The sequence below is a fragment of the Sphaeramia orbicularis genome, chromosome 1 (assembly GCF_902148855.1).
Source record: "Sphaeramia orbicularis chromosome 1, fSphaOr1.1, whole genome shotgun sequence".
Taxonomy (NCBI): Eukaryota; Metazoa; Chordata; class Actinopteri; order Kurtiformes; family Apogonidae; genus Sphaeramia; species Sphaeramia orbicularis.
Genome location: NC_043957.1, coordinates 18,112,475 through 18,173,422, shown reverse-complemented (window position 1 = coordinate 18,173,422; position 60,948 = coordinate 18,112,475). Strand labels below are relative to the sequence as shown.

The following is a 60,948-nucleotide window of genomic DNA, read 5'->3' as shown; positions in this document are numbered from 1 at the left end:
AGATTCTGATGAACAGAGAAACACAACCCTGGTGCTCTTTACATGAATCCATTCAGTTCATTAACAAAACCGTTAGACACAACACAACAGCACACGTAAAACAGCAGCACAGAGAACAAGTTACTGTCAGAAATTGAACACAAAAAGTAGGAATTTGAAGTAAAATATTACAGTTTAAAAAGTCATCATATTCACACCGTCATGCTTTCAGTGTTATGAATGTGCGGTCTTGATCTGTGTCACCGAGACACAAGCAACACAGATACACTGAAAAGAAAGTACAGGTGGTTATCATGGATTTGATAATAAAGACAGTTATTAGTTTAGAAATGAAGCTTGCCAACATCAACATACTATAAGACCATATAAAAGTGTTGCATAAACAAGCATATTGGGAGGAAGATCATAACTCGTGAACACTTGATCTGTGACATTTAACGTTTTTACACAAACACACAAGCCTTTGACCTACAGAGATTCAAGATTTTCAGTTTTTAGTTACAGATTCATAACACTGAAAGAACTAAAATACTAAGGAAGTTGTTACATGTCAAATATGATCTTCACTATGTTAGAGATTTTCTTGTGATCAGACAAGTAGAATTGAGGAAAGGTTTTTTGTTTTTTTTTACCTGCTAACTGTTTCGGCTATAGCTTCAGCCTTCATCAGAACTGTCAAATGCTTCCTTGTTTGACATGTCTAAAACAGCTGATCGGGAAATTTTATCTTGAAAAGTTTCTCGGTCCGATCCTCTGTTTTTAGACACGTCACATCAGGAAGCGTTTAACAGCTCTGATGAAGGCTGAAGCTATAGCCGAAACCCTCAGCAGCTAAAAAAAAACCCAAACAAAAAAAACACCTTTCCTCAATTCTACTTGTCTGGTCACAAGAAAATCTCTAACATTTGGAATGGAAGACATGACGAACATAATTAATCTATGATCTTCACTCATTTCCCAGTAGCAATAGGTTCAATAAGCTTATGTACTCATGTAAATTTGTTTTTTGTAAAGTAACCAGATGTTTGTGGACGTCAGCGAACTTCATTTCTAAGTTTCCGACATCCATGTTAACAGCCTGAAAACTGATTTATACACAGAGAAAAATCAATGCGCGTCAACAGCTTCAACATTGAGCCTGTTTACATGACCGTAAAAATCTGATATCTGTTAGTCATCAGATAACTGTAATAATCAGAGCCAAGGTATTAACAACCACTTGCATAAACACAATAACAGAAAATACCCTGGTTTGAGGTTTCAGTCCATTATCAGATTTCTATCGGAGTACGTATGTTGTGATGGTAGAATCAAACTTTCTCTTTTCCTCTGCTCACATTTGACTACGTTACTTCCATTTTCTACAATTGAATTATATTTAGAGATGTGCAGATGTAAAAAGAACAAAATAAATCAGATTAACAGATATAAATGCATGAAAATATTGGAGTATTGGAGCGAAATCCAGGGGTGTTAATCCGATTTCTCATAATCAGAATAATGCCATTATGATGACGTTTACCTGAATATTTAAGTAATCTGAAAACTCCAGAAATGTAATGATTGGAGTTCGAATGTGCATGTAAACAGGCTCAGTGTAGCTATCGTGGAGCGTGGATGTAAATTAACAATAAACAAGAAAAGCACTCGGAGAGCGCAGACCTCCGCCAAGACAGATCTGCCCCCCCCCCCCGATCACCACCAAAATGTAATAATTTCTTCCTTGTGCCAGTATCAACATTTCCCAAAAAATTTCATGAAAATCAATCCATAACTTTTTGAGTTATCTTGCTAACAAACAAACAAACAAACATGCACGCACACATGCACGCAAACACACAAAGCAAAGTGATCACAATACCTCCTGGTGGAGGTAAAAATGACGTTATAAGTGTCCAGATGACTCCAATTTAACTCAGAATATCTCATGTGATGACCAATTTACTCCTTAAGGGTCCAATATGTAAGATTTGTATGTACTTGGTCAGAAGTTTTTCATTTGTTGATGTTAGCTAACTCCATTTTTAAGCTAACAGTAGCTAATGCTAAAACTGTAGAGAAGCAAAAAAAAAGGGAAAAAAAAGAATGCAGGTATAATCATCAGGATTTTTACTGATACTCTGACTCAGCTTTCTGTGTAGAAATGAGTGCACAGATTGTTATGATAGAACAGTTAATCATTAGCTTATAACAACCACATGCCACACACAAAAAAAAAAAAAAATCAAACTTAACGCAAGTACACAAACACACTGACTTTTTTATACTAGTGATTTGATGATTATATTTCATGAACTCCTTTACTTAATGATCTGAGTACTATTATCATATTCACACAGTCATGCTTTCAGTGTTACAAATCTGTTGTATTCATGACATTTACCACCATCTTTATTAAGTTTTTTTTACAGATTGATAACACTGGAAACACTATAAAAGCCAATAAATTCTGTCTGTTTTAAAAGACTGCATTTTTATAAATCATCTCCAACCTTTTAAAAGCCTACTCTGAATGTGGTTTTCTGAGAACCCCCGTGTTCTTCATTGTCCTTTTTCTGTCAAACGAACCCTGGAAACTTGTGGCATCCTGCGGTTCTGTACATTGTTTAAAATATATCTGTCAGGGCTGATTTCATGTAGAGCTTGAGAGGTTTAACACAGTGCGTACTTGGGTCGGTGCTCTGGTATGTGACCATGTCTTCCACCACCGCTGCACATGTTCCAGTCGCTCATGGGATGTTAGCGGTGCCTCTCGTACCTCCATCGTTTTGATCAGTGATGTCCAAACAGGAAATGAACCCATTATTTTAAGGCTTGCATCCTCATGCCTCTTGAAAACTGATGACTAAAAGCACTTCCTTTTCTTTAAATAAGTCCCATTCAACTCTTTAAGTCTCCTCTGGTCAAAATAGAACTTGCATCGTTCTCGCTGCAAGGCGTGTTCTGCAAACATGTGATGTATCTGAATGACATCGTTAACAGATACAAACACTTTTGTCCGTTAACAGAATAGATAAAACCTTTTCTCCCCCAAACAGACCTTGTAATATCAACAGTTTCCTGGCTGAGAAAAAACAGGTCTTAGGGCATGTTTGGTTGTGCAGACACACACATAAGTAGATTTCAGGGTCAAGTGTGTGTGTATACCGTGACTGTGACTGTTCAGAGTTTATAGAAGAGTTAATTCCAGCTTTCTGAGGAGACTGGGGGGTCTTTAGAGCTCCCAGAGATGAGAGGTGTCCCGTTGCTCCCTTCAATGGGCTCGGCAGTACGAGATTTAGACTTCTATGGATAGCAGAGGTAGAGAAACAGAAAGGACCATGAGCCAAAGAGAAGAAGACGAAAGAAAAAAGGATAGGAGAAGGGATTAGATATAGCCAGAAGGAGGTGAAAAAGAAAAAGGGGAAAAAAAAGGTTAGTCATGTCTGAACTAGTATAAAGAGCAAAACAAGCAGAGATTAAAGACATGCAAAAATATCTATATCCCAGAGACAGTATTTCAACACCAAGTCCAAACGACAAACATCTACATGGTAACACTTTAAATTAAGGTATATTTATAAACCTTTAACTCATGAGTGTCAAACTGGCCCAATAAAGGGTCCAATCCATCCTGCGGGATGAATTTCCAAAGTGCAAAAATTACACTGAAGATATTAACAATGAAAGGGTGTCATTTTAGCTCTGGTGTGCCATACAGATCAATTCAAGCTCAAGAAAAATAATAGCGTAATAACATATTAATAATGGCAAATCCAACATTTTCTTTTGTTTTAGTGTGAAAAAAGTACAATTACATGATAAAAATGTTTACATTTACTATTATTTCACAATAAAATGACAATAATCTAAACAACCCAACCATGAACAACGTGAAATTCATTGTTTTCATAGGTGGAATTTCAATAATATTACATCTGTTACTAAACGTTTTGTGCATTTGTAGATCCTCTGTTATCTGTAAGTTATAATGAACATGTGTAAATGAGGAGCTGAGGCATAATATTCTTAAAATTGCACTTTTTAAATTTTTTTGCTCTAAAACATTAAGAATAGTTTGGAATTGACATCATTTATAAATTATTATGCTATTATTTTACTGGTCCAAGCTGTTTGACGTCATATCGGGCTGAATATGGCCCCTGAACTGAAAGGAGTTAGACACCCATGTTTTTAACCAGTTTCTTTTAAACTTTCATATCTGGAACATATTCTGTGAATATTAGGCCAATCTCCTGATTACTGCTTATTGATACTAAGAAAGGAAGCTGTAGTTCATGCATTAACAGGTCCCTTGAACAGTTATAGTTTTGTTATTAGCCTACACAATATCTAAGCTAACACCTCAATTTTCCCTCAATATTGTCCTACATTTTATTTAATGAAGTTGTTTTACTCTTGGTTTATAATATTCTGTAAATTCAGTTTAGGTTCAAAATGCATACTCACTCGTGAAATTTGTTTTTTGTGTTGCAGTTGGCCGTTTCTTGACGTTAGCTAATGTTATTTCTATCCTGACGACGCTTTATTTTCCTATATCAAAGCTACCGTTAGCTTACAAATGGACTTTCGGGAATTTTTACATAAAAATGCAAAGCTACTTATGTCCAAATAACTCTAAATGAAGTCTCTGAGACTCCACATATATAAAGTGTTGACTAATTTACTTATTAATTATCTAATTTATAAAATTTGTATGTGTTTGATCAGAAATTGGTTATTTGATGAGGTTAGCAGGTGTCATTCTTAAGCTAACAGTAGCTAATGCTAACACTGCTGCCACTGTAGAGGAGCAGAAAAAAGGCAAGAAAGAACCCAAGAATAATCATCAAGGTATATATGGAAATGCCGACGCAGTTTTCTACATAGACATGTCATCAGATTGTAGTAAATAGAGAAAGTAATTAGCTTAGAAATCCAGTTCGTCAGTGTCATCAAATGAACGGCTGTGACACAAAAAAGCAAAATGAATTTAATTTGTGAGGATCATAACTCATGAACAACTTCCTCACTTAATGTCAGTAAGTCGTAATTAGGAAGTTATTGAGGGAAAATTTCTCATTGTTGACATGCAGAAAGTATTTTACTATAACAAACACAGATATGCCAATATTTAATTAGGTTAATCATTAACCTTTATTGAGATGATTGAGGCTTGCAATGATATGAGTGATGGTCAGTGTGTACTTGAATATAAAGTGTTGCTGTAAAATATAAACTACTGTCATAGAAAGTAAACACACTGCAAAGCAGACAAATCACAAATGTAAATCAGAATTTTGCATTTATTCATTTTAGTTGTGACGTTTGTACAAAAATAAACCCAAAATTATGTTTCCGAACTACTAGAGCAATATACATTATACCTAGAATAATGAAATGAGAATTAACACACTGATTTATATGAAAGTTCAGAACAAATATATAGTTTTAATTAAGTGTAAGCGACATCCCTTAATGGTTTGCTGTAACTGCATTGTCTTTAAGAGTACTTAGAGTTAATGATTTGCATAAGTGTCTCATTTCCTTTTAATTGTGCAAGTTGTGGTGTTTTTCACCTCCACAACACTAGAAAAATGGAAATTTGTTCTCGTCATTCCACTCTCTGCCCTACAATCAATGAATATGTAAAACGTGTTTTGTGAATCAGTGTACACCGACAGCTGCACACTCATGTCTGCACTTCCTGTTCGCTGCAATAACAGAGTTACAAGGCAGTCTGTGTGTGTGCGTGTGTGTGTGTGTGCGTGTGTGTGTGTGTGTGAGCTGAAAAAATGACAAGCAAATGTCTCCAACGCACAAACATGCCAGAGTAAAGAGTCAGAGGAAATATGGCAAGAAGCATGACCCACTGTAACCACCAGCACACATCTGGACCGGTTTATGACTGTACAGCACAAGAACACAATCCAACACACACACCAGCAACAGCACAAAGAACACAGGAACACTGCACTTGGTATAAAAGTAAGTATTGCATAAGTGAACAGGACCATTCCAGGAATCTGGGTAATTCCAAAACAGAAACATGTTTTATGTTGCAGGCTGTGACTGTGAGCTCTGAGATCCCGGAGGTTTGATCGAGGTCAACGCTTGATGTCGCACTAATGGAATGTCCATATACAGATCAAAGACAAAACATTTCAGTCGACCACACAAGGAAACACTGCGAGGCGTAAGCATGACTGTAACTAAAGTGTGTGTGTGCGGGGTATTAAAGAGTGTGTACACCAGTTAAACCAAAATCCACTGAGTTCGGACCAGTTCAAATATCAACACCCACACACACTCCAATCCCATGTAACAAAAGCCGCAGAGTTAGGTTTAGGAACGTGGTCTTTATCGAGTCGAGTTCTTCAAGGTCTCAGAATCAACTGTTATTACTTTGCCTCGGGCTCTGACAAAGAAGACTCTGGGTTTTATTTCAACACTGGGTGGGGCAACAACTGATAGACAGTTATCTTTCATAGTCATTTTATCCCTTTCACTATTGCATCTCTAATGCAGCTCGGAGGAGGCTGAATGCTAATGTTACCTGTTGACTGAATGCAGTTAATGGGTTAAATGTGCCATTTTACTAGGAAATATGACCTGATGTTTCTCCAGATTCCATTGTCTTTCAGTTGCTGGTGGTTGGGAAGTAATGAAAGAACTCCTCAAAACTAAACCTCATATCTAAAATATGCACTTTGTTGATAAAAGGTTAAAAAAAAAACACAAGTTGTTTTCTTGCAGAATGATATTTGGTAACAAAACCCAATAAACAATACACTGTTTATGGACCATCTTACTTTTTACAAATAGCTTTCTCCAAGATATTTTGCATTTTCTCAAAAAAGTGCATATCTCACATAGGAGGTTTTGTTCTTCGGCCATCGATATCCAACTTAGAACTCTGGAGTGCAGCAGTTCATTATCTGACAACAGCGTTTGTATTTTCATCCTGAATATAACATTAAAGCTGCTTGAATACAGTCCGTACTTTAAAGTCAGTGCAGCAACATTCAGGTTCATTTAGGAGCAGACTCATTCTTGCTAAATAAACACACACTGAAAACGTGTAAGCTGCTATCTCCCAACGACGACACATATTCTTCACTGTCAGCCTGAGATTAATTAATTGGATTGGAATGATGTTAAAAAACAGAAAAAAAACACAGAAAGACACATACGACTCATGTCAGACTCATTCATTGTACAGATTCTCTTAACACTACCTCTTGCACTGACTCATTGTGGAATTTAAAGTATTTTTTACTACTGTGTTTTTACTACTGTTGTTTTTAAGTTTGTGATACTGCTGGAACCTGTAAATTTCCCTATGGGATGAATAAAGCATCTATCTATCTATCTATCTATCTATCTATCTATCTATCTATCTATCTATCTATCTATCTATCTATCTATCTATCTATCTATCTATCTATCTACAATGCATTTGAGAGAAGCAACAGTCAACATGATCTGTTGTCAATGTAGCTTCACACTAACTGCTTTTACCGTCCAGAACACTGAGACAATGTATCTAACATCAGTTTAACACAAAGAACTGATTAATAACATCCGGTACCTCTATTAGAGTCCTGCATGTGCTTTCATACAATGCATAGAAAGGAAAACTGTGTGTCACGAGTGGCAGCCAACAGTGTGAGTGAACATTCACCTTCAGGCTGATTCACTCTTAGAGTTACAGAGTATTTGAAGTCACAGTGAAACTGACGGTTCATGCTGGGACTAGTTAGAGGTTTACACTTAAAGGTGCGAGACTTTCGTGACCAATTTTTCAGTAAATCTATAAAACCTCAGTCATAGCCTAAGTATCACGAATCTGTAAGTCTATCTGTAATTACTCACCTGAATCTCTTGCATTATGGTGACCAATTTCTTAGTGCCATCCACCATAAACAAACCATGTGTTTACAAACAGAGCTGGGAGATAACTCGGGCATCTTCAGAATTTTGTCACGACGTGCATTGTGGGAAAGGGAGGTCCACACAGCCACCTGACAGTGGCAGCGCAACCATATGATATTATATGGATGAAACAAACACGACGCGGAAACAGCTGAAATGCGGAAACGGCTGGAGGAATATGCATAGAAGGAAGGGAGCTCCTGCCATTTCCGTGTCGTGTCTGTAGCTGCTGCTCCTGTCAGGTGGCTGCGCGAGTCTCCGTTTCCCACAATGCACATCGCGACAAAATTCCGAAGATGTCCGAGTTACCTCCCAGCTCTGTTTGTAAACACATGGTTTGTTTATGGTGGATGGCACTAAGAAATTGTTCACCGTAATGCAAGAGATTCAGGTGAGTAATCACAGAAAGACTTACATATTCATGATACTTAGGCTATGACTGAGGTTTTACAGATCTGATTGAAAATTGGTCACGAAAGCCTCCCGCACCTTTAAATTTAGTGTCTAAAAATATGCAGTGATGTTAAAAAAAAGAAGGCTATGTGGTCAAAGTAGAGAATGGAAGGATTAACTGCGCAGTGTCACTTAAAAAAAAAAAACATCTGTTAGTTTTATAGTGTTAATGACCCTGCAACCTTTTCTAGAAGTCTCATTTTGGTTGTTGATGGATTTAATAAAAGATAAATAGTTCTGACCAGGATGGTTATAGTAACCTAAAATTAAGCATTTAACTAAAGTTAGCAATGAAAAAATGATTTTGCTCACTGGAATGAACAATGAACATGGACCAAAAGAAAGAATTACAGGGAAGATCAGTTTAATGTTAATTTTCCTCAGGTAGTTATGGAAATCACTTGAACTTCGTCTTTTTCCACTATGAATCATTTTGGTTCATGGCTTTGTGTAATGTGGCGCTTCATTAACAGTGATTTTGAAAAGACGGAAGAAATAAGTTAAACTAAAACTAGTCAATAGCTAAATTAAAAAAAACAAAGAAAAAATAAAAAGTTTTGCACATAAATCTAAAAACAAACTGAAACAGCAATGGAAATAAAAACTATTAAGAATCTCCGAAACTGTAATAACTTTGGTTCAACTTGGTTTGACAGACATTATTTGCACGTGCATAATAATAGTCGATGCCTCAGTTCCTGCTGCAGGAAGATGTTTAACCACGACAACAAACAAGAGCAGCCATGTCAACTCAGCTCAGAAACTCATCATAGAAAAAGCCAGTGAAGAAAAAATATCATTTGTTCTCATTACAGAAACATGAAAAAAAAAGACCAAGATGTAGAGTATTCTAACAGCTTAATTTGAACTCTTTAATAACAGTTTTGATCAGGAAGAGCCTTGTACATATGTGTCAGGTCAAGCGGTTATGGAGCTACAGTTTTGCTGTTCAATGGGCTGTAACTCTTAAACTAAAAAAACCTACAACATTCTATTATGCATATTTCCTGTAGGTATTAGTTAGCACTTTAACCTGGTAAAGGTGGTGATTTGCCCAACGTTATTTTTCAATGTGAAAATTAGGAAAAAAATGTTTGGTTATGGAGCTACAGAAAGTATACAACAGTTTTTTTTATGGTTTGTGCAAAAGTGTATAACATGCTGTTCTTGCTCAAATATTGTTACAAATTGGCATGGATATACTACATAACATTTATCTATCATACTACCAATGTTTGAACAAAAAATGAGTGTACTTGTGAACTTACGGGGAAGAGTATCAGTTATGGAGCTACAGGTCCACTATGGTAACAGAGCTACAGGCTACTGTGTCAATATGGCATGAAGACATTTACTGTAAAAAAAAAAAAAAAAAAGCAAGTCACAAATGTTCCATAACTTATTTATAGTACAGGTACAGGTCTCAGCAGGACCTGGAAAAACTAGTCCATGCACTCATCTTCAGTCGGCTTGATTATTGTAACTGTCTTTACAGGTCTACCTAAAAAATCTATTAGACAACTGCAACTCACCCCCAGAACTCTGCTGCTGGAGTCCTCACTAAGACCAGAAAAGTGGACCACATTAGTCCAGCTCTGAGAGGTCCTTCCACTGGCTGCCTGTCCGTCAGAAGACAGACTTTAAAGTTCTGATGCTGGTCTATAAAGCTCTGAATGGACCAAAATACATCAGTGACCTCCTGACCCAGTATGAACCCACCAGAACCCTCAGGTCATCTGGATCCGGTCTGTTGTCAGTTCCCAGAGTCAGAACCAGACACGGAGAAGCTGCGTTCAGCTTCTATGCTCCACATGTCTGGAACAAACTTCCAGAAAACCTCAGATCAGCTGAAACACTCAGTTTATTTAAAACCAGGTTAAAGACCCACCTGTTCTCAGCTGCATTTGAATTGAGTTTTTATTCTTTTAAGCTTAAAGATTTTATCTGTTTTATCTATTTATCTGATTTTGTTTTGTTTTTTTGTTTATTTTTCTCATGCCTATTACTTCCCTGCTGTAATGCTTTTAATGTTTTATGTAAAGCACTTTGAATTGTCTTGTACATGAAATGTGCTATATAAATAAACCTGCCTTGCCTTACACTGAATGCAAACTTTATAACAATAAATGTTAAATTCTCACAAATCAACATAATATATAAAAATAATGCAATGTTTCCACTGGTAAGGTTATCCTTGCTGCCACACCATACATTTCATACAAAAAAAAAATCATCAATGTCGCATTAGACTTATTATACATACACCAACCGATTACACGCCACCACACCAAGAGATCAATTCCACAGGAAACACTCTAATGTATAACTACTTAAAAAACAGTGGTAAGTTGTTATATTGTAGATTCTCTGTCAAAGAATGTCAATACTCTGCATTTCACCAATGCATGATCTGAACTTAATTATCACACTTAATTATCACATGCACTATATTGTACCAATTCTGGCTTAAAAATCTTTGAATCTCTGGAGCACTGACTTAAAATGGCCAACACCATATCTTTCAGCCTGTCAGTTTGTTTTAAGGTTGCAGATCAAAGCATAATGTAAAAGCTTTCAACCCTTAAAATGGACACGAAGTACTGCAAAAAAAATGTATTTGTCTGTAAATGATTTATATGGAATTAGTAAGCAATTTAATGGTAAACTTACAACAAAAAATGCAAATCTTATTAGTCATGTAGTGTATATGAAATGCTTTTTGTGTTGTGGCTCTATTACTGATTATGGAGTTACAGAAACTGACATCAAATACAATACGCATTTTCTTTCAAGTCTTGTAAAAAGTGGTTAAGGTGTCTAAAAGTATGTCCAAATATCTTTACTTTTTGGAAGCTTCATTGAAAAAGATTAAAAGTTAATAATAAAAAACTTTTTTAAAAAAAGTTTTTTTTTGGTTATGGAGCTACAGCCCCAAAATCAGAACCATGCAATTATAAATCTTGAAAATGTGCCATTTCTACAAACAATTTATGAAAATCTGTTTACAACAGTAATAACATGAATGAATAAAAGTAACAAATACAATAAAAACATGTTACTTAAAAATTTTTGACAAAGAAATAGTAATATGAAAATATAGTAAAAAGTCAGTGCTGAGAGGTGTCAATAAATTTGAAAGTTACTTTTGTTCTATCGGTCGCAACTTTTTTCTACTGAATCAATTGAAAATTGGAAAATAGTTTCAAAAAATAGAGATTCTAAGCTAAAAAATGAGTCCACACAGTATATCCTAAGAATAACTTTGATTTTTATAATACATGTTCACTTTCCCCGCCCCTGACCCACATATATCATGTGATAGTTGACTGGGCTGTTGTCAGTTGGACTAGTGGCTGATGCCGTCTGTGCTGAATGTGTGGGACAAATGGTCGCTGTTTGGTTTGTGATTGCCATTGTCAGCTCCGTTGCTCTCGGACAGTACCTCATTCTCCATGGTGTTAAAGTGAACTCCGGAGTTTCCCTTGTTGTTGTGGCCCCGATTGCACAAGAAGCACAAGATCTCCTTGAAGGTCTTCTTCATTTCTTTGTCCCTGAAGCAGTAGATGATGGGGTTGACGAAGGAGTTGCACTCGGCCAGCACCAGGCAGTACTTCTCATATTTCAGCACGTTGCATTCATCGCAGCCCAGACCATCGAGCAGCAGCAGGACGAGGCCGGGCGTCCAGCAGAGCACAAAACAGCCTGCAGCAGATCAACCATATACGTTAGATACAGATAAGAAGGCTGCGACGTCTGGGGCTGAACCTGCAGATTCCTCCAGTTGATTCAAGCAAATGTCCTTTATTTGAAGCTTCGACCATTCTATTACATATTGGGCCTTTTCGGAATTGGACGCAGCCGCAGCAGCAAGAAGTAATGAAACCGTTTCTGTGTTTGTTGCTGCTGAGGCCATAGTGTGACTGTGTGGAATTCTGAAAAAGGCCCGAGTGACGATTTGGTTTTGGTTTGGTATGTAAACAAATGGACTGCTTGTGGTGGAGTACACTTCAAAATTGTTCACCGTAAGGGAAGAGATTCAGGTGTGTAATCATGGAAAGACAAACCTATTCGTCATCCTTAGGCTATCACTCGGGCTTCACAGATCTGATGAAAAATTGGTGATGAAAGTCATAAGCTGCTTTAAGAACTGCTAAAAACAACACAAAAATATACCCACTTCAAAAATACATAATGTTGGTGAGGTCAAACTGTTTTAGGAGTGTGTGTGTTTATATTCTATTAGGTAGATGTTAATTGGGTTTTTATAGTTTATACTACTACTTTATATTATTGTTATTTATTATATAGATATATTTTCTTTTTGTCTTGAAAAGATTAACCAGGGATGAGAGTTGTGAACTAGCTAAGTGGTATATGTGTAAGAGGGTCAATTATTTTGCAGCAATGTGGGTATGTAGATGATACTGTCTCGTGTTTGTTATAATTACTCAAAATCTGTTCATTTTATTCTAATTTCTTTTGGTTAATACCTGACATTATGGGCCTCTGAGTCAGTATGTGGAACTTTTCATTTGAGTCAGTTCCCCAACGAGTAATTTACAGTGTGACACTGCCCGCTACAGCTAGAGTTTTCGCACCTTTACCTCTTCCCTTTTGTTCTGGATCTCTACGGGACAGGTAAGCAGCCGTGCAGTCAGGGGAAATTTTTGGATTAGCCTAATTTTTAGATCAACTGGCTAGTTCAAACTGTATGAGGTGCTTTTGATGTGCTGAAACACATTTCTGTATCATTTGGTTTGTGTAGGTTACATATGCTCTATATGCAGAGCATCAGATGTTCCATTTGTCCACTATGATTCACTGCATTATTTATCTATGAGAAATAAATGAATAACAATAATAATAACACTAAACAACAAAGAATGCTAGATTTGGCTTTGGAGATTCTATTGCTTTATCAAATATATATGCTGTACAGGGTGGGGAAGCAAAATTTACAATATTTTGAGGCAGGGATTGAAAGACAGTGTTTGACCAATTAGTTTATTGAAAGTCATGAGAATTTATGTGCCACAAGAAAATTTACATAATAGAAAATGTTTTTATTCTATGTGTCCTCCTTCTTTCTCAATAACTGCCTTCACACACTTCCTGGAAACTTGTGCAAGTGTTCCTCAAATATTCGGGTGACAACTTCTCCCATTCTTCTTTAATAGTATCTTCCAGACTTTCTCGTAATAGTTTTGCTCATAGTCATTCTCTTCTTTACATTATAAACAGTCTTTATGGACACTTCAACTATTTTTGAAATCTCCTTTGGTGTGAAGAGTGCATTCAGCAAATCACACACTCTTTGACGTTTGCTTTCCTGATTACTCATATGGGCAAAAGTTTCTGAAAAGGTATGGATAATAGTGTTAGGTATGATTATGACATCAATATATGTTTGGTTTCAAAACAATTGACGTTGTACCTGCTGAGAAAAAACAACTAAATGTTCATTGTAAATTTTGCTTTCCCACCCTGTATTTTTGTCAAGTTAAACACTCAAATATACGCAGCTAACCTTATTTAGTGAAATAAAGATAACATTACCAGTGTATTTAAATCTAGAAGATCGGGTCTGGTTTCTGGTATGGAATAAGTATTGACATTTTCACACCTGTCCGCATTTTGCAGCTTCTGGCTCCAAAAACATAAGTTGGCAACAATCAAATACCAACCAAATGCCAAAGTCAAGGTTAGAACAGTTTTCCACCAACCAAAGGGTGACATCTCAGTAGCTTTGTCTACTTTTCATATCCAGTCTAGGGCGATAACACTGGAAATAATAAATCTAAGTTTTGGCAGGGGAAAACAGAGGTATTTCAAGGAAAGACAGAGGAGGCAGAAAGTCAGACAGATTTGTTAAGAAAAAGATGAAGCAGGGGGGCGGCTAAGGGAGAAGGGGAATGTACTGTAAATTCCTCTGCAGACAATGCATACACACACACACACACACACACACACACGCGCATGCATAGATACATAACATGTCAGAATGTGAACTGGGTTTAGACTGTATGATCACATTTCATTATCATAATACTCCATTAGGCAGCTGAGGAATTTGTTATATACACACGTTCACAGCATGCTCAGCATTAATATATGCACACGTACAGGGTATAGAGGGAAGTGTGGAAACTATGTGGTAACACACAATGTGTAACCTACTCCTCTGTCATCAGAACACAGTGGTAAATGTCACGTCATGACTATACACATTTACCTCAGATGTTTCAATACTCGGCTGTTTAAAGCCGGACTGTAAAACGCACACTCTAAAAGGTCAAAGCTCAGATTAGACTTCACAAAGGTAAAATTACAGAAGTAAACACTCTTTTAATGGTGTCATAGAGGCGAAAGAGGCTGTTATGTGTCATAGTAACTAAAATATGCAGCTCCCTGTCAGGGCACGCGCAGGGTTTACTCGCCCTCCTCACATGCCAGAGGTGCTGAACACTGGCTGCTGAGCGACGCGAGAAAGAAGAGTAACACTTCCAAAACTTCAGGAATTTAATCGAAAGTTAAAAATGTGCGAGAAAGGGCAGGGGAGGCTGGGAAAAAGCGGAGGAGCGAAGAAACAAGACAGAAAAATCAGACGAACTGGGGGGAGAAGCAGAGAGGGGGTTGAGTCTGCTTTAACAGGCACAGACAAGCTAAGACAAGAAGTCTGAGAAGTGGTGGGTTGATTCAAGAAGGCATTCAGGGTTACAGTTTCATGGGAAGTTCCTCTGCCATTTGCACACTGAGCAGCAGGGTGATGTGATCCTGCAGCTTTTCAGTCCATCTGCATCAAACTGCAGCTGGATTTCCCCATCAGTGCTGTTAACTTACAGTCGTGATGTCATCCAGCTTCTATTTGACCCATCTCTAAATGAATATTGAGCTAAATGACTCCTCTAACCAGATTTTCTTTGCATTCTGGGAGATTGGTAGTGCACATCGGCTGTCATTACTTATATAGCAGAATACTGAGGTGGTTTCTCTTACAGAAATATACACTCATGCTGCTAAATGTAAATTGGTTAATAAAATTCCTGTTTTTCCAAGTCTTGACTGTGTTCCCATGTTGGTTTTTTAGAGTCAGAGGTGACCAGATTTGGACCAAATGTGAAGCTGAGTGTGACAGGTGATAGGTGGGCTAATGCTAATGCTACCTTAGTGACATGATAGACTTCAGGAGATACTTGCATAATAAAATCATTTGGCAGTGTTTGTTATTAGAACTTATTAAAAACAGTCGAGCCGTCTGTCAGGAAGAAAAAATGTTGTTTCAATAAACAGAAGCTCTGAATGTCTGATACAGCAGGCGAGTGAGTTGTCATACACACCTGTCAATCAAACACAGGAGACATTAACGCCTTCTTCTTCCCTAAATCTTAAAGTGGACCAGAACTATTTATAAGGGTCATGGGACCAGAACAACTGCTGGAAAGAATATTTTAAAAAGATGAATGTGGGAAAGGTTCAGTTTTTAGGAGCTGCATCTTCCATGTTCAGATTCTTCATCATTGGCCAAACACTGTTGAACTTATCAACTGGTTTAGGAAAAACTAAAGGTGTAAAAATGCCTTGAAAAGCGGTCAGTCTAGGGCTACGTCCACACTGCAGGTGTCAATGCTCAATTCTGATTTTTTGTGTGGTTGTTCACATTATAATGTAAATGCCATTCCATCAGACTCATGCATGAACAGTGTACGGTCCTGAAGTGGCGTCACATGTATCACACTGTGTTTATGGAAGAAAAGGGGGTGCTGAAAAGTTCATAGCCTGACGAAGAAGGAGTTATTCCACAGCCATGAAACTTGGCATACATTAAATTCAACCTCTCCTGATACTAACTGCATGGTTTCCTTCCAGATAAACCCACATTGGATACATAATTTAGGACTTTGGAAAGTAGTACATAGAAATTTCATGAAAATGCTTGCTTTTCACCCCTCCCTCGTTCTCCCTACCCCTCTTGAAGTCAGCTTCCCAGTTTTGCACAGTTGATAAAGCTGGAGCATCATCCCCTATAGCAACCATGTCAGCATGAATGTCCTTGGGGGCTCACCCCTTTTTCTGCAGACATTTGATAAGGCCACGGTGCCATGGATGGTTCACGAAATGTCTCTGGTACAACTTTTCAAAGTCCTAAATTATTTATCCAGTGTGGGTTTATCTGGAAGGAAACCATGCAATTAGTATCAGGAGAGGTTGAATTTAATGTATGCCAAGTTTCATTGCTGTGGAATAACTCCTTCTTAGTCAGGCTATGAACTTTTCTGCACCCCCCCCCCCCCCCCCCCCAGTAAGTACCGGTCTTTCCAGGTGCTGCCTCCTCCAACACAGAATAGTGATATCTGTCGCATTTCAGTGATGTAAAAGTTAGATGAAAGGCAACATCACTGCACTGTAAAACTTCAGATATGAACCCAAATATGAAAGTGGCCTGGGTCTGGTATGAAAGAAATCAGATTTCTGCTTTTCAGACCATCATAAAATAATAATAATCATTTATGGTTCACATATGGGCAAAAAGTCAGATTTAGGAAACTTCTACCTGCAGTGTAAACGTGGCATAAGAGTCAGTAAATGTTTGGTTTACTGTCTTCACTTGTACTTTACGGGTGCGTGTCTGTGTGCTCGCCCTCACCCAGGATCATGGAGACAGTCTTCATCAGGTTGAACACCGTCTCTCGGAGTCTCATCTGGGAGGTGTGCTGTGACATCTGCTTACTCCTCTTCCTCACATAGACAAAGATCCTGGTGTAGACGGCCACCATGATGGAGAAGGTGACCAAGTTGAGAACAGCCCAGAACACCAGGTAGCTGCGGCTGTAGAGCGGCGCCATGGTGGAGCAGTGATCCAGGTCACACAGGCAGTGCCAGCCCATGGTGGGAACCAGACCCATGATGATCGCCACCAGCCAGATAAACAGGATGATGGCGAACACTCGCTGCGTGCTCATCTTACTGTGCAGTTGCATGCTGAAGATGGTTTGGTGGCGCTCCACGGCCACGGCCAACAGGTTCAGCACCGAGGCCGTCAGGCTGGTGTCGATCAGACTCTGACGCACAAACCACTGGTACTTGGACAGTTTAATGGTCCAGGGACCAGTATGAAACATCATGTGGAGGTAGGAGACACCTGAGAGGAGGGAAATAAAGGTTTAAACACCAAGTATCAAGCACGCAGCCACACAGTATAATACAAATCAGAGATATAATCAATCAAATGGATGCAGAGAGGAGGTTTCAGTATCAGCAGAACTGGACTTGGATGTAGGCTGACGGTGACTATAAAGGTGACTGAAGAAATTACTGATTTAGAGGGAAAATAATGGCTCCAAAATGTAAAAAAAAAGACTCACATCTTGATGTTTTACAGTTAATTTGACATTCCAGATTTATATATGCATTTCTTTCTTTGACTCAGAAGTTCAGTTCAACAGTTACTTGTTACTGACATTTTTTTATCCAGTGTGGAGGGAAATATACAAAGGAACTGAACATACAAAACTAACTCCATTAACAGCGATATTATTAATGTGGATGAAAACATCTTCAAGAACAAACGCCATCAACCATTAAAACTGTCAACTCGACAGAAACAATAAAAAATAAGGCAATATGTTAAATGGGCAACTTCAATTCCAAAAACATCATGGCCATTTAATTTAGATATCTGCTTAGAAGGCAATAATTTCTGATATAAAATAATATAAATGATAATTAAGTGTTCACAAAGTCCAACAAATATGAAAACATAATGTGCCCACATTAGAAAACCCTTGGCTTTCACAACAAAGTTTTTGTACATATGGACAGACGGATGGATGGATGGACGGACGACAAACTGATGACAATGCCGTGTGGTGAGGGTCAAGGGTAAAAAAAAAAAGAAAAAAAAAGACTGAATATTGGGCTTAATTTTCCTTGTCCATAATTAAATGTATTCACTCATAAATATTTGATTTCATACTATAGACTGGTGGAGTCTGTATTTTGGGTGCAGCAGAAAACTCCACTTTGCGTGAGAAGAAATAAGAAGCAGTGCAGTGACTGTCAAAGAATACCATGAATGAGACAAATGCAACATTATTTTCCAATTGTTTCATAGCAGTCATGTTCTAAAACACAAACATACAATCCTCCAAGTAACTCAGTCTACCACTGGTCATAGATGAGCTGAACCAGGAAGTAAACAAAAATTTCATTGCAATTTTGTTTTTGTTTTGTTTTGTTTTTTTCAAGTGTTCAATACTTTCAAAATAATCACACAAATAATATACATTTTTACATTATTTTAAGTGAAATCATAATAACTTTACTACCTGAGAAGAGGTCTGCTAAAGCCAGGTTACCCAGCAGGTAGTAGATGGGAAAGTGAAAGCGTCGGTTCTTTAAAATGGCCCCTATGACTAAAAGGTTAGAAAAGATGACGATGAAGCAGACGGTCATTCCCAGAGAAACGATCACATAGTCACGATTACGCCAGTAGGCGCTGATGTTCTTGCCGCTCTTCTCATAGAAAAACTTGACGCTCTTGTTAAAGTAACACCCCACTGTGTCCTCAGTGTCTGTATCCATGTTGAGGAATCTACTGGATGTAGATCAGAGATTAGGGGGGGAGTAGGTGGTCGGGGGTTTGGGGGGGGGGGGGCAGCCGGTCAGACAGGGAGCAGAGGGAGGAGTCAGGTCGTCACTCAGACTCGCCCTTTCTGTTGAGACGCCATCACCTGGGCAGGTGAGGGTTCACGGGAAGTTTTAGACCTTTAGCGTCCTGCCGAGTGGAAGGTCCTCGTTACCAACCTGTGGAAAAATAAATAAATAATTTAAGGTAAGGTATGAAGAGATGTCATGACTTCAGTTCAACAGGTGCCCGTGAAAAAATAAACCAAACATATTAACCTGTGTCTACCTGTTACAACTTATTATAATAATAATTCAACCCCTTTAGGGTGACTCAGTCAGGGTTCATTTCACCGTAATAACCTGCTCACTGCACATTATCTGTCTTAATATGATAGACTGGATTTATGTAGTGCTTTTCTAGACACTCAAAGCATTTTACAATGACTCCATTATTCATTCATTCATTGTAAACTACATCTGTACCCACATTCGCCCTGGAGCAGAGTGATGGGAACATGGCTGTCAATCTGCACCAGCGGCCTCTCCGACCACCGCCACACATTCATTCACATTTATACATCATTGAGGCAAGGTGGGTGAAGAGCATCGCCCAAGGACACAACGGCAGTAAATGACTGGGACAGGATGGAGATGGATTTGAACCACCAACCTTCCGGATATTAGACAACTGCACCTTGATCCTATTTGAGAAATCAATTTACCAAAATACGATTTAAAACCATAGGTCTGTTACAAATAGGTAACGCCTTAAAACTCCAACACAAATGTCAAGCACAGAAATACATGTGATTCTCAATAATACAGAATTTATTTGTATTATATTGAAATAAGGTGACCATGATTTAACTACAGAAATATACAGTCATGTGATGAGTCTTTAACTCACATACAGTTGATTGATACAGATGTCACAAATTGATCCACACAGTGTTTTCACAGTTGGTAATGTGTGAGGTCTAGATGTAAGAAAAACAATGTACATTTGATTGGCCTCCTGCGTGTCAAGCAAACACTAAATGTATGAAACAAGCGATGGATGATAGTCGCATCGAGCTCCGAGAAAAGTGCTAAGGCGTCTCTGATCAGATAACACCGATTACAAAATTCTGCAGAAAAAAACCCACCTCGCAAAGACTGAAATCTCTGTGCACCAACTGATGCTCTAAGAAAAAAACTGTTTGTTTGCAGATTCCCATGCAGATAACTCGGGGTAGATTTTCCGGTTAAAATAACAATTTGCATTTCAACTCGTGGCGATACAAATGTTAAATTCAATTTATTCTACTGGCATTTATTCCCCATCCTGAAAAATGAAAATCATTATAAAAAACATAACAGATCTCATACATGTCTATGAAACAAACAAATAAATAAATATATATCCACCACTGCCACCTGTGAAATCACATCTTATTTGCTTAATATGTATTTTCTTTACTTATCAAAAACTGACACAACATAAAACAGATCATAACACACATTTCACATGAGTGAACACATATTATAGGGATGTGAACAAATAATACACCAAAAAAAAAAAGTACTCTAGTAATTTTGGCCACCGCTGTCCTGTATAAATAAAATGAATGTAGCTGAACTAATGTAACTTCCATTTTTTTAAGAATGACTCAGTTTACATTCACACTAATACTCTGATCAGTATCCTGCCTGATTACCAAGTGACTGCGTAAACAGTATAGTCTGATACGTTTTATCAGATAACAGCAGTAATCTGATTTTCAGAAATCAGGTTAACATACCTGGATTCTCTAAAATATTCAGACGTCTTCGTGCATGTATACCTGTTTATGTGATTTATTTCATTCTTTTACATCTACATATGTATAAAAGTAAAAAGACACAGAAAATGGACGTGATGTAATCAAACAGGAACAGAGGACAGAAACCATCACAACATGCGTACATACTCCATCAGAAATCTGATAACGGACTGAAACGTCTAAACCGGGATTTTTGATTATCATATTTCTGAAGTACCTGTAATCACATCAGAGCTGGTAACTACAATTATCTGATTAGTTATCAGATTTTTATAGCCACATGAACAGACTCTGTGATCCCAGACTAAATCCTCTTAAACGAACAGTCGCCCAGTTATTCCAGCTGAGTCCATCCACACAGAAGTGGTAATAAGTGCATGAAAACATACATTGGAGAACTGCGAAACCGCTACTGATGTCACAGTTTCATATTGAAATTTCAGAGTTGCTGGAAGTTTGTCTGTTTTCTGAAGACAGTCCTGTTTCTCAGAACTAGACATCATTTAACACAATATAGTCACATAACAATTTATCAGGATACTCAATGCAAATTATTTGGTTCTTACAAAGATAACAACAAGTGTTTTAAGAGGTAATTTCTTATTTTAAGTGTTCAAACATCTGTAGATGTGCTTATTACCTCCGCCAAGGAGGTTATGTTTTTGCCAGGGTTTGTTTGTTTGTTTGTTTGTTTGTTTGTTTGTTTGTCTGTCTGTTTGTTTGTCTGTCCGTTAGTGTGCAACATAACTCAAAAAGTTAAGGACAGATTTGGATGAAATTTTCAGGGTTTGTTGGAAATGGGATAAGGAAGAAATTATTAAATTTTGGTGGTGATCGGGGGTGGGGGGGCCCACGGGGGGCCCACGGGGGGGGGCACTGATCGTTACTGTGCAACATAACTCAAAAAGTTCTGGACAGATTTGGATGAAATTTTCAGGGTTTGTTGGAAATGGGATAAGGAAGAAATGATTACATTTTGGTGGTGATCGGGGGTGGGGGGGCCCACGGGGGGGGGCACTGATCAGCCTTGGCGGAGGTCTGCGCTCTCCGAGTGCTTCTAGTTTCTAGATTTAACAATCTTAATTCAAGAAATCTTGTCGAGTGAAATTATCTTCCTGCGTGGACAGATATTTCACTGGCTTTGAGTACCTTTTTCCTCAGATGTAGTTTTTTTTATCTTGTTTTTAGACACCTCTTTTTTGCAGTGCTTTTAAGAGTTGTGATGTGCAGATCTTTCCTCACATTGATGAACAGACGATGTATCTTACTTTTTCTGAGCAAATAAATGAGGCTAAAATACTTGCATATCTGTCATAAAGACATCATGTACAGTAAATCTGTCTTTTTGACGTATCGTGTTGGAAGATTTCGATCAGGAACCAGCCAATCCTGAAAAGCAGCAGTAACAGCTATTATCGTATTACTATTGAGTCCAGTGACCAACATCTACACAGTCTGACAAGTCATGACATGAATGAGCGAGGCTTTATGACTCTACTGCTGTTATTGAAGCCAACCACAGCTCAGAGGACAACTCGACACTCTTTGCCAGCGACTGAAAACAACGCAGCCCGATCCTGTGTTTACTGTAAACCTGCACGGGGGCCGCAGGGTGCGTTTTGAGTCAACACCACTACTTCACACAATCTCCATTTTCCTGTGAAAAGCAGCACAGCAAAACGACACAAACTGTAGCACCGACTCCCAAATTCAGCTCTCGACAATGGAAAGAGCAGAGCAGCTCCTGCAGCAGAGACACACCTCGCAATTACACAATCCTGCTATGTAACACAATCTCAATCCAAACATGTATGACACACACAGGGAGAGAGCCTCAGTGGCCCACTAGACCCGACCAGGGCGGTGTGGACGGAGGTGCTGAATCCAAAGTTGGAGCTGGTCAAGGGAACGTTAACATGTACAGGGTGGGGAAGCAAAATTTACAATGAACATTTAGTTGTTTTTTCTCAGCAGGCACTACGTCAGTTGTTTTGAAACCAAACATATATTGATGTCATAATCATACCTAACACTATTATCCATACCTTTTCAGAAACTTTTGCCCATATGAGTAATCAGGAAAACAAACGTCAAAGAGTGTGTGATTTGCTGAATGCACTCTTCACACCAAAGGAGATTTCAAAAATAGTTGGAGTGTCCATAAAGACTGTTTATAATGTAAAGAAGAGAATGACTATGAGCAAAACTATTACGAGAAAGTCTGGAAGATACTATTAAAGAAGAATGGGAGAAGTTGTCACCTGAATATTTGAGGAACACTTGCGCAAGTTTCAGGAAGCGTGTGAAGGCAGTTATTGAGAAAGAAGGAGGACACATAGAATAAAAACATTTTCTATTATGTAAATTTTCTTGTGGCAAATAAATTCTCATGACTTTCAATAAACTAATTGGTCATACACTGTCTTTCAATCCCTGCCTCAAAATATTGTAAATTTTGCTTCCCCACCCTCTAGATAAAAAAAATGATTTAAAATCACCCTTTGAAGACTTAGATATTTTGAAACTACATTACTTCTAGTGTCCAGCACAAATTTTATTTTTAAGAAGGTTTTAAAAATACTTTGATGGGATTATATTCATCATAAATTCATGTTTGAATTCTTTGTTCAGTGTAATTCAAAGCATAACTTTGATTCTCTTCTATTGGATCTACATTATACTTATGATATGTTGGAAGGTCAATATAAAAACCTTTTTCTACTCTTTTTATAGTGGTTACAAACATCTAATAAACTGAAATAAATATAAGTGAAAATTTATTAAAGTAGTTTATTAAGGTATTTGACTTTGTAGTTATTATATATGCATTGTATATACTAATAAATATGCTGAATAAACAATTGAAACTTGTAATTGTTCTCCCTTGTCCATCCATTACCCAAGCAATCAGCAAAATTCTTGCTATTTTATGCCCTTATATATTGAAAAAATACAAACTGTTTACTGTTTTGCAAAATAGACACCCTAGAGGACCAACAGTAAAGATTATACAGTTTTATGAAAATTGGAACTGCACTTTAAGGCAGGTTTTATAAAGTGGTCAAAAATTTTTTCTGTCCATCCGTTACCAAGGTTTGTTTGTTTTTTGTTTTGGTTTTTTTTTTACTACTTTTAGTCACACATCGGATGAGGTATCCTTCATCTTTCTACCATTAATAGTTGTGAAAGGGCAAACAAAAATGTAGTGAGGCTGTCAATCCATTACCGCTTGGTCAGATCCAGCAGAAAAATGGAGAAAGAGTGAGAACTTGAGAAGACTGACAATGAAATGACATGAGACACGACCCACGAGAAAAGACTCTAATTATGGAAACAATGTAGAAGAATTCAGTAAGGGAATGTGAAAGGGAAAAAAAAAAAAAAAAAATCAAAACAAGAACTGAGCTGGTTGAACAGAAACCCTAGTAAATCATTTTTGGTGAACGTTCGTGCAAACATGTCTGTTAAAACTATGTCATGTCTCAAGTTCTCGTGTGTTCGTTTCGATTTCAAGGAGGAAGTAACAGATGTGGCTCTTCTTAGTCTGAATGAGTATTAGCCAGTACTTTACTCTGCAGCTTCTCCAACAAGACCAAAGAAGCACCTGTACTCCCAGCCGATCTTTGACCCCTGATCCATCTCTTCTGTTAGGTCTGTTTGTTTTAACTCCTTTGGCGAGAAGACCCTCTGATCTCTTCTCAGCACATTAAAACTTCCAGGTCCCCTGTTCTTTTCAGACTCTGTTTAGAATTTATCATAAAGATGAAGTGATTAGTCGATTAATTGAGTCCAATCAATTAAATGAGGGATATTTTGCTTTTTTAAAATGGAATTATGCGTTTTAAAACATTTCCCTGTGGTCTACATAAACTGTAAATGCTCTGCTTGGGTCTGAATTCTTCATTAATTCAACTCCACAGGTCCATCTTCAAGCCTATTTCTGAGTAATGACACCAGAAAGGTTGTTTTGAGTGCTGGCCCTTTAGATGGACATGAGCTAACCCTAACCCTAACCCCCCCCTTCCAGGTTGTTGACTGTGCTGCTCTGTCCTGTTCAACCACTTGTGTTCATTAATACAACCAACAACTGAACATTTTATGTCATCGGCTCAAAGTTTGACATATTTTCAGTATCGACCACAACCGCTGCTGCTGAAAAACAATTATGGTGTACTCAGACAAATGTTCATCAGAAGTCATGACCTTATATGTGCAAATGTTGTGACATAATTTGTTACATCTATAACTAGTTAAGACAGAATAAAAACATGTTGTAGAAATCCAATCAATTTTTGCCAGAATGAATATAAAGATAGCTTTGCAGCACCTGGAGGGTTCAAATTTAAACTTTATGAACTGTTAGGGTCCAAACACATAAATGAACCAAAGATTAATAAAAGTGGGTTTAGCAAAATATGACCCCTTTAAAATAATTATTCAATTACAATTTTCTTAAATCAAAGCTTTGTTTTCTTAATTTTGCTGCCACTAAAGATTTGTTCCGCTGTGGTGTTTAACACGGACGCTTATTGTGATGCACATGATGCCAGGAACAACCCAGAGTTGTATTTTAGTTCCACCTTCAGTTGTTTGTAAGTTGGATTCAAATGTGCGGGAGACTGTAGTGCACATATGGTTCATAGATGTAATTTGACTTGTTTGTTGTTCATATATATATATATATATATATATATATATATATATATATATATATATATATATATATATATTATTTATTTTTTTATAGATACATTTATGTTATTGTTGTTATTTTGATATATACACACCTGATTTAAGACCAGTTGAAAAATTGCATGAATTTACATTTTGCACTGTTAGATCTTAAGATGGTTCTAAGTAGAGTTTTAAATGCAAAAAGGAGAAATGTGAGTTCAGACAAAAAAAATTTTTGAGTAAGCAGTTCATTGAAAACAAGTGAACTAAACACACTTACAAAATCCCAGTACACGAAAACAGTTCCTGTGGTGGAAAAGGGGTGAAAGTGACAGAAATTATGAACATCCTCATATAAGACAAGGTTTACCAAGTTATTCATAGTAAAAATTCTACATGTACTAGTTCTATGGTACAGCCACTACATACATGTCGACTGCATCGGAGGCTAAAAAAAGTGCAACCACTTCACGTGCAAACTGCAAACAGACAATATAGATGCAAATCATTTCAGAAACTAATAACCAGTGACAAAAAATGTCCCCAAATTAACACAGCAACAAACTACTTCTGTCCTGTTTTGATGCAGAATAAAGACAAGTTTTAGCAGTGGCTCGACTCCACTCTTTGCATGAATGTTATTTATTTGCCAATAAAATGTTTTGAAATTCAGAAAATACTTATAATTATTCTTCAGTGTACATGAGAAATGCACAGGAAAAAAAACTGCAGGAGCAAAGCTTGCAAAAACAAAATTTGTCCCACTGCCAAAACTTTTGGCCACAACTGTACAATAAATATGATGTGTGTAAAAGATAGTGGACAGACAGTAAAGTTTATGACAGTGGTGGCTCCAGGAATGCACACAGGGGATTTTTTAACTTGGTATGATTTACTCAGGTGCAATAAAACAACCTGTGCAGTATCTCCCGTGCTGATCTATTACAGACAAACCGCGTGAAGAGTGACTGAGCAAACAGGATGTGAAACCACCACCACCAACGTACGGCATGGACTGACTGTTCTGATTAGACTTTAACAGTCTGCAGCGCACCGTTGCAACAGAACAGGGTTTACATTAAAACATCAGACAATTTTAGGACTGAAATTAAAGGTTCAGTCTCAGCCTCAGTAAGACGAGGAGCATCCAATGGGAACTGTAAAGTGCGTTTATGCAAATCCTCATTTGGGCAAATTGCTTGATCTGCTCTCTGATATCGATATGTGGAGCTCTACCTTCTGAACTCAACCTGGACACAATCTGGAATCACTTCAACCTTTTAAAGAGGGAACACATGTTGTCATAAATAACTCACTCTCTCTTGATCTAGTGTACATTGTTGTGAATTAGTTTGTATTGTGTACTCCTGTGACAGTGTTTTTATACTGTGTTTTATGTCCTTTAACCCTTTTTAGGGTACTTCTAGAAATACTCTGAAATTCTAAATGTCAATCTTAGTTTGTTATTGGAGGATAAAACAAGACTTTATTACTTTTGTGAAAATTTTCACAATTATTTTATCGTCATGTAGAAATCTAGGTCAGTGAAGTTATCATATTCGGTTCCTTGTCTGTATGTGGCAAAAAAAAACAAAAAAAAAACAAAAAAAAAAAAAAAACAATTTCAAGAAGTATATATAAAACATACAAGAAAAACACATTAAAATTAATAAATGCATATATCTATGCAAAATACATTTGAATATAATGTTAATAGTATTTATATGCTGTAAATATTGTTTAAAAAATGTATATGATATTGATAATTGAATTAAAAAATGTTTAATTTGATATTTACTTTTGTTGTCCATCCGTGACGCTGCCATTTTTCAAAACTCTTGCCATTTATGTATGATGAAATATTTTTTTCCTCTAACCAATTATTAGGTTGTAAAATAAAGAGTTTAAGGTTTACACTGAATACATTTTAGGTGAAAATGTCAGAGGAACTTCACTTTTGAGAACTTTGTAATTCTTGCAAAAAATATACGTTAATTTTTTGTCCATCCATGACACAGTAGTTTTTGATATTTTCCTTTAAAAATATTTGAAACTAAATTTTGCCCTTTGGGTATGTTTAAGATGACATTTAGACCTTTACAATTATGTGTAATATTTGTCTTAAACTTGTCTGGTTCAAAGTTATGAATTAAAAAGTAGTGGACTGTCCATCTGAGACGCCCTTGACCTCGCCTCTAGACTATAAATGCTTTGTTCTGTGGCAACAATCTATACTTGTCCCACAGAAATTAACACTAAATAAATAAATGAATTAATAACCTATGTTAAAGCTGTAGCATGTGATGGCTTTTTGGCATCATCTGGCAAAAATTCTACACTTAGTTTTCAGTATATCAGAATTCATTTGTAAAGAAATCCTTCATCCCCTCTAATACAGCGGTCCTAAACAAATTTCACTTGTTTCGTATTTGTTTCTTACCTGTTGTGTGTTTCTGAATGTGTTTAAATGTTTTTAAATGCCTAAATGTGAATTTAAATTGGGTTCGCCCCCATGGAGCTGTTTTAAAAGCCAAATTTCGGTTTTTACTTAGAACAGACCATTTGTTAATTCTACTCATTTATGTGGAAAATTTACCCCAGGACACAGACTAATCGCTGGTATTTTCAGACAGGTGTGGGGTTAAGTACGTGACTAGCAGCTGTAAATACTCATTACTGATTAGATTCAATCAGAATATGAACTAAAAATACATTAAAAAATCTCAAATGGAGTGAATATGTAAGTGAAAGAAACTCGTCTTTGAATCATGTCATGTTTGCTATAAACAAAACAAAAACCAAAAAAACAAAACGATATCTCAAATAGAATGAACTCAATCTTGATACTGTGACATGCATGTAGTGTCATAATTAGAGCATTAATCCTCAAATTATCAACCAAAATATGCTTTATGATGTCAAAGAAACCTTGAACTTAGGCCAACAAACTCTTTTCAGCTCATCCTGGAATCCAGCTGTGCCACATTTACGCCATTCCTACAACACTGCATCGTAAATAGAATAAGCGCCAACTAGAAAATATATCATTGTACAGAGATGTGAAGGTTTGTTTTTCGCAATTCAATTTAAAACAAACAAATAAGTATATATCTAAAACTGTTAGAGTGGTTGCAGTGATTTTTCAACTGATTAATGATCAAACTATGTTGATATGAAATCATTCTCCTCTAGCACCAGGCTTTTTTGTTTTAACTCGGATCAACTAACACTTTAGATATTTGCAAAGTAAACGTCTGAAAACAAAAACCTACCATGTGTTTGTTTTAGTGTTTAGTCTTTGTTAACAGAAGCTTAAACTGCAAAAAGCTAAGTTCAGTTTTTTCTTTTTTCTTTCTTTTTTTTTTTTCCTCCGGGACATGAAGTTCACTGTAGTACTTGGAGCCTGTGTGGTTCTAAAAAGCTGCCTACTGTACGCACAACTGTGTGTTTTTATGCATCATGCATCTGTGTTTGTGTGTGAAGAATGCAAACCGGTCATTACCAGAGCAGCCACACCCGCGTCTCCTCCTCCTTTTCCTCCTCTCTGATAGACAACTATTGGCATTACAGTGAAATTCTATGCAACTCATTTGGCTCCCGCTCTATGGCTCTTTAAATTAACTGCTTCCTCTGAAAAACCAACTGTGAAATATGGACTTCCACATGACCGGTAGACGTGTGCGTAATGATCACCTTTAGCCATCTAATGACACAGACGCACGCAAACGCACCTCCACTTCCCCTCGCACAGGGAAACCACTCCGGTCAATCTACACAGGACGTCTATGCTTGTGTAAAGTTGACACCTGCTAGCATGAAAACTGCGGAGCAACCAACTAAACATTTACGTCTGCATAGTGTCACATAGCCAGACCTATACGTCCAGCGCTCCATCGACGCTGTGCCAGAGCTGGAGGCAGATCTGGAACCATCCACTGTCATTCTCTTTAAAGGTGCGAGATGTTTTCCCAGAGTATTTTTTATTATATTGCTTAAAATCCCCTTCACACCCCGATTACAACCAATTCATTAAATGCTCTAACACAAAAATTTAAAAAAAATTTAGTCACCTGTGGAACGGACAGGACTGAAAAAACACCATCCAATCATTTTGAGCGCCCAAACGAAATGATTGAACGGTGATATGTCTATCAAACTCAACTGCCATTTGTCCCTCCCCCCTCTGCTTGTACCCCTCTTCGTGCATGAACCGTGCGTTCTCAGAGGTTTGGAGTAACTGTACAGGAAACTAAGCCAGAGCCAGAGCTTGGTTTATACAGGGTGACCCAAAAAAATGGGAATTTTTGAAGTGCGTATTGGCAGACATGAGCAAGTGGCAGCACTGCGAGACGGTGACCTTGAGCAAGTAAACACACCCCCATTTTAGTAACCATCGGCGGCTGTGGGAGAATTGTTCGGTAACCGTGTGATCTCAAGTTTCGGTAACGTTCCCTGGCCCCCTAGATCGCCAGATTTGTCCGTTTGTGATTTTTTCTTGTGGGGCTATCTCAAGAGTAAAGTGTACACGACTGGACCAAGAACTCTGGATGAGTTAAAACAGAGAATTCAGGATGAAATTCACAGTATCCCAGCTGAGATGTTGCAGCGATCAATGAGGAACCTCAACAGCAGATTTCAAGAATGCATTCGTACAGGAGGACGCCATCTACAGGAAGTAATTTTTAAAAAGTGAAAATTCCAGCATTGTTTCTTAAATGGCATGTTTTAAGGTTTCAGTTACTATGAATAAAATATTTTTCTTCCATCACTCTTGGTTTTATTGGATTGTTAAAAAGTTCCCGTTTTTTTGTGTCACCCTGTATTAGCTTATATTAGGATGGAAAGTTCACCGGCAAACTGTTTTGTCGCTAACATAAATCAGTTGGAAGTGTAACGTTAGCCAGATAGGTATGAACTGGGGCTGTTCTGTACAAGCGGGGGGGTGTTGGAGGAGACTGAATGAGGTATGCATGGAGGCGTGGCATTGGGGGGGATGTCTGAAGAAAGGGGTTTGGACTTTTGAATTGAGTATTTTCAAAATGTAGCTTGCTCAAACCGTTTTTCTAAGATCTCATATCCCATTTTTAAGCGAATGAATCATACTTGTCTTGGTCAGTTCTAAGCCGAGGGTGCAGTAACAGTGAGCCCATTTACGTGCATATTAAAGGGGTCATATTTGGCTAAACCCACTTTTATTAGTCTTTGGTTCATTTATTTGTGTATTTGGACCCAAATAGTTCATCAAGTTTGAATTTGAACCCTCCAGGTGCTGCAAAGCTATATTTATATTCATTCCGGCAAAAATCAAGTGGGTTTCTACAACCTGTTTTAATTCCTGCTTAATTTGTTGTTTTATAACTTGTTACGTCACAACATTTGCATATATAAGGTCAAGACTTCCAACAAATATTTCTCTGAGTACGTCATAATTGTTTTTCAGCAGTGGTTGTAGTCCATACTGAAAATATGTCCAAACTTCAAGCCGCTTACCTAAAATGTTCAGTTGTTGGTTGTATTAACAAACACAAGTGGCTGAACTGGACAGAAAGCCCGACCAACAGCCTGGAGGGGGTGGGGCATGAAGTGACTCATTTGCATTTAAAGGGCCAGCACACAAAACGACCTTTCTGGTGTCATTACTCAGAAATAGGGTTGAAGATGGACCTGTGGAGTTGAATTAATGAAGAATTCAGACCCAAGCAGAGCATTTACAGTTTATGTAAACCACAGGGAAATGTTTTAAAATGCATAATTTCATTTTTTTTTTTTTTTTTAAATAAAAGCAAAATATCACTCCTTTAATACTCCAATCATCTGACTTCTGGGGTTATCATATTATTCAAGTGATCATGCATCATTACAGCAGTAATCAGATTATGAGAAATCTGATTATTACACCTACATTCTCCAATGTCTTCATGGATTTATACAGCCTAATCTGATTTATTTCGTTCCTTTACATGTGTGTATAAACAAAAAGAGAAATCATAGAGAAAGGAAGTGACAGTCAAACATGTGTGGAAGATATTAATAGGAGGTTTGATTCCAGTGTCACAACATGCGTACAAACTCCAAAAGAAGTCCAACTGAAATGTCTAAACCAGGGTATATTCAATAATTGTATTTCTGAGGTGCAAGTAAACGCATCAGATCGGATTATTACAATTATCAAATTACTAACAGGTATCAGATTTTCATGGTCATGTAAACAGACTCAGTGATCCTTGACTAAATCCTCATAAATGAACAACAGAAGAGGCAATAACTCCATGAAAACACTGAACTGTGAAACTGTTTCATACACAGTTTCATATTGAAGTGTCAGAGTCACTGGAGGTTTGTTCGTTTTGTGAAGACAGTCCTGTTTCTCAGAACTAGACCTCATCATTTAACTGAAAATAGTCAGATAATAATATACCAGGAGGCTTTTTAGAGTTGGGATGTACAGATCAATCATCAATCTTCCCTCACATTGATGTTAACGATTTACCAAACGTCAAACTGAGCAATAAGATGAAAATGAGTCAAAATGTTTCCTTTAGAGCTGCAGCTATCGATTATTTTTGTAATCAGTTAATGTGTTGGGTTTTTTTTTTTAAATTCCATCGAACAATTATTTGAATAGGTGAAAAAAAAAAATCTTTTATTTCAGAAACAGCTGAAACAACAACCAAAAAAAATATAAAAGTAAAAGGATATATAAAAAATATCGCTATAGAAATAACTATAACAACAGTGTATACATACATATTTATATCCAACTTACTAACTGAACTTAAGATGGAATTAACTTACAATTTTAAAAAAAGTAAAGCCAAATATTTTTAATGTTTGTGTAAAAGCTTAGAAGTTTAAAGGAGTAAGTGATGTTCCAATGAAGAAAAGTGAACATATAGACATTTTCTGCCTTTTTGTCCTCGTCTCTTCTGAGCTACGCTAATTAAACATCCGTGTGAAACACAACAGCAGAACCAATGTTTAGCGGCAGCGAAATTAAGGAAACAAACCTGGGACTTAGGAAAATTGTAATCAAACCATTTTTTCAATCGATTCAAACTGATCATTTGTTTCAGCTCTAATTTCCTTCGTCTTTTAAGCTTGTGAAATACTCTTTTCTTTAATTTGGCATATTTTGACATTTTATTCTGCGTTCTGTTGTTAGATCTGAAGAAATATTTGGCTGCTTGGCAACTGTCATCATGTTCTGACCATAAAGAGGAATTTAACATCACACATAACTTTGACTACAAAACCAAAAATCACCCTTTAAACTTGTCCTAAACAATGATTTGACATTTAGTGTGACAACTATAGATCAATTAATACAATGATTTTGATTATGGCAACATTTTGGTCACACACTGCGTCACTTTCAGCAAAATGAGCAAGTCTTGACTTCATAAACTTTAACAATTATTGAAATTTGAAGAAATTACTGCTGCTGAATTAATTCATCAATAATCCAACTTTCTCTTATTTATTGTGTTATTTTTTTTTTTTTTTTTTTTACATCACTTTAAATTAAGTACGTTTGAGTTTAGGACAGGGATGTCACGTCAATACCTTTAAGTATATAACTGGGTGTAGTATGTTTTGTAACACTGCATTGATTCTCAAAAACTATTGGTTAGTTTAGTTAGTTTACATAGTTTACAGGTAAAGGTTTGTGGTAGATAGAGGGTCATTCTGTGTTGTTTCCACTGACAATTCTGACTGCATGAAACTTCTGCGTGCGTGTCTGAAATGAGTCATCTTTGAACAACTGCTGAATGGAACATCTAAGTCAAAGGAACTAAATGAATAAACACATCTGGACCTGAACATCTAGACAAAAAAATCTACATGGGGGGGTTATCTTTGGAGCAATACTTTCCCTCAAGGTCAGAAGCCTATTTTTAGCTGTCAGCCACCAGACAAAACCCAAGTTCTGCAAATCTTAAATGAATCTGCAATAACAGCATTCGGACCACTGACCAGTGAGCCGGTTGCAATGTTGACCCTCTTGTTACAGTGGCGCCAGTCTTTCAGTGGGATGAACCCGGGAGCTGCAGAACATTTATGCCCTGATCAATATTTTCGTAAACAGATATTCTCTTCCTCCATTTAAAAAAAAAAAAAAATGCTCAAAACATCGTTTCTGTTGGACACTGTGGATAATACTGAACAGAGAGGCTTTAATCTGTCATGAAGGTGAAGCAGCAACAAGTTCAGTTGTGTTACTTTAAGAGTTGGTTATGTGTTGAAGGCACTGTGGACATACAAACTTTATTTTCTCCTGCTCCTTACTCAACAGGTTGCGTTAGACTTTGTTGCCTACTTGACATTACATGGAATTTATATGAATATAAATGAAAAGCAAGATTTCATACCTATCGCAGTGGTTTTGGACGTGTTGCAACTTGGGCTATAGAGGTCAACTGTTAGTAAATTCAGTCAGATAAGACACTAATGATTTCTAATGGCAAAAAGCTGATCAATCAGCCAATATCACTGGCTCCTGCAGGACGTTATTTTTGAGCTATTATTTTCTTTCAGTGTCAGTACTGTCAGTTTAGAGACCTGACATTAGTCATGAGCCACAATAAGAGCCCAGTTCTGCCAATACCAATAGTTTGTAAAATGTCTATTGGTATCAATTAATCAATCAACCCAATCCATCATCCACCAACTGTTGTTCGGGATAAAAATACTACAGTCATGGCCAAGAGTTTCGCCAGTGGATCAAATTAGGTTTCAGAATCACATAATCATCAGCATTTTATAAGATTCAATGAATGTTATTGGCAAATCAATCAGACATATGCAAAGACTCAATTTGTGTCACCAGCAAAACTTTTGGGCTGTAATATATGACGACAAAGGGTTCCAGGCACAACAAACCCTGCCCCTAAATAAAGTAAATGGGAAAATATTTTTAAAAATCATTTTAAAAAATGTGAACTTTCACCTACCTTTCCCAAAATGTGATGACATCTATTCTGGGTCACTGGCAATCTATAAACCCAATTTGGTATGAATTCAACCAACAGTTTTGCTGCTAAAGTGTTGAACAAACACACAACTAATGAACTAAAATGTGTCTACAATGACAGCACTAGACTCAGTCTGATGGGTTCAATGTCTCAAATGCTAAATATGCTGAAATGAAGCATGTAAACTGGTTTTTCACATCGACTGCATTTCAGATAGTCTTTTACAGTGTTTTCTCACACATGTTCATATAGTGGTGACAATGAAAATTCAGTTTTTAATCTAACACAGGGAATGTATAACAGCAGGTCGGTCATCTTATTCACACTAAAAAATTTTTTAAAAAACTCAATATACTCATGTTACATGGTAAGCATTTACACAGCAGTACACCTGAGGTTAAAAGACACTTGAATCTGCTCATGTGCAGTTTGCAAACAGGCAAAACGGATGCAAATCAGTTCAAAAACCTACAAGTCAAAGCGAAAACCTGCACTACTGTGAATCATGACAAGAACAGACAGAAAGCAGTACTATTCCACTCCAAAACAAATGACAGAATACATAAAGCGATAACACTTTAACACTTTCAGCAAAAATACCAACTGCTCTTGTTATAATCCAACAAAACAACCTCCACTAAAGGAGTTGAGTCAACACTTAATGACACAGTGTCAATAAAAGCTGAACACAAGGCTGTAACCTTCACACTGGGAACATTTACTGCAGGGCTGTGGAAGTGGATCACATCAGAATGTAAAGGTGAAACTAAAGAGGGCTCGCCTCTAGACCTAGGAAAACAAAAACTGATCTTGGCCTCATCCATTAATGTACAGGTGTCAAACATGCGGCCCGGGGGCCAAATCCAGCCCGCCAAAGGGTCCAGTCTGGCCCTTGGGATGAATTTGGGAAATGCAAAAACTACACTGAAGATATGAACAATCCTTTTAGTTCAGGTTCCACATTCAGACCGATTCAATCTCAAGTGGGCGGGATTCAGTAAAATACTATCATAATAACATAGAAATAATGACAACTCCAAATTTTTCTCTTTGTAAATGGAAATATTTTCATGTATTTACACTAAGACAAAGTATAATTTTGCAAAAAAATGTGAATAAGCTGAACAAATATGAACAACCTCAAATGTCTTAAGAAATAAGTACAATTTTAACAATATTCTGTCTGTTATTAAATGTTTTGTGTATTTGTAGATCCCCTGTGATCTGTAAGTTATAATATACATGTGTAAATGATAAACTGAGGCAGAATATTGTTAAAATGACACTTATTTTTCCAGTTTGTTCATGTTATTCACATCTTTTGAAAGGATAGTTTGGAGATGTAAACCTTTTCATAATGTAAATTTACCTTTTTCGCTCTAAAACAGAGAAAAGTTTGGAGTTGACATTATTTATATATTATTATTTTACTAGTTTGGCCTACTTCGTCCACTTCCTATCTCTTATAATGGGAAAATTTTTCAAAGTCGCACCAAATCCAGAATCAGATCCGGACCAAAATAATTTTAATACCTTGTGTTGACATGATCATAAAGAAGCTGTATACCAAGTCTGAAGTCAATCAGAACTGTAGTTTCGGAGAAGAAGACGATTGAAATTTTATCAGGACCAGTAAAATACTATCATAATAACATAGAAATAATGACAACTCCAAATTTTTCTCTTTGTAAATGTAAATATTTTCATGTATTTACACTAAAACAAATTATAATTTTGCAAAAAAATGTGAATAAGCTGAACAAATATGAACAACCTGAAATTTCTGAAGAGAAATAAGTACAATTTTAACAATATTCTGTCTGTTATTAAATGTTTTGTGTATTTGTAGATCCACTGTGATCTGTAAGTTATGATAATGTACATGTGTAAATGATAAACGGAGGCAGAATATTGTTAAAATTACACTTATTTTTTCAGTTTGTTCATGTTATTCACATCTTTTGAAAGGATAGTTTGTAGATGTAAACCTTTTCATAACGTAAATTTACTTTTTTCACTCTAAAACAGAAAAGCTTGGAGTTGACATTATTTATATATTATTTTACTATTTTACTGGTTCGGCCCACTGCAGATCAAATTTAGCTGAATGTGGCCCCTGAACTAAAATGAGTTTGACACCCCTGCATTAACCCTTTCATGCATAGTGGTCACTACAGTGGACGGCTATTCTACAATGTAATTTAACCTGAATTTCTGTAACAGTACCTGAATAATATCTGCATGAGTGAATATAAAGGCTAGGAAATAAAATGTTATTAATATTTAACCCATAAAGACCCAACATTTGTTTTTTGATGGCAGTTCCCAAATGATTTTTTCTCTCCATTTAACCTTTCTGAAGTATTTATCACCATTTATTATTATACTATCCTCTGTATTTAGCGTTTTTTCAGTGTAAAGTAGGTATTTAATTATATTTAATCTGTTGATCATGTTGATGTTTATTAAAACTCAGAGTAAATTCAAAGGTTATTGAATAAGAAACAGTGTAAACAGAAAAAAAGTGACTTTTTCAGCAAATTTATCCTTAATCAAGTGTGTCCATCCACTATCATTGATCCACCTCCATGGGTTTTACTGGTGAATCAATGTTGTCGAACAGGGGTGTCAAACTCATTTTCATTCAGGGGCCACATTAAGCCAAATTTGATCTAAAGTGGGCCGGACTAGTGAAATAATAACATAATAATATATAAATAATGTCAACTCCAAACTTTCTTCTATGTTTTAGAGCAAAAAAAGTAAAATTATTTGATGAAAATGTTTACATATACCAACTATTCTTTAAAACAATGTGAATAACATGAACAAACTGAAATTTCTTAAGAAAACTAAGTGCAATTTTAACAATATTATGTCTCAGTTTATCATTTAAACATGTAAACGCTTCAGACATTTCAAAATGTTTGTATTTCTTGAGGTTATTCATGTTTTTGTGAAATGTTAGTTTGTTTTAGTGTAAATACAGTAAAATGACATGAAAATTTTTACATTTACAAAGAGAAAAATTTGGAGTTGTGAGTATTTATGGGTTATTCTGGTAATATTTTACTGATCCGACCCACTTGAGATTAAATTGGTCTGTATGTGGAACCTGAACTAAAATGATTAATATCCTTCGACTAATCCAGTTTAAATGGTTGATGCGAGTCTATATTATGCCAAAAGATCTCAACGGATATAATAAGAATATACCTGATGTATGCTCCAAATGTTCAGAATACAAAGGAACACTGGTTCACTGTATGTGGTATTGTCCACAAACTGCATTGTTCTGGAGGGAAATCAGGGAAATAATTGAAAAAAATTATTTCTAAACAAGTCATGTTAGACCCAAAGTTATTTCTGTTTGGCATATATCCAGGAAAACATAAATATACAACAAATGAACAGATTTTTATAGACTTCAGTCTACTTATTGCTAAAAAATGCATTTCGTTATTTTGGAAAAGAACTCATAAACCAACTGTTAGTCGTGGATACGGCAGATGCTTTCTACCCTTCCACTAGAGAAAATTTCCTATATTCTTAAGGGCAAACAGGAGTCATTTGAACGTGTTTGGAATCCTTTCATTGTGTATGCTAAGAATCTAAATTTACTGGAGGACAATGCAAACATTTGAAAAAGTTACCATTATGGTTTCTGAAGGTGGATGCTCAGATTTCTACATTTTGTGTATATTTATTTATTTATTTACTTATTTTTCTTTTTGTAAACATAACGATGTTTGTGTTTGTAGTCGGCAGGTTGCATAGATCTGATGTATGTTTGTTGTTTGTTTGTTAAAATGATAAAAATTTAAATAAAAACATTTTGGCAAAAAAAAAAAAAAAAAAAAAAAAAAAGATTAATATCTTCAGTGTAATTTTTGCATTTCACAAATTCATCCCAGGGGCCGGACTGGACCCTTTGACGGGCCGGATTTGGCCCCCGGGCCGCATGTTTGACACCTGTGTTGTAGAAGATGATGGTGTTTCTACGGTAACTACGGAGTCTCTGAACGTCCAAATGGGTCATATCAGATGACCATGAAATGATGACAAACTTTATTTGACACTAATTATTTACATTTTCATGGAGTTAAAAAAAAATGTCCAGCTGAGTGGACATGTTTTTTAACTCCATGAAAAATAGGTTCATTTAAAAAAAAATGGCATTGTTTTTTTATACCTAAAGAGGAATAAATCACTCAAGAAAAGAAATATTGACTAAGGTTCTCCTAATTCATGCATGAAAGGGTTAATGCGTCCTGACGCGCGTTCTGCGGTTCCACCTAAATGAACCATTCTTTAATTATTGACAGTTTGTGAGTGTGGGAATGAAAATGACGACTGAGTGGAGGACGGGGACGGCTGTTTGTTGGCATTAAGAGGTGGTTTATGAGGACGGGCTCAGTCCCAGTGGCTGCTGGGGATTTGAGGCTGTAATGAACTCCAGACTGTGTGCGGATGCCTGCGGGCTCCCATCAGCCCGGAGCCCCGCACTAAAAAAAAAACACATTAGAACTACAAACACATGCTAATACACTGATGTGGACAATGGGTGGAGGGATACAACTCACCTTTTATTGCCTTTGTGAAGTCGTTGAGCAGGTAAACCCAGACTGGAGGAGTTGGTTTCGTACCTGAGCTCACCTCCTGCGCAGCGCGAGCGTCCGCGCTAAGAACCACGCGCAAATAGGACAATAAAAATTAAAATTAAAATAATAATAATAAAAAAAACAACTCCTAGTTCTTCTGTTTCTGATTCTTCTGAGACTCTCCTCCAACTCTCAGTGTTTTCCTTCTTATGAATCCTTGAAGTCGCCTGGTTGAACAAGTCCTCCGCCACCTGCGTTCCGACTTTTTCCTCGTTTCCGGTTGTTCGAAACGCTTCTACCTGTGCGTAGAAATGTGCGCCGTGTGAGACTGACTCCCAGGAGCTCACAGGGTGCGGCTTCACTCTGCTGAACCTCTGTGCGCGTCGCCGCCGCCACTCCTTCACAAAGGAGCGGCTTTTCGCTCTGCGTTTTGTGCCGACCTGAGCGCAACCTGCCCGCCCCCCGGCCAATGCCCTATTGGCTGACTGAACAGTGGAACAGCCAATGAGAGAGCGAGTTGAATATGACAGACAGTACCAGCAGCGAATGACGGTGTCCAGGCGGGTTTATTTGATTATAGATAGATAGATAGATAGATAGATAGATAGATAGATAGATAGATAGATAGATAGATAGATAGATAGATAGATAGATAGATAGATAGATAGATAGATAGATAGATAGATAGATAGATAGATAGATAGATAGCCAGTCCAACTTTATTTGTAAAGCACTTTAAAACAACTGCAGTGGACCAAAGTGCTGTACAGAATTAAAATTAAAACCAAAATGAAAGTATAAAATACAGAATAGATTTAAAGACATAGAAACTGTACAAAAACAAACAAAAAAGTGCTATACAGAAGAATAAATAAAACCCTAATAAAAACAATAAAATACAAGAATAGATTAAAAGCCATACAATTAAAAACAACAATATAAATAAAATAAACAAATAAATAGAATAGATAAATAAGAACAACTAACCACTACCAAATAAAAAAAAATGTATGGACTGAAGATAATACCTTCAAACATCTCACATGGTTTCAAAAGCTAAGGAGAAAATAGATAGATAGATAGACAGACAGACAGACAGACAGACAGACAGACAGACAGACAGACAGACAGACAGACAGACAGACAGATAGATAGATAGATAGATAGATAGATAGATAGATAGATAGATAGATAGATAGATAGATAGATAGATAGATAGATAGATAGATAGATAGATAGATAGATAGATAGATAGATAGTTTATTGATCCCGGGGGAAATTCAAGTATTCAGCAGCTTACGTACAGCACAAGAAGACAAAAACGAACAGACCAAAACACAATAGTGGGTTAGTACCAGGTTGGCAATAAGGTTAGTATATATACTCTAAAAGACACTTGTTAAAGAAACTACTCTGAAAGGGCTTCCTGTACAATATTGTAAATAAAGACTTCTGATTGTATTTTCACATTTCAGGGCATTGATATAAAGCAGGGGTGTCCAACTCATTTTGGTTCAGTTCCATATTCAGCCCAATTTGATCTCAAGCAGGCCAGACCAGTAAAATAATGACTTAATAACCTATAAATAATGACAAATCCAAGTTTTTCATTTTGTTTTAGTACAAAAAAAACCCAATTAAATAATGAAAATATTTACATTTTACAGAAAAGATGTGAATAACCTGAAAAAAACAGAAATTTTATTTGAAAAATGTGTGCAATTTTAACAATATTATGCCTCGACTTATTATTTATGCATGTACATTACACGCAATGTTACATAAACATTTGGTAACAGACAGAATATTGTTAAAATTTTGGAGTTTGGAACTAAAATTTGAACAATTTCTGCAATATTGCATCTCTTATTATTAACACAACTACAGATCACAGTGGATCCATAAATGCACAAAACATTTAGTAACAGGCAGAATACTGTTAAAATTGCACATTTCAGGTTGTTCATCTGTGTTTTTATTTATGTATTTATTTGCATTTTATTGTGAATGAATAATTTTGTAAATGTAAATATTTTCACAGTGAAATGTTATTTTTTTCACTTAAAATTTTTCCACTTAATTTTTCACAAAGAAAATTTGTCGTTGTCATTATTTATGGGTTATTGTGTTGTTATTTTTACTGGAGATCACATTGGTCTGTATGTGGAACCTGAACCAAAATGATTTGCACAACCTTGACTGTTCAGATTCATTTTTGCACTTTCCGGAATGGAACCTTTAGAGGGCCAGATTTGGCCCCCGGGCCACATGTTTGACACCTGTGATATAAAGTGAAACAGTGATTTAAGTGTAACAGTTATTTAAGTGTTCTACGGTGGTTTGAAAAGTGGGTGTAGTCCAACTACATAATAATACATACATTGTGGAGGAAGATGGAGCGATGTAAACAAATACATGGTCATTTTTTAAAAAATATTTTTAAGCCCAATTTTTTATACGTACAAATATTTCCTTCTTTAATATGCTTTTAAACAACTTAGATCATGGGTATCCAACTTACGGGCCAAACTCCAAATTTTGTACTCCAACATTTTTACAATATTATGTTGCATTACATTTACAAACTATCCTCTCACAAAAAAATGTCAATAATCTAAACAACAATGAATGGTTGGAAAATTCTTACAAAAATTAAGTGGAATTTTAACAATATTATGCCTGTTATTAAATGTTCTGTGCCTTTGTACATCCACTGCACTCTGTAATGCACATGTATAAATGATAAATAATTTTTTTGCCTTGCAGAAAAAGGCAACATAATAAAACAGCCAATGAGAGAACGAGTTGAACATGATAGACAGTACCAGCGGCGAATGACGGTGTCCAGGTGGGTTTATTTGATTTATGGAGGAAGATGGAGCGATGTAAACAAATATCTGGTCCTTTTTAAATTATTTTTAAGCCCATTTTTTTTATACGTACAAATATTTCTTACTTTACTATGTTCTCAAACAACTTAGATCAGGGGCCAAACTCCAAATTTTGTACTCCAACATTTTTACAATATTATGTTGCATTACATTTACAAATTATCCTCTCCCAAAAAAATGTGAATAATCTAAACAACAATGAATGGTCGGAAATTTCTAACAAAAAATAAGTGGAATTTTAACAATATTATGCCTGCTATTAAATGTTTTGTGTCTTTGTCCGTCCACTACACTCCGCAGTGCACATGTATAAATGATAAATGATATTCATGCCTTGCAGAAAAAGGACAATATTACATTTTACAGGTTGAAAACTGTTCTTATTGAATCATTAAATCTGGTTAAAAACAGGTTTCTCCATTTGAGTGAACAATAAACATTTAAATGTTTTCTTTTGTTGTTGTTGTTCTAATTCTGGTAAAAGTTGAAGCACTGATTCATCTTCTTTAGCATAACATTGTTCAAAATTTACTTATTTTTCTTAACAAATTTAAGGTTTTTCAGGTTATTCAAACCTTTTGTAACATGATAGGTTAATTTTTTTTTTTTGCTTTAAACGAAAGAGCAAAATGTGGAGTTCTCATTATTTATATGTAATTATATTATTTTACTGGCCTGACCAGCTTGAGATCAAAATGGTCTGCATGTGTCCTCTGAACTAAAATGAGTTTGACACCCCAGCCTTAGATTATCATATTTCAAACTTACAAATAAAAAAGGACTGAAACACATCCTGTTTTCACTTAAAAAGGTATGTTAATAACAGGCATTTTTAGAAGTCTCACATGTTTTTTGTCCCATCTTAATCTTGTGCTGTCATGAACATTTACACTTCCTCTCACATTACATTCCCTCTGAAGTCATGCGACCCCTTCAGGTGACCCCTCACCTGCTCGTGTTATAGTGTCCCAACAGAAAGGGCGAATCTGAACAGATCGGCAGCTATGTTTCTCCCAGCCTGCCCCAGGGCAGCTGTGGCTCTAGATGTAGTTTACACAACCAGTGGGTGACTGTGGAGTGAACGAAGTGAATGCTCTGAGTGCCTAGAAAAGTACTACATAAACCAATCTATTATTATTATTATTATTATTATTATTATTATTATTATTATTATTATTATTATTATTATTATTATGGTTTGTTTGTTTGTTAATTCGTTCATTCATTTATTATTTATTCCAGATTTCACATCCATAGACCAAAATGGGTTTTCAATACAGATTAGGAAGAAGTTTCCTTAATTCCTTCAAAACATTTCCTAAGATATTGCATTCATGGGAATGGACAGATATGACCTTAGAGTGACCTTGACCTTTGACCCTCTAAATCTGATCAGTTCATTCTAAAGACCAAATGAATTAGCAGAAAAATAGAAGTTTGATGTAAATCCATGTGAAAGCTGTAAACAAGTGTAAATTCACAGTTACTTCAAGTAACCGTGTGAAGCCAAGCTTGGTGTAATTTCGTGTTCATAAGAATCAGATGGACAGACAACTAAATGACAATGCCTCCACCCTGTTCATTTCTGAGGTGGAGGAATAAAAAGGGAAAAGTGTTACAGGGTGAAATAACAGGAAGATCCCACAACAAACAGAAGTGGAGCAAGAGTAGAGAGTTAGATGGAGGAAAAGGAGCCATGCTTTCCTGTTTATATGAACAGTTTCGGTGTGTGAGCGAGTGTTCAGATGCGTGAGAGATGTGACAGCCGTGGACAATCTACTTCCCTTATTAGGCTGCATACGTCTCACACTGTGCGCTCATAGTTTCCAGTTTGTTGTATCAGGCCTCTCTGTTATCTTATTTCCTCTCAGCCTCACACGCAGCTACCCTGAAGGCTGCGTGTGCTGTCACCATGGCGATAAGGATGCTGACAGCCCTCCACGCCATGAACACCTGTTGGACACTCGACGATACCTACAGAACAAAGCAACATAATATTACATTTTACAGGTTGAAAACTGTTCTTATTGAATCATTAAATCTAGTTAAAGACATGTTTCTCCATTTGAGTGAACAATAAACAATGAAACATTTTCTTTTGTTGTTGTTTTTTTTTTTTTACTTCTGGTAAAACTAGAAGCATTGATTCAACTCCTGTATGTAATATAAATGTAAAAACCAGACTTTTGATGAAATTTCTACTGAGCAAAACACTTTTTAATATAATATAAAAAGAAGGGAGTACTGTCTCTATGTGTTATTGTATTGTATATTTAAGATGAAATCTGAATTGTTGAACTTTTATGCTGTTTTCATCTTTTTTGGTGCCTTTTATATTAATTCATTTCGTGCAATTACATCTTCTAATTAGTTTTTTACCTTGCTACATGTGATAATGAATACAGTAAACCTTCATCTTTTTAATGTCTCGTCAATTTAAGTTGAAATCTATCTTGATGTTGGGAAGGTTCTGTTGGTTCACCTGAAATGCACTGAAACTAAACTAATGACCCTGTTGTGAAAATGTAAGGAGTAGAAAGGGCAGAAATGTGTGTTAACCTGTAAGGACCCAGTGTTACTTTTGTGGCAGTTTCCAAATGAATTTTTCTTTAATTTTAAACTTTCTTAAGTGATTTATCACCATTTATTATAATATTATCCTCTGTATTTTGCTTTTTTTCAGTGAAAATCTTGTATTTTCCTGTATTTAATTTGCTGATCATGTAGTTGTTCATAAAAGCTCAGATTAAAGTTGAGAGTTATTATATCAGAAATAGAGAAAACTGCAACAAATATATCAAAAACTGAACATAAAACAAATGTCTCCATCCACTGTCATTGATCCAACTCCATGGCATTTACTGGTGAATCAATGTTGTAGGAGATGACAGTGTTTCCACGGTAACTACGGAGCCTCTGAATGTCCAAATGGGTCATATCTGATGACCATGAAAAGATGACGAACTGTATTTTACACCAATTATTTACATGTATAATAGAATTAGTGGTTCAGAAGTTATTAAAAAAAATTTACCAGTGGATGATTGCAGTTGCTGGTGGCTGTCTGGGTCTTTATATGTTAAAATGAATAATAGCTCAAAACTGTCAGAAGAGATCTCCAGTTTCTATTTTGTTGCTTGCCAAATAGTACATATGTCTGAGTGTATTCCTTTGTGCTATAGAGCTTCATTGTTTTATTGTTTAATCTATTAACAGCACATTGATCTTTTGGCAGTAGAAGGTTGAGGGCGTTGTCCGTGAATAACAGCATCCCTGGCTGGAGCTTTGTTGCAAATCCCTGCATGTCCTTGTTCCATCTATTGTCCTTCAAAATAAAGACAAGGAAATACCACACCCTGTCCTCGAAACACAACGTAAAAGTATTGAATAAATATCATGTCATGACTAGAAACCGGAAAAACTAGGACTCAAAAGGTAAATGAAATAACAAAACACGTTGACAAGCTATAGATTAACATTTGAAAGCTGGAAAATGTGTTGATAGGTTGAAAAAATGAATGTTAGTTTGCATTTTCCTTCAGCTGTCATTGGTCTCAGTGTTTTTTAATTGGCCATTCACCGAATTGTCTGACCTTTGTGTTTGGTTTTTAGGTGCGACTTGGAAAGCATTAGGCTGAGTTATTTGGCTGTTGACCTTGATTTCCATTTTCAAGGTCAAACCTGGGTTGATGTATCAAGTTTGACCTTTGGCAACAGTGTTCTTATTTTGACATCAATCCAGTTGATGCCATCATGTCTATGCATGTACTGATGTCAGCATTTCAGTTGCCTCTATATATGTGCCAAGTTTGAAGAAAATTGAAACAAAATTTATGTTGTTATAGATATTTGAAAATTTGCCCATTATAAGTTAATGGGAGAAAAAAAAATAGAACTAGAAAAGCACTTTGAGATTGCAGACCTCCGCCAAGGCAGAAGATAACTCAAAAAGTTATGGACAGATTTTCAGGAATTGTTGATACTGGCACAAGGAACAAATGATTACATTTTGGTGGTGATTGTGGGGGGGCTGATCTGCCTTGGCAGAGGTCTGCGCTCTCCGAATGCTTTTCTAGTTTTATCATGTTGCTTATGTCATGACCTGGCTCAGAGCCATAACAAAACAACCAAACGCAACAAGTACAGTTAACCAAAATTCATTATAAGTGATAAAAGAAAGCCAAAATAATCCGACCAAAAGCCAAGAACCAAAACTGAAACCAACCATACCTGGCCAGATGAGAAACAAGTCAAAACACAAAGGAACAGAAGGCCTGGACTGTGCATAGCCCAAAACGAACAGGGAAGAGAAAGAGGCTGAATGCTCCTCAGGCTTTATAGCCACACCCCAGGTGACTGCAGGAGACAGAGCACCTGCAGAGCCTCGAGTTAGAACAACTAGAAAAGAAACTAAGAAAAAGAAAGGCTGGGCCGTGACACTTAACTGCTTTCTTGCATAACATGCTCTGGAGTTAAACATCCGTATCCTTATCCTAAATAAATTACTGATCAGCTGATTTTAAAGAGCTGCCCCTGTCAAAGCCAATAAATATAAAGTAATCTGATGATGCAGCTCTAGCGTCTGAACCCAGAAACTCCGACCACCCCAGGCTACATCAGCATGGAGCAAAAAAAGCTGTCAAGTGGAGTGATAACACTGCCTTTGATATTAATACAAAGAAAACAAAAGTATTTGCGCTTGGTTCAGCAGCTGCCTCTCATTAAGTTCCCATTTTCATCCGTCATGCAAGAATCAAGCAGATACTATCAGACAAACACATGGGTTTCAACGATAGATCATCTGTTAGCCTGAAAACAGCACTGTGAAGTCTGCAAAAAGACAAAACATATAATTTATTTTTTTGACATCTCATGTCTTTTGGGACAAGTGAACACATTTTTTCATCACTTGTTTTTTACTTCTGTGATGATTCATTTTATGTAGTTTTGTAAAACACATAAAACTCTGCTCAAGGACTGAAGAACTATGAGTCATCCAATCCAATTCACAATAACAGCTCTGAGCACCGTTTCTGTACGGTGCATACACACTAATACCATCACACTGGAGACACACACATCCATGATTTACTGGTGTGAGACTGAAGAACTATGTTGTGCACCAGTCAGTCTTGAGACTAAATGTGAAGCTTAAATATTTAATGAGTTCTATTCAGTGGCATTTAGAGAGGGTGAAGATTGAAATCAACTGAATACCCTCCTCACCTTCCCCTATGGAGGCTGTAAAAAAGGGGAAAACGTGTTTGTTTAGTTCATTTAGGGCTTTTTATTCAGAGACAGTAACTCAGAAAGAGAGGCTGCTTTAACCCAATATTTTCTGTTTTTTCGTTTTATTTTGTTAACTATAGCCCTGTAACCAACAGCCTGTTTGTTACTTAGAAGTAGACACACAAGCACCTTCACCTTTTCCCTTAGACTCTTCAACTTGCATATTTAACACTTTTGATAGCACTTTAAACAAACATATTTGCACGTACCAAAATAATTGTGCACAATTGATTTTAAAAGTCCTTGTCCTTGTGTCTAGGTCCGTCAGCTAAATGAGTCCCCATAGAAACGTAGGGGAGTCAGGGTTAATGTTTTATTGGTTTACCGGTTTTTATTTGTCTTTGGTGTTTGGGTTTAGAGTTTTATGGAAATAGCTTGGGTTTCACATGGTTTATGGTTGTGGTTTTGCTTTTGGTTTATGCAGGTTTTTAGGTTAATTTTAACCATTTATGTAAATTGGTACATTCTTTGTTGAGTTGTAGTGGTTTTAACCAGTTAGTTGGACAGTATATAAGGCACCTGTTTCCATCACTGGAAATGAAGATATTGCTAATTATTCAACATTAAGGGAATGCAAGCTTAATTAAAAAAAAAAATAAATAAATAAATAATAATAATAACAATAACAATAATAATAATAATAATAATAATAATAATAATAATAATAATAATAATAATAATAATAATAATAATAAATGGCAGCCTAAGACTTGCACAGTCCTTTATGTACCTTGTTGTAATTAAATCCTCCTCTTCAATACTCTTGTAAATCATAAAATTCAACCTTTTTTAATCTGATCTTTTGTTTTAGTATCACGTTTAAATATTGACTTGTTTGCGGTGCCATTTATGTAACTGCATGTGTGTGACATAATAAAAAATGACAAATGTTGGAAGATTACTGCACAAAACATCATCTCTGTTTCTAAAAAAGGCCAAACAGACAAAAGGAAGTTGTTTTCAGGAAAACAAAGGGGAAAGTAGTGATACTGTGTCAAAAGAAGAAGTGTGATGGATGGATGGATGGATGGACAGACGTATGGATGGATGGACAGACAGACGGACGGACGGATGGATGGATGGATGGATGGATGAATGGATGGATGGATGGATGGACGGACAGACAGACGGACGGATGGATGATGTATGGACGGATGGACGAATGGACAGATGGATGGATCGATGGATGGATGGACGGACGGACGGACGGACAGACAGATGGATGGATGGATGGATGGACAGAGGGATGGATAGATGGATGGATGGGCAGACAGACAGACAGACGAACAGCTGCATGGATGGATGGATGGATGGATGGACGGATGGATGGATAGATGGATGGGCAGACGGACGGATGGACGAACAGCTGGATAGATGGATGGATGGATGGGCAGACGGACAGACGGACGGACGAACAGCTGGATAGATGGATGGATTGATGGACAAATGGATGGACAGACGGATGGATGGTTGAAGAGCCAGATGGATGGATGGATGGACATATGGACAGATAGATGGATGGATGGACATATGGACGGATGGATGGATGGACAGATGGATAGACGGACGGGTGGATGGTGGGCCTAGTGATGAAACAGCAGAGGAGTCGTCATCAGCAGCTGAACTACGTCTAGATCAGCTCCCAACGGCCAAATGTGGATCAGAAACTAACCAGAGCCAGAACCAGAACCAGAACCAGGATTGGTGAAGAACATATTGCGTGTGAGCAGCAGGATGTGTCAGCAAGTGTGTTTTTGTCCGAATGAAGTGTTCTTGTGTAACGTGTTGGAGTCTGCGTTGTGACTGCATGTGTCTGCGTGTGCTTAAATCACATATGGAGCTGCTTATTGTCATCTGGCATCGATTTCGGAAGAGCCTTCATGTCCCAGTGATTGCCCTCATCACCGATTTCCTCCCTCAGCTTCATTCACTGCCATTAACTGAAGACTGCAGCAGTTCTGACTCAGTGGGAATGTGGACAGGAAACATGCATTTGTTTCCCACTCTGGACATTTGTACAGTAGATCCTCATCACCCACAACCACACATCAATATGTACGCACTTCATCTGTCTGAACAACAACACGATCTTATACACAACCTTCAGGGTGGTCAGATAAGTACAAATACAGACATGCTGATAGACTTTACAGGTATCTGGACGTTACTTCAACAATATCCACTCTTAACTTACAGTTTCAGACTTGGTGCTTTAATTTTAAGATTTAGTCCCATTTGAACCTGAATGGATGAAAAATACAATGGTGTATGATGGACAAGCAAAATTACAAGTGAAAAAGTAACTAAAGCTTACTAATGCCCCCGCCTGTTGCGTAACACTTTGCCCCTCCTGCTCACCGATACCCTGACGACCCAGGAATACCTTAACTTAACCTTCAATCTTTCCAAAAACTTTTCAAAAATGTGTAAAAAAAAAAATCCCCCCAAATTTTAATTAATCCATCAAACTATGCACTGCACCTCTTCTAGTGGTAAAAAAAAAAAAAAAAAACACATGTTGAAAAGCATCAAGGGAATAGTGTCCAAAAAATGGAATGGGCAAAAATCTTTCTGTTTAGATATATTTATTAAATTTCAAATACAGAATACACACAGGTATTCAAACATAAAAAAAGAGAAAAACAAACAAAAAAACAAAAAAACAAAACAAAAACAGGAAAAAAAAAATTAAAACAAAACCCGCTTAACTCTCCCAAACCTCTTGCTGTCACCAAAACTGTATGCATATACAATATGGCCCTGTAATGGACAAAAAGGATGGACAGTAGGATGACCGGAAGGATGGAGGGAATTCGTGGTATATCTATATTCCCCTCAAGTAGGGGTATACAGAGAGAGATTGACCCTTTCATGCATTAATTATGAGAGCCTTAATCTGTATTTTTTTTTCTGAGTGTTTTTATTCCTCTTGAGGCATGAAAAACAAACAAACAATGCGACTGAATTTTTTTAGGAACCTATTTTTCATGGAGTTACAAAAATATCCACTCAGCTGGACACCATGCGTTTAATTTTAGATGCAAAGAAAGATGTATTTACTGACATACTGTGTAAAAACTATGAAATAAAAACATTTTTAATGCTGCTAATCTGATGTTTTCTCACATTTTAACATACTATAATACTAGTTATTACTCACTTCATGGAGGTAATATGCAAAAAACAACTTTTTGTTTAAAAAAAACAACAACAACCGCAATTAGCTTTTTTTTTTTTTTTTTTTTTTTTTTTTACACTAGATGAGCGCAAATCAGGTTTATCTAGAACAGCAAAGTTACAGTATTGGTATGAATTGCAGTTTATGGGATGATGCATAAGCGTCCACTCTGTTGGCTGATATGGAACTAAAACAACAAAATCCATGAATATACAAGAGAACACCATTGAACAGCTGTCCACTGTAGCGCTAGAGGAAGAGAGAGAGAGAGATTGGGGGGAGGGGGGGGGGGGGGGGGGGCACACACACATGGATGCATAGGACACTGAAATAGAACTGTTAAAAATAGGACCAAGGGTCCTGTAGTCCAACTGCATATTTAAGACATTAATTGGCATTCGTTTACCCTTTCAAGGTCACTCAAGGTCAAAGGTCATGGCATCAAATGAAAGCCCATATGTGACTTCCTATCTATTGCCAATTGTCTTTTTCTGTTATTTTACTCTGTTTTGACCCTAAAACACACAGTAAAACAAAACCACTGAAGATGAGGAACACAAGCACATACTCACAGCAGCTTTTAGGACACTGAAACAGACAATTCACAGCATTTACCTGAAAATTGACCTGAAATAATGTCTCAGGGGTTAAAGGGTTAATACAGGATCACCAATGAGTTCAATCTGGGATCCAGTGAAAACTCCAGGCTTTAAATCACTGTAGATCGCACCAATTTTTTGGTCCATGTATTAAAATCCTTCTGTATTTTGATCTATTAGAATTTACAGAACTTAGACACTGGGGTCATGTGCTGCTAATGGCTTCATATTGACTTGTGCATAATTCAAATTCCTGATTTGCTGAAGAAATGTAGATTTTCAGGTTTTTCTCCTCTTGCAGCTTAAACATTATTGACCAATAGGAACAAACCAGGATTTTGAAAGAAAACACTTGTAACTACCCAGGTTATTATCGTTGACAAAAACCAGTGGTGATTTCTCATAGACTGCAAGGGAAGCCCGGCTTCCCCTAAAATTACGAAAATTAAATGGTTAAATATGTTCGGTTGTGTTGACATTTCATTGACTACAAATGTGTTAGAACACGTTCATCTCACAGATGAGTTCGTTCAGAATCAGCTTTATCACAAATCAACAAATGCGATGTTGTTCACTTCTCATACATTCCCGTTGCGCTGTTTTCTCATCCATCTCTGCTCAGTGCATTTGTCCGTAGACTGCGGGCGTCTATGGGCTTCAATGGGACTGAGTGGAACAGTTTTTTTCATTGCCTCAAAACTGGATGGTAATTGGATAAATGCCACGATGTTGTCCCGCCCCCGGACGCCGGGCATCTCTGGGGGTGAATGGAGCTGTGGGCGGAGCTCGGCCGGGCTGGACGCCAGTATCCCACATGCTGATTGGAGGATCAGTCGAAAGGTTGAATCCCGTTTGATTGACAGCTATTTTCAAATCTACTCCTTCACTGACACAGTTCAGTTTAATACCATCGCACATTCTGCTGTGAAATCCAGAGAGAAACTACTACGAAATTACTCGTTCATTTCTTGCACTGTAAATAAAACACAGTCATTGTACTTCCTTGTTTCAATTTAACATAATTTCAGCATTTTCTTGTTTCAGCTACATAATTTAATCATTTCTTGTTTGAGTTTAATATCGTTTTGTAGATAGTTAAATCAATCAAACTGTCGGCTAGGTCGGAGTGAAAGGAGCATCTCTAGTTTAAAAAGGCTGAAGTCTTACACCCACAACACAATGGGCCAAGGCAATCTAAGCAGCCCAGCTCTGCTGGACATTGACAGGACACTGGTCCAGTCCCTGGAAAAGACGCCTACTTGGTACGATAAGGTCACTGAGCATTTTCTTAAAAAGGAACGGTGGGCCGAATGTATGTTTAAATAACTTGACAATTTTTTTTGATGTAAGCCGACAATGAGCTTCCCCTGTCTGAAAGATGAGCAGCCGCCACCGATGAAAACTAACGAAATGACGAAAACTAGAATTGAAAAAACATTTTCATTAACTGAAATAAATAAAAACTGTAATTAAAAGAAAAGAAGATAACTAACTGAAACTGTATTGTGTGCTTGCAAAACTAACTAAAACATAAAAATTACAGATAAAATTCCCTTCGTTTTTGTCTTTGTCAACATCGGAGTGATACGAAAGTGATTTATTTTACTCTAGCAATTTTAGCTAGCGGCACCATACGGTACCTCACAGTCTGTCACGTCTTGTCACTTGTCGTTTACAGTCGTCTTCTGGTCCCCACTCTACCTGGAAACATGGAGACTAAAGTTGGGAGAAAGCAGCAGAGTCCTGTCTGGGATTTATTTGAATACGACAGTGAAGAAGAACAAAGATCCGACAAAACTAAAATTAATACTAAAACTAAACTAAAACTAAGCATTTAGCAAAAAATTAAAACTAATAAAAACTAGCAAACCTGCTCTAAAAACAAATTAAAATTAACTGAATTAGAGAAAAAAAAGTCAAAACTAAATAAAACTAAACTATAGTGAAAAATCCAAAACTATTCTAACCTTGGTAACTACACTCTTTTACTATAAATGTTCAAACAAGGATTTTTCCTGCACCGTAGTATTTTTACCGTCCATCTGTAGTTTCACTGAAGTAAAGGATCTACTTCTTCTACTGGAGTGTTTTCTTTTCCCGTTGAAGTGACACTGTTTTTGCAGGACGGTATAAGTGTCGTAAAACAAACGGATCCTGCACGGAGGAGGCCAAGAATGTAGAAGAACAACTACGCCGCTGCTTCGGTAAGAGGATCACATGACCTCTGCATAAACACACACTCACACGTCACTGGAACTGAGCCGGACTCTGAGTATCTGTTTCCACACGTCGTAGTAACTGAATGTTTCTCATTCTTCATCTCATTCACGTCTCTTCTCAGATGAGGATATCGCAGCGCTTTTCATCGACGGAAAAACGGAACCGCGTAATGTAGAGTCATCTTCTGTTCAGACACCGAGCGTCCAAAACCAACTGACACACAGACAGTTCAGAGGAACAGGACATACTGGACTGACTGGAGATGATCCACATGTCCATATGTCCACGTATCCATGAGTCCATGTATCCAGATCCAGGTTTCGAGATGTCCAGGTGTCTATGTGTCCAGGTGCCCATGTATCCAGATTCAGGTTTCAAGGTGTCCAGATGTCCATGTCCATGTGTCCAGATTCAGGTTTCTAGGTGCCCAGGTGTCCATGTCCATGTGTCCAGATCCAGGTTTCAAGATGTCCAGATGTCCATGTGTCCATTTATCCAGATTCAGGTTTCTAGGTGCCCAGGTGTCCATGTCCATGTGTCCAGAGCCAGGTTTCAAGATGTCCAGATGTCCATGTGTCCATTTATCCAGATTCAGGTTTCTAGGTGCCCAGGTGTCCATGTCCATGTGTCCAGATCCAGGTTTCTAGATGGCCAGGTATGGATGTGACCAAGTGTCCAAGTCCAGATGTCCAGGTGTCCATTTATTCAGATACAGGTTTCAAGGAGCCCAGATGTCCATGTCCATGTGTCCAGATCTGGGTTTCTAGGTGTCCAGGTGTCTATGTGTCCAGGTGCCCATGTATCCAGATTCAGGTTTCAAGGTGTCCAGATGTCCATGTCCATGTGTCCAGATTCAGGTTTCTAGGTGCCCAGGTGTCCATGTCCATGTGTCCAGATCCAGGTTTCAAGATGTCCAGATGTCCATGTGTCCATTTATCCAGATTCAGGTTTCTAGGTGCCCAGGTGTCCATGTCCATGTGTCCAGATCCAGGTTTCTAGATGGCCAGGTATGGATGTGACCAAGTGTCCAAGTCCAGATGTCCAGGTGTCCATTTATTCAGATACAGGTTTCAAGGAGCCCAGATGTCCATGTCCATGTGTCCAGATCTGGGTTTCTAGGTGTCTAGGTGTCTATGTGTCCATGTATCCAGATTCAGGTTTTTAGGTGACCACGTGTCCATGTCCATGTGTCCACGTATTCTGATACAGGTTTCTAGGTACCCAGGTGTCCGTGTGTCCATGTGTCCAAATCCAGATTTCTAGGTGCCCAGGTGTCCATGTCCGTGTGTCCAGATCTGGGTTTCTAGATGGCCAGGCATGGATGTGACCAAGGGTCCAAGTCCAGATGTCCAGGTGTCCATTTTTCAAGATACAGGCTTCAAGGTGCCCAGGTGTCCATGTCCATGTGTCCAGATCCAGGTTTCTAGATGTCCAGGTATCCATGTGTCCATTTATTCAGATGCAGGTTTCAAGGAGCCCAGATGTCCTTGTCCATGTGTCCAGATCTGGGTTTCTAGGTGCCCAGGTGACCATGTGTCCATGTATCCAGATTCAGGTTTTAGGTGACCACGTGTCCAAGTCCATGTGTCCACGTATCCTGATACAGGTTTCTAGGTACCCAGGTGTCTGTGTCCATGTGTCCAAATGCAGATTTCTAGGTGCCCAGGTGTCCATGTCCATGTGTCCAGATCTGGGTTTCTAGATGTCCAGGTATGGATGTGACCAAGTGTCCAAGTCCAGATGTCCAGGTATCCATATGTCCAGGTGTCAATTTATCCAGATTCAGTTTCTACGTACCCAGGTGTCCATGTCCATGTGTCCATGTATACAGATACAGGTTTCTAGGTACCCAGGTGTCCGTATCTGTGTGTCCAGGTCTGGGTTTCTAGATGCTCAGGTGACCATGTGTCCATGTCCATGTGTCCATTTATTCAGATGTAGATTTGTAGGTGCCCAGGTGTCCATGTCCATGTGTCCAGATCTGGGTTTCTAGGTGTCCAGGTATGGATGTGACCAAGTGTCCAAGTCCAGATGTCCAGGTATCCATATGTCCAGGTGTCAATTTATCCAGATCCACGTTTCTAGGTGCCCAGGTGTCCATGTGACCAGATGTCCACGCATCCCGAAGTCCATTTGTCCACAGTCAGGTGTCCATATGTCTAAGTACAGATGTCCAGGTATTCATGTGACCACGTGTACATACCTGACACGTAGAGACTTTGTGTTTTAAATACATGAGTGGTGGAATGGAATTTTAACTTCTCTATCTGATTCCCTTCTTTGTTTCCGTCTCCTTTCCTGCATACCCTTCCCCACTGCATGCTAATTTTTCTGAACACCCCCCACTCCATGCTAACTTTCCTGAATACCCCCCACTGCATGTTAGTTTTCCCATATCCTTACCCAAATCCCCCTACTGTCTGTGCAAATTTTCTTGCAAGGTAACAAAAGTTGACTGATTGCTAAAGCCTTAAGTTCATCATTCAATCAAAAGGCCCTTTGAAGAGACTGCAGGTGTCACTTGCAAATGCGATTTACCCGATAAAAGGTGGACCCTGTGAGAAGCTCTCGGTCTTTTCTTCACAAACGCCGCTCGTGTGCAGAATTGACCTTTCTTTGCAAAGAAATAAAATCTTGTCGGCCGGCAGATGTCTCTATTTCACTATTCACCAGCAGCAGAGCAAAATTTCTGTAACAGTGGAAGTTGTGTGTACTTTGAAATGTGTCACAAAATGTGGAAAAATTTCCAAAAATTGGCAAACGAAAGCAAATTTCTTGATTTGGATTCAAAATAAAATATCAAGAAATTATCAAAATAATCATGAAATCACAAAATCAGAGACCGAAGGTGTGATTTTTGTCTTGTTTCCTCCTTTAAATCGTTTTCATCTTGTTCTATCTTTAAGTTGTTTATGTTGTTTTTACATTTTCTAAGTTGTTTATTGCAGCTTTTGTTTGTTTTGTTTTCATCTTGTTTGAGGTGACTTGATGAGATGACGATGTTTCATTCTACGGGAAGCCAGTGGTGGACACACAAGATATCAGGTGGTGATTTCTTTCAACCAGCCCCCACCGTGTCCACATGAATGTCCCTGAATGCCAGACCCCACTGTCATGTTCTAACCGACAGTAATCTGTACCACACTGATCAACAGAATAAACTGTTTGTGATTTAATATATATTGCAACACCTAATGCTATTAAAATTTAAAGTGTCACATGGTGTGTTTATATTTTTGCTCAGTGTATATACATCATTTATCTATTTATTACCTCCGCCAAGGAGGTTGTGTTTTTGCCAGGGTTTGTTTGTTTGTTTGTTTGTTTGTCTGTCCGTTAGTGTGCAACATAACTCAAAAAGTTATGGACAGATTTTGATGAAATTTTCAGGGTTTGTTGGAAATGGGATAAGGAAGAAATGATTAAATTTTGGTGGTGATCGGGGGTGTGGGGGGCCCACGGGGGGGCCCATTTCCAACAAACCCTGAAAATTTCATCAAAATCTGTCCATAACTTTTTGAGTTACGTTGCACACTAACGGACAGACAAACAGACAGACAGACAGACAAACAAACCCTGGCAAAAACATAACCTCCTTGGCGTGGGGGGGGGCCCACAGGGGGGGCCACTGATCAGCCTTGGTGGAGGTCTGCACTGTCCGAGTGCTTCTAGTTTAATTATTTATTTATTTATTTATTGCCACTTATAGGAAAGGGACCAAATGTGGTAACTTCACTGATCTGGATTTTTTATATAACAATAACAAACTTGAAAAATTTCACAAAAGTAATAAAGTCTTATGTCCTCTAATAACACCCTGAAGTTGAAAAGTTTGAATATCAGAGTATATATGAGTGCCTTATAAAGGGTTAAGGTGAACACCAGGTATCTATAATAATGTCTACTCAAATCCAGGAAAACATGTTTATTTACATCACTGTCTTTGCAACAGCGTCGACTAAACCAACAGAATTTGTATCAGTGTGTTCCACCGAGTCTCTTCTCTATCAGGGTGAAAATGTTTGGTCAACATGAGGAACTCTGTGACATACGTTTGTTTGAAGCCAAACCTCAGATTCTACCAGTCATCTTTGTTTCCACATACACCACAGGAAACTAAGATGACTGTTTGATAAACTGCTGAACACACTCTTCACCAGTTTGTTCCTTTGACTCAAACCACCAGTTCGTCTAAAACCCCGTATCCTGCACCACACACATACATACATTAATGTTCCTAATTCTTCTGTGTAAATAAACAGTGAAACGTTGCGCTCCGGGTGCTTGACTCACAGTGTGAAAATATGTCACTTCCTTAAAACCTCCTTACATATTCGTGGGCACGTAACCATGGTAACCGGTACCATCTCACCACCACACACGTACATTAAGGGCATTCTAGTGAACAGTCTGGAGATTACATTCTGTAGTATTTACACGGAAATACCACACAATTCACGCCCTATTGGCTTTGGACAGTTCACACTGTATGTGGTGTTTTAGATGATTAAACTGCAGTTAACTCTAATCCCTGGTGTTCACAGGAAATGTTATTATTGTAGTGATGATAAAGTTGATGGTAATAATGATGATATTATTACTAATGTTATTATTGTTGTTACATAGACACGTAAACATATAGATATAATATAATAGGACTGTATTAATATGTTGCAAAGATAATAATATGATATGATATATTGATAAGAGTAGTAAATATGTTTTTAATAATAATAATAACTTTATTTGTATAGCACCTTTAAAAACAAAGTTTACAAAGTGCTTTGACAGAGGGCACAACAGCAGGATACACGAAGAAAATAAAAACACTAAAACAGAAGCAACACAATTAGAGAGATGTATGAACAAGTTAATTATCAAACAAGATCAAATTTAAAATTAAAACTAAAAATTAAGGTTAAAAAGGCGGCAAACATCACATAAAAGCAATTCTATAAAAATGTGTTTTAAGAAGTGATTTAAAAGATGTTACTGATTCCGCAAGCCTTATCTCCTCGGGCAGGCCGTTCCAAAGTCGAGGGGCCCTGATGGAAAATGCCCGGTCACCTTTTGATTTAAGCCTCGACTTTGGAACAGCTAGGAGCCCTCTGCCCGAGGATCTAAGGCTGTGTGCTGGCTCGTAGTCAACTAGCATTTCTTCTATATAACTTGGGGCCAGGCCCATTCGAGCTTTAAAAGTGATCAGTAAAATCTTAAAATCAATTCTAAAAGGGAGCCAGTGGAGGGATGCGAGGATGGGAGTGATATGATGGTGTCTGCTAAAACCAGTGAGTAGCCTAGCTGCTGCGTTCTGGACCAGTTCAAGGCGAGACAGTGATTTTTGGCTGATGCCGGACAGAAGTGAATTACAGTAGTCAAGTCTGCTGAATATGAATGAGTGGATGATTGTTTCTAGGTTGTGGTGTGGGACTATTGGTTTGATTTTGGAAATAGTTCGTAGCTGGAGAAAACAGGATTGGATAACTTTATTTATGTGTAGTTGGAAGGAGAGGTCTGAGTCAAATATTACCCCGAGATTTCTTGCGGTGGGAGTAATGTTTGAGGAGAGGGGACCGAGGCTATTTTTTATTGCAATGGTGGAGTTTGGTGGACCGAACAGTATGACTTCTGATTTGGAGCTGTTTAGTTGAAGGAAGTTCTGGGCCATCCAGCGGCTTACATCATTGAAGCAGTCAGACACAGCAGCTAGGCTTCTGGGGTCATCCGGTCTCAGGGGCAGGTATATCTGTGTGTCGTCCGCGTAGCAATGAAAGGAGACGTTGTGGCGTTTAAAAATCTCACCAAGTGGGAGCATATAAATAGAAAATAAAATCGGGTCTAAAACTGAACCCTGCGGTACACCACAGGCAATCTGGGCTTTGGAGGATGTGTGGTTGCCTATGGTGACCGCAAACGTTCTATCTAAAAGGTAAGAATAAAACCAGCTAAGAGCAGTGTCTCTGATGCCGACCCAGGTTCTAAGACGTTCGATTAAAATATTATGATCCACAGTGTCGAAGGCGGCACTGAGATCTAAAAGAATTAAAATAGCGCTCTCTCGTCTGTCAGCTGTTAAAAGAAGGTCATTGGTGACCTTGAGGAGGTTAGTTTCTGTACTGTGTAAAGGTCTAAAACCAGACTGAAATTTCTCAAAGAGGTTGTAATGAGACATAAAAGCTAAAAGCTGGGTTGAAACTACTTTCTCTAAAACTGTAGATAAAAATGGGAGTTTAGAAATAGGTCTAAAATTATTCAGATCAGAGGGATCAAGGTTTGATTTCTTCAAAAGGGGTTGGACCACAGCATGTTTAAAAGAAGGGGGGACAGTGCCTTGTAATAAAGACTTTTTAATGATTGATAAAATACTGGGTCCAAACTGTGTCTAAAACCTCTTTAAGAAATTTAGTGGGGATGACATCAAGACTGCACGTAGCTGATTTCATATGTGAGATTATTTCAGTTAAAAACGACAGTGAAACTGGTTCAAAATTTTTAAAATAACTAAAAGTTTCCCTACCTGTATCTAAAACACGATCTGGGGGGGTGATTTGTCGCCGTATGTTTTTAATTTTGTTAAAAAATAATTTTAAGAACACCTCACACATGTCCTGCGAGGTGTCAGTAAAATGACAGGGGGAAGGGGTAATGATAGAATCTATAACCTTAAATAAAATTCTGGGGTTGGAACGATTCGCTAAAATTAAGTTTGAGTAAAAACGCGCTCTTGCTTCCTTAACTGCTTTTTGATAATTTTTTGTTGCAACTTTCCAATTTTCTAAAAAGACATGTAGGCCTGTTTTCTTCCATTGCCTTTCGTTTCTCCTACAGTCTCTTTTCAGTTCAGCAGTGGTCTCATTTAGCCAGGGCTGTGGTGAACTCTGGGATTTTTTAGCTTTAAATGGAGCGACAGAGTCCAAGACAGTTTTTTTTTCCAAGTTTTGTTGGTATAATTGTGTTATGATGGTATAATATATTGTGGCGAAGCCGGCAACACAGAGAGAGGTAGGACGGATTTTCTCGTTCTACTGTTTCTTTTTAATTACTCCTTCACAAACATGGGTTCTGCAAACGTACAGTATTAACTAGTTAGAACAACGGTAGATAACACTTAAACTCATGGCGGAAACAGAAACAGCACATGTGGGAAAACTGGTCGGCAGAGAAGAACACTCACACACACACAGTCGGTAACATCTAACAAAAACAAAACTCCCGCACACTTCCCTAAACATCAGTGCATTCTGGGACATCTCTTAAAGTGGAACAGTCCGTTTTTAACATCACAATTCCCAGTCGCTACATTGCCCCCACCAGCGTGTCGCCCGTCCCGGCGACTACAAGCTCAACACATAGTCCACATAGCGACGGGGAGGCAGCCTCTGCCGCCGCCCAGTCCTTCTTCGCACAGGCCCTCCCCCCCCACTGTTCATCTCACCATCTGCAGGGCAGGGTGAATTTGCGGGGGAAGAAAAGGCCCCGGGTGAGACGAGAATGTTATCACTTTCGCCTGATTTTACATGGGGCCGATAGGGTGCCAGACGGTCCTGGTGTAGCACCACCACCCGACCTCGGGCAGACATCCTCACCCGGTATACCACATCGGAGAGCTGCCCTAGCACCTCACAGGGGCCCACCCACTTACTAGCCAGTTTAGGTGAAACCCCTTTCTTCCGGGCGGGGTTGTAGACCCACACTTTCTCCCCAGGCGAGAAGGGGCGGCCCCGGCAGT

The 60,948-nt window shown here is 37.6% G+C and overlaps 1 protein-coding gene across 3 annotated transcripts; it reads right to left on the bottom strand.

The window, feature by feature from the left end:
• Positions 1–1,771: 1,771 nt before the first annotated feature.
• lpar2b (lysophosphatidic acid receptor 2b) lies at positions 1,772–39,434 on the bottom strand. Of its 3 annotated transcripts, XR_003936763.1 has the most exons (6): positions 39,025–39,434; positions 18,693–19,170; positions 17,012–17,506; positions 11,810–12,069; positions 9,636–9,721; positions 3,151–3,285 (listed from the first exon to the last, which is right to left on the bottom strand). XR_003936763.1 is itself a non-coding variant. In XM_030148621.1 (5 exons), the coding sequence occupies exons 2-5, from the start codon at positions 18,946–18,948 to the stop codon at positions 3,181–3,183; spliced, it is 1,116 nt and encodes a 371-aa protein (XP_030004481.1). In that variant the 5' UTR covers positions 18,949–19,170; positions 39,025–39,434; the 3' UTR covers positions 1,772–3,180. The 3 variants fall into 3 exon arrangements, 2 of the variants coding, with proteins under 2 accessions (XP_030004481.1, XP_030004490.1); XM_030148621.1 differs by lacking the exon at positions 9,636–9,721 and having other exon boundaries at positions 1,772–3,285; XM_030148630.1 differs by lacking the exon at positions 3,151–3,285 and having other exon boundaries at positions 8,305–9,721.
• Between the last annotated feature and the right edge of the window lie 21,514 nt (positions 39,435–60,948).

Coding starts and splice junctions, on each gene's coding strand:
- lpar2b (XM_030148621.1), bottom strand. CDS start 18,948: ATGGATACAGACACTGAGGACACAGTGGGGTGTTACTTTAACAAGAGC. Junction 17,507..18,692: donor TTTAGCAGACCTCTTCTCAG/GTAGTAAAGTTA, acceptor CCCTCCTCTCAG/GTGTCTCCTACCTCCACATG. Junction 12,070..17,011: donor GACTGTCTCCATGATCCTGG/GTGAGGGCGAGC, acceptor GATCTGCTGCAG/GCTGTTTTGTGCTCTGCTGG.